At 43.5% G+C, this 70127-nt stretch overlaps 4 protein-coding genes and 1 pseudogene across 8 annotated transcripts; 2 read left to right on the forward strand and 3 right to left on the reverse strand.

Annotated features, from left to right (window-relative positions):
- Window positions 1–16154: 16154 nt before the first annotated feature.
- Window positions 16155–21639, forward strand: GIP (gastric inhibitory polypeptide). Its single transcript, XM_017650423.3, has 6 exons — window positions 16155–16230; window positions 17114–17199; window positions 18467–18613; window positions 19171–19260; window positions 20479–20580; window positions 21495–21639. The coding sequence occupies exons 2-6, from the start codon at window positions 17114–17116 to the stop codon at window positions 21502–21504; spliced, it is 435 nt and encodes a 144-aa protein (XP_017505912.2). The 5' UTR covers window positions 16155–16230; the 3' UTR covers window positions 21505–21639.
- Window positions 21640–24475: 2836 nt separating this feature from the next.
- On the reverse strand, window positions 24476–24921 carry LOC108391047 (large ribosomal subunit protein uL24-like; annotated as a pseudogene).
- A 1111-nt stretch (window positions 24922–26032) lies between these two features.
- SNF8 (SNF8 subunit of ESCRT-II) lies at window positions 26033–33083 on the forward strand. 4 transcript variants are annotated; one of them, XM_017650459.3, is made up of 8 exons: window positions 26033–26204; window positions 26528–26578; window positions 27970–28108; window positions 28996–29100; window positions 29739–29811; window positions 30738–30879; window positions 31746–31882; window positions 32848–33083. In XM_017650459.3, exons 1-8 carry the CDS (start codon window positions 26151–26153, stop codon window positions 32858–32860), a joined length of 714 nt encoding a protein of 237 aa, XP_017505948.1. In that variant the 5' UTR covers window positions 26033–26150; the 3' UTR covers window positions 32861–33083. The 4 variants fall into 4 exon arrangements, with proteins under 4 accessions (XP_017505948.1, XP_036854912.1, XP_017505949.1 ...); XM_017650458.3 differs by having other exon boundaries at window positions 26034–26204; window positions 31746–31820; XM_036999017.2 differs by lacking the exon at window positions 31746–31882.
- A 1293-nt stretch (window positions 33084–34376) lies between these two features.
- UBE2Z (ubiquitin conjugating enzyme E2 Z) lies at window positions 34377–47864 on the reverse strand. Its single transcript, XM_036999016.2, has 7 exons — window positions 47437–47864; window positions 45401–45473; window positions 43290–43477; window positions 40505–40616; window positions 39146–39258; window positions 38381–38471; window positions 34377–36397 (listed from the first exon to the last, which is right to left on the reverse strand). Exons 1-7 carry the CDS (start codon window positions 47751–47753, stop codon window positions 36227–36229), a joined length of 1065 nt encoding a protein of 354 aa, XP_036854911.1. The 5' UTR covers window positions 47754–47864; the 3' UTR covers window positions 34377–36226.
- Window positions 47865–54042: 6178 nt separating this feature from the next.
- Window positions 54043–56818, reverse strand: ATP5MC1 (ATP synthase membrane subunit c locus 1). Of its 2 annotated transcripts, none has more exons than XM_017650463.3 (5): window positions 56712–56818; window positions 56086–56133; window positions 55149–55226; window positions 54606–54784; window positions 54043–54260 (listed from the first exon to the last, which is right to left on the reverse strand). In XM_017650463.3, exons 2-5 carry the CDS (start codon window positions 56122–56124, stop codon window positions 54146–54148), a joined length of 411 nt encoding a protein of 136 aa, XP_017505952.1. In that variant the 5' UTR covers window positions 56125–56133; window positions 56712–56818; the 3' UTR covers window positions 54043–54145. The 2 variants fall into 2 exon arrangements, with proteins under 2 accessions (XP_017505952.1, XP_017505951.1); XM_017650462.3 differs by having other exon boundaries at window positions 56643–56787.
- Window positions 56819–70127: the final 13309 nt, after the last annotated feature.

The following is a 70127-nucleotide window of genomic DNA, read 5'->3' on the forward strand; positions in this document are numbered from 1 at the left end:
GCCCTACGAGCGCGGAAGCGGGAAGCTGGGAACACGGGGGATCACGGCTGGGAACGAGGGATCCTCAGGAAATCGTGCTTCAGGATTCCCACGGGAGAAGGGTGGCTCACACACGGGACTTGGCTATTAAATGAGAACGTCTCGGGGTCCGGGGAGAACACACGTCTCCGGCCCAAAATGACCCCAGGGGAGAGGGAGGGGTGGAGAGAAGGAAGAGGAGTGGTAGCGCGAGCCGACCCGGGCGAAGCAAAGGGGGAGGTCTCAGGGAGGGAGTGACCGGGTGGAGATCTGAACGATCCCCTCCTTCCCTGACTCGCTGGCAGACAGGTGGAGTCCCCTCCGCCCGCCCGCCCCACCCAGGACGGCGACAGCAGCTTTCCTCGCGCCGGGTTCGGGTCTCGGAACTTTGTCTAGGGCGCAGGATTTGGATCCAGGCGGGAGAGGGGTCGAGGGCTGGGGGCCGAGCGCGAAGCCCCGCCCACGTCCCCAGGTCAGACCCGCGGGGGGAGGGGGTAATTTCCGCTCGGCGCTCAGGGTAGCGAGGGGCGGGAGCTCAGAGGAGGGGGCGGCGGGGCCCCTCCCCTCCCCCGTCCGTTCCTGCGGAGGGGAAGCGGATCCGCCCGGGTCCCTTTCCCAGCCTTTGACCAACTCGTTCCGGATCCTTCGGCCCTGAGCCCGGGGGACGCACCCGACTGGGCCAGGGGCGACACGTGGGCGGTCGCACCCCCCCCCGTCTTGGCGGTGGGGGAGGGGGCAGTTCGCCGCGCGCTTCGGAGTCCCGGATACGCGGCGGAGAGCGGGACGCGCGGTTCGCGCGCAACCGGGATCCCGGGCCGAGTGGCCAGCGAGGCCAACGAGTTTCAAGCGACGGGGGCTGGGACAGCGCCAGGGAGTAGTTCCCCGGGGACCCTGGAGCGCCCTTGGCCAGGGAACCTGGGGAATAGGGGGTGGACCCCCAGTAATGCCAGTGTCTCTGAACTGGGGGGAAGCTCGGGGTTTGCGCCGGATTCTGCGGGAGGGAGAAATAATTCGGGGGCAAGCGAGCTACGAGGGCAGGTGAGGAAGGGGGTCACTCTCCCTTTCCCTGTCCCCGACCCCATTGTCTCAGTCGCCTGCGGCCCGGGCCGACTCCGCAACACGTGTTGGCTACACCGATATAAATGCCTTGGATTTTTTCTTATTATTTTTTGTTTGCAGAGTCAGTGAGCTGACTCCTACTTCGGCGCACCGCTCTGCTGCCAGACGATCTTAGACCATTCAAAAAGTTGGGAGTTAAAAGAGGACATGCCGCACCTTTGTCCCCCTCCCGGTTCCCCCCGCGCGCTGAAAAGAAATGGGGCTCGGGTGTGGGGGCGCAGGCGGGCTTCCAATTCAGTTTCCCTCTCTCCACTACCTTCAAAACCCACCCTCCAAATCCGTGTTTTGTTCTAGCCAGCCACGTGTTTGTCGAATTGTTTTCGTGATTTTTTTCCTTCCCACGGGACAACAAATTAAAATACTATAGGCTATTGCTGAGTAGGAAGGGAAAAAGTGTTTCCTATCCAAGAAGGTGGGAGACATGTCTTACCCCTTACACCTCCTTCGACCCCTCCCCCCATTTGTGACTGTTAAATCTTAAGCTCTTGACCATAAACATAATTTTAACACAAATCGAAGAGCTGGAAACGGTGCCTGCCACATAGTAGGCATTCAGTAAAAAAAAATTTTTGATGAAGAAACAAGCTAATGCAAACTGCAGAGCAAGAGCAAAGAGAATTCAAAGGAAAATTAAGAGTACAGAAGAAAAAAAATTTATCTTGATCTTGGCCAGAATATATCTGTCTGTTGCCCGGGGACTTTTCCTAATGATGTGTGGGACTTTTGAAAGGGCTAAAAGATGGTCTCAGAAAGGCTGTTCTGTGCCTTGGTCTTTTCCTAAGTAGGAGCCCCAATCTCCTTAAGTCTTTTCTGTTATATTGGGGAAAAGAGGGGGTACTAGGCAGGGCATACCAGTTCACAGAAACTTTCAAATACTGTTTCTTTCATCTAATTTAAATTTCCAGGAATTAATAGTAGTACCTCTCAGTGTTTCTCCCTGGGGAACATACCTAACTACCCTATCCTTTCATTCCTGAAACAAAAGCAAGTTACACCCCACAAAAATCTCTATCCAAAACTCTAAATGCCTGTGAAATGCAGTTCCCCTTTTACCATCCTAGATTCAAAGGGAACCAAAAACTTTAAAAGTAATCACTGAATTTAGTTCACTTTTGTGTTGATGTTTTCCATTTTAAAATGTAATAGAAGTCTAAATGTTAGCTAAGATTAGTTTTTTTAATGTTTTAAGATGACAGAGGAGAAAATATAAATATTAAATTAAAAATGTACCAATTGCTAAATTGAAAGTGATGAGTTCTTTTTAAAAGTCAAATGTTTCACAGAATTCTAAGCCGTGCCCCTCCCCTCTCCCCCCCGGGCTTCTGTGTGTAGTCAGAGGCCGCAAGAACACAAGATAGAAGAGGCAGCTAGGGCAAGGTGCAAACCTTTTTAGCCCCCAAATCAGTTTTGCCTCAGTGACCTGGCTATTTTAGGCTGGGGTTGGGGGTACTGAATGATGCTGATTGGTGCTTCATCTCTCTCTGAGTGAGCCCAGCACTAAAATTAACCTGAGAGAAGGGTTATTCCTTGTCAAGACTCAACATTGCTAGGTTAGGGAGAGGAAGGGGCCAACTTGAAATGCCATAATCTATCATCCTCCTTTTCTTTGTTTTGTCTTGTTTTATTATTACTATAAAAATGACTGATAAACATTGTATTTGTTACCAGTTTTTTTCTACACAGCTTCTTTGAGAAAAATTAATCTTCAATGCAGAATTTAGTTTGTAAGAGTTTAAAAATAAAGCTGCAGGATAAATTTTCTTTAATAATTATTAACAATATTTTATTACACTTATTGTTGTGACACTTCTTTTTGTTCCCTTCTTCCTCCTTCATTTTTCCTGGAGAAGTGTTTGCTCCAGTTACTGAATTCAGTTCTCTGAAATCAGAAACACTGAAACTTGACTCCATTTTAAGGATGGGATTCTGATCCATTTTCCTTCAATGTGAACATGGCAAATATTTGTAGAGAGAAAATTTTGAGTAAAGCAATTTTCTAAGAAATTTATAAGTGAAAAAAATTCCATCGTCATACAAAATTAATTTTATTTTTAAATATTTTTCAGTGTCCATTTGTAATAGTTTTTTTATATTTTGTCATCTTAGTTTTGTCTTAATTTTTCACTTGCTCTTATACCGTAATCGTTTGCCCATGCTGCCTCAAAGTTTTCATAACTATAATTTTTAGTCAACTGTAACATTTAGTCTAGTAGATGTAAGTTAATCATTAATCATTATTTGTAGATATGTTACATCAAATTTTTTACTTTTGAAAGTAGTGCTGAATAGGTATTTTAGGGCAATAACTTTATTTCTCTTTTAGAATAACTCCTTTGGATAAATCTCCAGAAAACATATTGCATTTTAAATCTAATATTTGTCAGTGACTTTCTATTTTTAAAGTTTAGCATTTTTACAAATCACCATATTGTATATTTGAAACCAATATAATATTGTATATCAACTATACTAAAAAAATAAGCATTTTTACAAAAGGACACAAAAATGGAAAGCAGGGAAATATGTTAAAATACAGTTTTTCAATATTTTCTAATGAATCGATCAATTTTGAAATAAAATAATGGTCTCTATAAAATAAAGAAAAAAAAATTCACATCTGACATGGCTACTTTAACTTCGAAGTTTTTGGAGGAATTTTTTTTTTTGCTTGTTTTTTATCTATTTTGTTGTTACTGTTTTTTCATTGTTTTTGCCTTGAGATATTTTGTTTCTTCTTGCAACTTAAAGTCTTAGTGTGATTATTTAAAATGTCTATAAACTTTGAAAAAGTGTAAATTAGTCCCAATTTAAAAGCACAAGCAACATTTTCTCCTGTCAAATAAGGATAATTATGTGTTTAACATAACTCATAAAGTGAAAAGGAATTATAAACAGAAAAAGATATTTCCTCCTTCCAATTAGTATTTAGAAGTGTTCTTTCTAATTAAAACTTAGAAAGAAATATGTTTATCCCAGAGATAGAAGAGACTCAAGAGAAAAAAGAACTTTAAGAACAATTGTTTGTTTTTCTATGGGTCACAAAGAGTGTGTAGCAAAACTCAGTTTTTGTTTTGGCTCAGGTTTGCAATGTAGAAACTTTTTAGATAAGGAAGGGAATCGTTTATTTCATTAACTTTTTAAAAATAGGTGTTTTCAAATTCAATTTGTTAATAAATTAAACTTATACCACACTATCCCCTATTGACACATGTAAAAGAAATGGCCAGTAACATTCCTCACACAGCCTTTGGCATTTTTTTTTACTCCATAATCATTTGGTTAAAAGATAATGAGCAACTTTGTTTAGTCCCTATTTTTCACAAAATGCAAAATAGATCACTGGTTCACTGGTGGGGTGGAGAACTGTACACTTCAAGAAAACATAAGGAAATAAATGTTTTTCAAAATAGAACAAATTACAAAAAGCAACAAAAGAGAAGGAATCCATACCTAGGTATTGTTTAAGGTGAGAATAGTAGTAAGTCAATTTTGTACTTGAAATCTATGTATCTTCTAAAGATTTAAATTATTTTAATTCAGAATTAATCAGAACATCACACTGCATGGAGTTAATTAAATTGTAGCTTTCTATGCTTTTTGAAACTAAGAATTCTTTTATCTGGAAAGCAAATTGTTTTTGTTTGCTTGTTTAAAATATTACTCCTGATGATAAAATCAACTTCTTTTACTCCTGTTTCTAGTTAGGATTTTTTTTTTTTCAGGAGCTGTCTCAGATATTTCAGAGCACTTAAGAGAGAGTGCTGTTAGTTTTTTTTCTACTTAAGTTTTAAAAATTAATTCATATACTATTTCCCTCATATTTCATCACCAAATTCTCCTTAAAAACACTCAATCTGTCTTTGTCAAATAAACCAGTTTTACAGAAAAAAGGACCCAGCCTAATACTATGTTATTTTTTTAAAAGCTGGTTGTTTGACTATATTGAGATACAATTCTAAAAGTGATTTCTTTTTTTCATGAGTTAGCAATCTGGAAAGCTTTTTGATCCACCCACTTCTCCCATAAACATTCTCAAAATTTCAAGAATTATTATTCACACAATTTCACTTGCATTCTTAAATATAACCTGAAAGTATTTGGTCAGCATTTATATAATAAAGTATTGAATAAATTTTTATGATTTTCTTTTCATTTCAAAATGTGCTTATGAAGTGTGTAGGAATCAGATATTAGAGTTGTTTCTAAATTGCTCTGAAATGAGGTTCAGGATCTCGCCCCCTATCTTCCTCTTCCTCCCTGCCCCTCCCCCACCCCTCCCCTTTCTCTCCCCCCCTCCTTTTGTTCCTCCATTTTTCTTCCTCCTCCCGACACTGTCAATTCCTTTCCCCCTCCCCCTTTACCTTTACCCTCTTTTCAATTTTTCTTTTTTCTTTGTTACTTCTCTTTCCCCTTTTATTATTCTCTGACTCCTCTGCCTCTCAACCCCTTTCTTCCCTCTTTTGAATCAAATTTTCTATCCTTTTCCTTACTGCTTTCCTTTCCCTTCTTCCTCTCCCACCATCAGGAATTTGTGATCATTCAAACTTATTTTTGGGTAAGTGGCAGACACAGAGATGCTTGAATTATTTTATACACTAAAGGGAGAAACAAGTTATATTTTTTAGGAAAATGGCAGAGTGATTCAGACCCCACACCTCCTCATATTTATTGTCTGAACCCTCACTAGACACTTTTAGTTCTTTGTATCATTTTTCTGTTTCTTATGTTGCTTATGACTGATTTTGTTATTAGCATTTTAGGTATCAAATCCTTGAGGGCAGACATTACATATCACCAGGGAGTCCAAAACAGTGCTAACAGGTGTCCAAAAATATATATTAAACAAGTAAATTTTAATACTAAGGAGATGGTAAGTGTGATCAGAGAAAATGCCATGTCCAGCCTGTAAACTCATTCTCTTTTCTTTCCTTCCCTTTCCTTTGCCTTCTCTCTTTTCTTTCTTTCTTTCTTTCTTTCTTTTTTCTTTTACTTGTAAATACTCTGCAATCATGAGGTGAAATACAGGTCATTCAAATGCAGTCATTCAAAAGGCTTATTGGTCTACATGAAGAATAGCAACCAAGGGGCATCTCTAGGCTTGTCACTCCCATGACAGTCCTGTACTCAGTATCTGCCGATGAGCAGGCACCGTCTGCCTTGTGTCTGGTCAAAGAGCTTCAGAATTCTTCCCCACTCTGGGCTTCAGGCAGACAACAGCAATCATGGGAGTTAGTTGCACATCCTCTGCCATCCTGCGCTCCCTTGATGCCATACAGCCCAGATGATCTCAATGGACAGTCCACACCCACCTCCTGCTAAGAGCTCTCTTTGGGTCTTCCCTCTGGGAATGTAGCTAGACACAGTTAACCATGTAATGATTTGTTATTTTGTATGTCATCCAAACAAAAATGCCACCTCAGGACAGCCTTCAATCTTGGTGATTCTCAGGATGTCTGGCAGAGCTACCTGCCCATAACAGGTATTTATTGAATATCCTAGCTATCAATGCAACTATGAACTCTCAAGGAAAAGGCAAGCCCATTTGAAGCAGGTCATGAAAATAGCAAAGTCCTTTGTTGTGTTTTTAATTTATAATACTAATTACTAGTAAGAATATAGTGAAATAGAACATTCCACATGGCTGTGTGAGAGAACAATTTTAAGGCAACAAAAACCTTTAAATATACAGTTTGACTTACCAACTGCACTTCTGAGTAACTTTTCTACCAAAATCCTATATATAAAACATTTTATTGAGCCTTAAAAAGGAATGAAATCCTGATACCTGCTGCAACATAGATGAACCTTAGAAACATTATGCTAAGTAAAATAACCAAGACACAAAAATACAAATATATGAGTCCACTTTTAGAGAGACTTAGAATAGTCAAATTCAGAGAGACAGCAGAATAGTGGTTACAGGGATTGAGATTAGAGCGTGGCATGGAGAGTTAGTATTTAATAGGCACAGAGTTTCAACTTCAGAGGATGAGAACATTCTTGAGATGAAGCATGTGATGGCTGCACAATGGTGGAAATGTATTTAATGCCACTTAAAATGGTTAACACTAAATTTTGTTATGTGTATTTTATCATGATTCTAAAAGGCAAAAAATTTTTAGCTTTTTCAGAATCTCAAGAAAAACCTTAATGAACAAAGATGTGTTATTTATCATTGTCAAGAAAAAACATTAGCGATGTAAATGCTTAAAAATAGGAAAATCTTCAAATAACTTCTAACAGCCACTAGGTAAAATATTTTGTAGCCATTAAAAATTATGTTCAGAGAGAGTTTAAAAAAACTGGGGGAAGTTTACCAAAAGTGTACATCACAAAATTGAGTATTTGTGCTTATATAGTCCATATGACTGGGACCATCTTAAAATAAAATAAAACCACATATGCATCAAAGACTCGAAATTACCTTACGGAAACTCTTGCACATGGATACCCAGAGGCATATACAAGAATATGCCAAGTATCATTGTTTATAAAAACCTAAAAACCCTACAAATGTTCATCGACAGGAGAATGCATAAGTAAAGCTGGGTATACTTGCATGGGAAAACTTGATCAATAACAAATGAATACACTTAGCAACATGTACCAACGTGGGTGAATTTCACAATGCTAATTTTTTAAAAAATGTTTTAAGCACCAGAGGATGAAGAAATATACACATTATGGTTCCATTTATATAAGTTCAAAAATATGCAAAACTAAACAATATATAGTTTAGGGATGCATCCAGAAAAGAAAGAGAATGATAAAATTCCAGAATGTGTCTAATTCTGGCAAGTGGCACAGGAATGATTGTAGACATAAAAGGCACTACAAAGATATAGGGATGGATGTTCTAGTTCTTCATCTGAGTAGTGACTACACAAGTGTTTGTTTTATTATTCTTGAAACTTTACATGTACAATTTATACTATCTATGTTAAGTATAATTATTTTGTAATAGAAATTGAGTGAAATAAAATGTCTGAAAAAAACTGAACAGTAACTAGTTTTGAGAAGATTCGTGGATTTCTCTGTTCCTATTTCTCTCTCTCTTGACTCTATATATTTTTCAAGATTTCTAGACTATTGTATTTTTGTTACATACTTTAAAAAAAAGAGGTTAAATAGATATTCAAATGAATCATCCCAGAATACTTTCACAAGCCAAACGGGGGATAGTTTAGGATCATCCACTATTTCAAGAGTTCAGGCAACCAGAAATTCTCCTTCCATTAGCAACTAGGGTTCAGGGTTAACTGCAACTCACCCTGATCAATCACGGATGTGGCTTGACTTTAGCTAAAGTTCTGATTAATTATACATGTATTCATAATAAACTGAGATGGTATGTGCTGAAATTTAGGACCAGCATGGTAAACAACAGGAAGAAAGTACTCAGATTCACACCTGCCCAGTCTGCCCTGGACCTTGCAGACACATTGCCCCTTGTCAAATCCCATGCTTGAGCTGTTTTCGTTTTCATTTGCATTCACTGGAAACCTCTAAGGGTGAAGCCCATTTCTTTCTCATCAGTCTGGGAGTTTCTTGCTGTGGGCTTTCAACACACTGAAAACCTCAGAGCAGGATCCACGGTGCTTCCCTTCTCTGAGTGAGTGGTTTCCATTATTTTCACCACCTAAGATCTCTTTTATTATTTCTCCATAAGCCCAATGTTTTGAAAAATGTTCCCCATCAAAAAACTCCATTGATCAAATAGTAACAAATTGTTCTCATATTTAGTGACTAATCAGAGCTTCTGCTCTACATAAGTAGCAAGAGGTTATACTATTTCCACCAAAAGCAAGGGAACTTGGCATTGGAATTTGACCACACAGCCTTGCCTGGAGCAAATGTCCAGTTTGTGTTAGATCTCCAAACTGGCTGAAAATAGCTTGTGAATACTACCACACCCATCATACCTTCCTTCTTTCCTTCTGAGAGCCCTGGATCTGGGAACTCTACACTTTGAGAAGCATTACTCAGAACCAGCTTTCCCAGTTCCTGTACTTTGCTTGGGAAGAGTGCAGAAGAGAAAAAAAGAGACAGAGAGCAGAACGTTGTAAACACCCTGAGGTGGATAGTATCACTGTTTCTACTTCATAGTCAACTATGCCAGATAGGTAGCAAGACCAGGATTCTAACCCAAGTGTTCCTGGACCCCAAGTCCTTGCTCTTACCTTAATTGCAGCGGAGCACTTAAAAATCCCAATGCAACTCACAATATATCACAATTTATTTTATACAAAGGTATGATGATAACTCAATGGAGAAAGGATAATCTTTTCAGCAAATGGTGCTGGAACAATTGAATATGCATATGCAAAAATTAATTACCTTCTGTACCCTATCCTATATATGAAAACTAAATCATATACTTAAACATAATCATTGAGGCCATGTAACTAACTGTAAAACCAAAAACTGTAGAACTTCTAGGGGGAAAACCTTTGTGACTTTGGGTTGTTAGGCAGAGATATCTTAGATATGACACCAAAAGCAAAATTTATTAAAGGCTGCTTGATAAATTGTACTTCATCAAAATTTTAAAAACTTCTGCTCCATAAAAGATATTGTTAAGAGAATAAAAAGACAAACCATAAACTGGGAGAAAACATTAATAAATCATATATCTGATAAAGGACCTGCATCCAAAATATACAAAGAATTCTGAAAACTTAGTAACAAGAAAACAACCCCCCCTCAAAAAAAATGGACAAAAGATTTAAAGACATTTCACCAAATAAGATGTACAGATGGCAAATAAGCCCATGAAAAGATACTCAATATCATTAGTCATTAGAGAAATGCAAATTAAAATCACAGTAAGATATCACTACATACCAATTAGAATGGCTAAAACTAAAAAGTCTCACTATATCCAGCTTTGGCTAGGCTGTGAAGGAACTCTAACTTTCCTACAACTGGTGGGAATATACAATGTAACAACCACTTCAGAAGATAGTTTGGCAATATCTTAAAAAGTCAAACAAATCCCAGTTTTACATATTTACCCAAGAAAAATAAAAGCATACATCCATACAAAAACTTGTCCACAAATGTTCTTATCAGCTTTATTGGTAACAGCCCAAAACTGGAAAAAAACTTTATGTCCACTAACAAGCGAATGGAAGATATATCTGCAACATATAAAGCTGTACATATCCATAGGATAGAAGAATACTACTCAGCAATAAAAAAGAATGGACTATGATTGTGCTACAATGTAATTGGATCTCAAAGTAAATATGCTGAATGAAAGGAGCCAGACAAAAAAATAATACATATTATACAATTCCATTTACATAAAATTCTAGAAACTGCAAACCAATCTACAGTGACAGGAAACAGATCAGTGGTTGGGAGGGGAGTGAATGCAGGACAGAGGGGCTCAAGAAAATTTTGGGGGATCGTAGGTATGCTTGTTACCTTAACTGTAGAGATGGTTTCATGGGAGAAGACATGTCAAAACATCAAATTTTACACTTTAAATTACATCTGTGCAGTTACTTAAGTGTCAGTTATACCATAATAATGCTATTTTTAAATATCCCAACGCAGTGGAGGAGTGGTGAATTGGAAAATGACTATTTTCCACCATCACTGTAAAGATTAATACAAGCAAGAGTCACAAGGGTTGTTAAATAAATCTGAGGGTGGAGCAAATCTGATAAGAGAGAGGGTAATTGCATTGTCTTAAAGTGCTTCCCTGTAGATTGCTTATTAGTTATAAGGAGAAAAATAGTAACTATACAGTGGGAAAATCCAACAAAACTTGGGCAATCAAAATCATCATCAGATAGACGTCTTGTTCCTCCAGATGTAGTACCTTGAAAAGGACACCTTTTAATTCTTCTAGTGTTCTGGCCAGGATGCATAACCTGAATCTAATCTGGAAAAAAAAATCAGGCAAATTCAAACTGAGAAACATTCTGTAACATAACTGGTCCATACTCTCAAAAATGTCAGCATCATGAAAGACAAGAAAAGGCTGAGAAACATTAAAGGAGAATAAAGAGACATGATAATTAAATACACAAAATAATGGACAAAAGGACATCATTGGGACAATTGAAAAAATTGTAATAGAGACTATATGCTTCATATCAATGTTAAAGTTCTTGTATTTCATAATTGTGGTTATGTGAGTATCCTTTTTCTTAGGAAATTTACATGGACTTATCAGTGGTAAAGGAGCAGGGCATATGTTAATCTGCTCTCCAAAGTTTAAAAGGTAAACAATGGAAGAACAAAACAAAGTGGCAAAATGTTAAAAGTCCGCAGGTATATTCCAGCTCTCTGTATTATTTTGCATCCTCTCTGTAAGTTGAAATTTTTCAAAATGAAAGGTTTTAAAAATCTCCAGATGACTGACATCAATCACTGAGGATGGCACTGAGGTATTGGGATTTTTAAAAACTTTCCAGTTAGGGTTGCCAGATTTGGCAAATTAGCAGTACAGGAACGCTCAGTTAAATTTGAACTTCAGATAAACAACAGTTTAAAAACATTTTTTAATGTATATGCTACACAATATTTGCTGCCTAACCAGCAAGTAAGTATCCTCTTGGGATGCACCTCATTCCATTAGATGTGCTCTGCTGGCCTTTGTAGAACAGAGAAATTACTTGCTTTATCTGTCCTCAGTACATAAAATTATCTCAGTTCCCACTCTTGCAGAAAAAAGGGGGTGAGAAAACTGAGTCAATATTAAATGGCAGGAGTTTATGCAGATGAAGTGTTTAAGTAATCTAACATCTTCTGTAATAATGACAGTGATGGTCAACATTTTTTAGGGCTGATTGTATAAATGGTAGGCAGCCTCTAAGGTGGCCCCCAGTGATTTCACGTCCTTGTGTTCACAGCTTTGTATACTCCCCCCAACATTGTACCAGGGCTGGTCTGTGTGACCAGTAGCATCTGGCTGAGGCAGTGGAATGTCACTTCTGGATTTAGGCTTTACAAGATATTTCGGCTTTCATCTTAGGTGCACGCGTTGGCTCTGGAGGAAGAAACCACCTAATGAGCAGCCCTGTGGGGATGTACACATGATGAAGAACTGCAACCTTCAGCTTACAGTCACAGGAGTGAGCTTGCACGGTGATCCACAGCCCAACTAGTCTTCTGACATTGCGGCTACCCAGTGCGTGAGAGAGAGTCTGAGCCAGAAGCACCCAGCTAAGTCACTCCCAGATCCATGATCCTTAGAAACTGTGAGACAGTAAATATGTATTGCTTTAAGCTGCTGAAATTTGGAGTTATTTATTAATGAAGCAAAAGAACTAATATATCAAGATACAATGAAACATATATCTTCTCAGTACACATGTTGCCCAAATCAGTTCTTTGAGGTAGGAACTATTCCCCCCTTCACAGAAAGGCACAGAAAGAATGAGTTGCTCTACATCACCTACTAGTAAGCACAGGTGAGTCTGTCACCAAAGCCTCACCCTAGTAGGGAATTCCACAGCCTTCCATGGGCCAGGTGCTGGGCTGAGTTAGCCTGGCTTTATTATTTCATCTTATTTAGTTCCCACCATAGAATGGGATCATTCCAGAGAATATTACCAGCCAATACTCTCAAGATGCCTTCAAGTTAACAAGACACTAATTTTACACTTACCTATGAGGTAGGCAGGGCAGATTTGTGTTCTTATCTCCAATTTAGAAATGGGCAAGCTAAGTCTCAGAGTGGATAGGGGCTTTGCCCAAAGCTAAACAAAACCTTGGCAGTGGCTGGCAGTGGCCTGGCTCTTGAATCCTCCTAGTCCTCTCTCCCCCAGGCTACTCCTTAATTGAATTAACGGAGTTTGTTTTCTGAAGTTGCAGGACCTCCCCATACCCACAGCAGGAATGTGGGGAGTGGGGGTCTCACTGGGGACCCCAGAAAATGCTCCATCCTTCATGTCCCCTTGCAATAAAAAAAACAAAAAGAAAGGGAAAGCCCTCCCTTCCCAGTCCCTTTCCCTTTCCCTGAGATGTGCTCCCACCTAGAAAGAGAGGAGCTCAGCAATGCTGCTGTTTGGGAGCCCCAGCCCTTTGGCCTTTTATCCTAAAGGCACCACCAATTCTTTCCCTCCCTGGAAGTGAGAACCTTATGCCCACCCTCTTCCAGTTCTAATTCTTCCTTGCAGTTCTCCCGTGGATTAGGCTGCAGCTTCTAAGGGCTGAGTTCTTTTCTTGACCAATAAAAGCAGACAGAAAAGCCTTTGAAAACAGCAACAGGGATTGGGGCTAGAACTGAGAGGGAACTTCCAAACTAGTCACTTGTAGCAGATAGCCAAGAGCAGTTGTAGGTAGTAAATTCTTTCTTGAAGATCCTTCTAGAAAGTATCTTGACCTGAGTGGTGCTGGGGGCTGGTGTGAGCAAAAATGTTTGGGACCATGACTGTGTGATGTGACAGGAGGAAAGCTGCAGATAGTCTTTCTAGGAATCAGCATAGCCCGGAAGACTCAGCAAAGCTTGTCAAGGTTCATATCTTGTCTCCTCTGCAGAAGGAGAATACATCTGTCACCTGGTGTAAGAGAGGCCAGAGGGATGTCTGCTTTCTGAATCAGCCCATGAGCTTGAAGGCCAAGTGAACTTCTAAAGTGGAGTCCGTGGTGAGAAGGTTGCAGCCAGCCTCTGAGTCACCCTGGCCAGGCTGCGGAGCTGGGCCTGGAATGTCTGCAATGGCCCTGCAGGCTGTGGTGGGGGGTTAGTGTGTCACAGCCATAAGCTGGAAGAGCAGCCAGCCCCAGAAGTTCTGCTGTTCCAGTCCTGGCTCCTCAATTTAGAAGCCAAGAGGGTCTGGGAAATGGAACCCTACGTTCTCTAGCAGTAGTACTGTGGTCACCCTCCCCACACTGATTCCTTGACTTCCAGACGCCCCCCAACCTCCACACTCTCTCCATCTATCTGGGCCATCAGCCTTTGTATCTAGGCTTCTGGCCAGCTGGGGGCGTCCACTTGCCCGTCCATCTCCTGTATCCTCACTGACCCCGCACTTTCAGGAAATTCTCTGCAGGAGACTGAGGCTCTGCCATCTAGAAACTCCCAGCCCCATCCACACTGCACTGTCCTGGATTCTGCACACCAGGGCACTTCTCATGGTGGCATGGACAGGCTGGCTGAGTTTCTAGTTGCATTTATCGAATGATTTTTGTCAAGTCCAGCAGGCCCTTCTGATTCCCAGAAACTTCCCAAGGCCATCTTTTCCATTCCCTCCCTTCCAATATGCCCTGTGGAGGACCTGTGGGCTCCCCTAGGAGTCTGGCAATTTCTCTGCTATCCTCCACAAGGGGGGGTTGTCCTCCCCACATCCTTTCTTCCCCCAAGGTCAGGACACATTCTCCCTAGTCTGCCCGCTGCACGTCATGAGAGCCAAAGATCAAAGTGAAACAGGGGCTTCCAAGAGTCAGTGCAACGGGGACTTAGAGCACAACTGGCCTTCAGAGATGCCCAGCCCCAAAACAAATCCCCAGAGTGCCAGGCAGAGGCTCAGGGCTGCTGGACCCAGCACAGAACCTTTCTTGACTCTGGTTTGGCATCAGACTTTGGGGTTCCAGGGAACGATAACCACCCATCTTGGATACCCTGTGCTGGCAAACAGGAGTGCCCAGTTTTGACACAACCCTTCTAAGCCCATTAACTGTGTTGCTCAGCAGGATCACAACAGCCCCCACATTCCCTTCAGAGGCCAAATGGGAACTGATGTCTAACATCTGCCCATTGGTAGCTGGGAGACAGAATGGAGAGCTTGCCCAGAGAGAATTCTTCCTAGATGGTGAAAAGCGGATAGTGGGCAGGCAAGGTTTCCAGGGAGCAGAGGTGGGTTGTCCTCCTAGTCCAGTTACCTCTCAGCCCACACAGCACTTAATTTCATGCTGGAGCAGCTCCCAGGCTGGGGAGTTCACCTGGAGAGGAGAGTGGCCTTTATTAGGCCCTGGAGTTAATAGGCAGAGCATGAGTTGTTTATGGTTCAAAGTACCCATGGCAAATGGGGAAGGGTAAGCCCGGAAAGGAGGCCTAGGGGACTTGTCAAAAAGGCAGTCTGTGCCCCTCTCCTTCCAGACTGGGAGCCCCTGTGGACAGAGCCATGTGCTAAGTGTTTAGAGAAAGGCAAGGGGCACCTTCAGGAGTCTCCAGTCTGAGGGGCAGACCCCGCCCATGTTTCAGGAAGCCTCCGCATGATGGGGAAGGTAAAGCCCTGGGCCCACACTCCTGACCTCGGGAAACTCCAGTGTGATATCAGAGACAGGACCACACACTTGTCTCCCACAGGAGAGGCCCTTTGAGGAGAGAAGCTTAGGTCTCATATAGATCTTTACAGAAAGAGTTGTAGCCATCCCCCCTTCCTCTGAATTCCCAAGAAATAAATGTGCTTCTTTTCCCCTCTCTGTCCTGCCACTAAGCAGGAAGACAGCTTGAATGGAAAACAGCTCACCCAGCTCCCACCAGGAAACCCCCATCCTTCACATTCCCGCAACCCTCTCACTCCAGCCCTTTCTCCAGCCACCTGGGACACTTCCCTAGACATCACGATGGGGACGTTGTCACATTGCCAAAGCCATGGGCCATTATCCAGATCTGGGGGTCCAAACAACTGTGGCCCTGCTCTCTCTGACACAGGAGTAGGCCAGTGCCTATGACAGTAGTACCCCCACCGCCTGCCCTGGCTACTGCCACCCTGTCTGCCCTCATCAAGGGGATCCTTTCTAATTGAAGGTGTTTATAAAGGAAGTGGGGGGTAGAAGAATACTGGGCCCCTTGCCCATAGAGGAGGAGGGGGAAGAAGAGAGGGGCACATCAGGTACCCTATCCATGGGCAGCCCCAGACAGCGCTCAGATACCCAAATGTTAATCATCAATTAGCACAAATCAGGTGGAAAGGGCAACTTCATTATGGACTTAATGTATAATAGACTTAATGTGGCGGGAGCTGTGGGCTTAATTTCTTGAGATAAGATGCTTTTAGGGTAATCAGCGGGTCTGTGATGCCTGTATAAAAAGAGGTTACAGCAGACTTTCTTGAGACAGTCTCCGGAGGCCAGTGGGTGAGAAGAAGAGACCCCTGTCCTTTCCTTCCTCTGGAAGAGCCAGAAAGGCAGCAGGTAAGAAAGCAGCTGGGACAGGGGATAGAAGGATGCATGAGAGAGGCAGATCTTGGCATCTCTGAGACACTCAGCCCTTTGAAGCCCACTTGCTTTCCCTCTATATGAGAGATAAGAAGGTGGCTCTGATGGGGCCTTTAACACCCAGGTGACGAAGGCAGGAAGACGAGGAATTGCTCACTTTCATCTAGAGGGTCTGCAGTAATGATGAGGAGCTGTTAGGAACCCTCCTCCCAAGCCCTGGGAACCACAGCTAGACCTAAAGGTGTGTGGGCTGCAAGATGGCATCAGACTGCAGGGTCTGACTTCATGAAGGCCCTCCCTGAGTTGACGCAGTGAATCCTGAGCAGTGGGGGAGAGGGCATGGTTCTCTTCGTGGTTTGCACTGAGAGCCAGAAGGCTGCAGTGATTTAGGGGACAGCTGGTTTGAGGACTGGAAGGCCTGCTGCTATGAACTTCAGAGGGCTCCAAGGGGAGAATCTTGCCAGAGCACAGGCCTGTCTGTCTAGCCACTGGACCCAAGAAGGGACTGGTCAGGCACACAGGTCCTTTGCCTGGATCTCTCCCCACTGCCTCCTCCCACCCCACACAGATTCCACTTCAAAGCAAAACAAAAAGCGGGCTCACCTTTTGTCCAGGCTCTGTGTCCCTTGCTCTAGTGCTTTAAAGTCACTAACTCTAATGCCCAGCACCCCGACTCTCCCCAAGGTGTTGCTCTAGCCTCTTAATAAAGCTCCAACCCCCAGGGCTTGGTGCCCCTAGCTTCTGGAAGCATGCACCATGAAGGTACCAGCAGTGCATTGCCTGCTGGCTGCTTCCTCAGGCAGTGCTCAACCTAATCCGGGTTCCTTTCTCTCCTGGTTCGGGAAATAACCCTTGGAAGATGGTGGCCATGAAGATCTTCTCTTTGCTTCTGGTGTCCTTACTCCTGACAGTGGTTCTAGGAGAGAAAGAAGAGGGTCACTCCAGGTAGGGCTGAGGAGGGAGGGGTCAGAGGCCGGGGAGCAGACTGGGGGATGACTGGGTTCTGGTTTTCAAGGTTGGGCTTTGGGATCCAGGGATGAGAAAGGGAGTAATACCAGGTCAAGAGGAAAGAAGCTCAAGGGGAAAACCTGTCAGCAGTCTTAGTGTAGAGTGATGACCAGTCCAGAGAATGTTTATTATGAGCTACTCTTGCAGCAGGAGAGACTGTGGTTAGATCTGTGAAAGGACTTCTCAGTGGTTGTGTCTGAGGTAAATGACAGCATTTCCCTTAGTGAAATCTCCCTTAACCATTCATTTATGTGTGCATTTGATCAAATTTTGCAGAGGATGTCCTGTGCACGAGGGATACATGTGAAGAGCCATGCACTAGGGCCTCCTGCCCTCATGGAACATAGAGGTGCCAGGGGAAAACAGGCAAAGAACCATGTAGGCAAGTTGCAAATGGTCATGAGTACTGCAGGGAAAAGCAGAGAGTATTATGAATGAATATAGCAGAGGCTCCGTTTGTGTTTTGAGGGACTAAGAGAGACTCATCTGAGTTAAAAGTTGGGTCTTTATACAGTCCTTCTGTAAGGACAAACCATATGCCCGTGTAGATGGGGCTACGCAAATCTGCCACACGGCTGTCAGAGACATTACAAGGAGAGACAACATCATGGAGTAGTTCAGACACAGACCTAGGCCTAGACTGCCTGGGGGTAAATCCTGGATCTGCCTCCTGCACTGTGTGCTGAATTGATCTCTCTGCACCTTCGTTTCCTCATTCACAAAAAGGGGCTATAAATAGTGTTCACCCCTTACTGGTCGTGGGGGCTGACATGAGTTTGCGTACTCATTTAAAAGGGCTGATAGAGGCTCTGACTTAGAGTGACTGCCATTATGTATGAGCTCACTGTGTGAGTATTGACTGGGAACCAAAGAACTTAATTGGGTACGCCAGGGCAAGAGTAGAGGGGACTGTGATTCGGTCCTTTGGGTTAAGGGGTACCCCTGATCCTTCTTTGTCCAGAAGACAGAGCCACACACACTGAGGATGAAGAGGAAGTGGCCCTTGAGCTGAGAATCAAGTCTCAAGGGCTAAAACATGGACAAGAGAGTGTCATCATAAAAACTGACTCCCAAGAAAAGGGGTGGTTTTTGTTCAGATGTTGGCCTCCTGTCATTGACAATCATTGGTCCCAGCATTGTGTTGGCTGCATCCCCTTCTCCTTCAATGATGTGGTTTCTATCTCTCTCCCCTCCCCGCCCTCAGATTCCACACTAGGGTCAGAGGCTCCCGACCCCGAGGCCCCAGGTACTCTGAGGGGACTTTCATCAGTGACTACAGTATTGCCATGGACAAGATCCGCCAACAAGACTTTGTGAACTGGCTGCTGGCACAGAAGGGGAAGAAGAACAAGTGAGCTGTTGCACGTGCCCCTCCTGTTCCCCAGCTCTGCCTTCCTAGTTTAGACTAGGTGCCCTGTGTGCCACTTGGGCCATGTGATCCACAACTCCAGCAGCCTTTTCACTTGGGTGACGGTGGGGACCTGGACAACATGGTGGCCCCGGCCAGGACCCTGACTGGGGCAGCAGTCCAGGCTGTTGGCAGGACTAGAGCAATTTTCCAATGCTTTTCTTGTCAGGGGAAGGGTCAGGGAAGATGTGTGGGGCACACAGAGGATTCCCGGGAGGCAGGCGGGGAAGGCAGCGGGGCTGAGCTTCTGTGGTGACTATTTGGTGGGGCTTCAGACTCCAGAAATAGGATAACTTGTCCTTCTTCCCCTCTGCCAAGTCTCCTTCCCAACCTTCTCTGTTTGGTCAGCATGCTTGCTTCAGAAAGTTGCTCATTGGCAGCTGGAGACAAACAGTGGGGAGGTGGAGCAGAGAAAGGAGACCACGGGCTGAGAACCTCTGGACTGGAGAACATCTGGAGTCTCCCCAGCCCCACCCACACCCTCATCTTTATCTTACCAGCTGGAAACATAACATCACCCAGAGGGAGGCCCAGACCCTGGAGCTGGCCCATCAATCTAACAGGAAGGAGGCGGCAAGGGAACAGCAGGGGTGAGTCAGCCCACGGAGGAGGGGTGGGGGTAGGGCCTCGAGACCCACCCCCATCTCATTGCTCCCTCTCCCAGACCCCAGAGCAGGGCAAGGCCTCATATAAGCAGCCCCTTCCACTCCCAGTTCAAAGGGGGGTCTCCATTGAACTCTGGAGGTCAGCCCCATGCTTCCAGGAGAAGCCTGGAAGGAATGGGGGGTTGGGGTCCTGGGAGGGGTTTGGACACCAGAGTTTCTAAGACTGATGATTCCAAGTGCAGTCACTAAATCAGGGAGACTGGCAGCAAAAGAGACCTCAGGAACTGGCCTCCTCACTTCTCCCTGACGGACTTCAGGAAGGCCATCTGTGGAACAGGGACCCTCCCAAGGCCAGTCCCCTGAAATCAGTTACTGCCTCTCTAGGAAATTGAGGAATCTGTGGTGCAAATCATTCTAAAGAGTGAATGTTCCCAAAGAAACTTCTCAGGTTTTTGGAATGCGTTCTAGGATACTGTCTTGCCTGAGGGTTTCAACCCTGGGCAAGTTCACTATGGATTCAGTGAGACCGAAAAATGACAATGGAACGTTGGGGCTAAAAAAGGGACTCATACCAAACTTTAGTCTCATGGTGGCAGGTCAAGTGCTAGAATTATGTCCACCTCTGCCCCAGTAAGCTGGTCCTAGTTTCTTCTCTCTGCTCCAGGCTCTGCCTTAGGCGCTGCCTCTGCTCCAGCTCCATCCCTGCTCTCTGCTCCCCAGGCTCTGCTCTCTTCTCTAGGTTCCCCTGCTTCCCTCTGCTCTACTCTTCAGGCTCTCTGCTTCTGCTTCGGGCTCAGCTCTAGCACTGGGCAGAGCTCTCTGTACAGCAACACAGGCAACAACAGATTATCCTCAACGGGTACACAAGTATGCGCCTGCGCAGTAGGCTAAGTATTAACATAATTGCTGCACATATACACTGGGTATCAGGTAAGGATCCTGGCCATGGAACTTCCATTTTCCCTAGAGACACTCACAGAAGCAGATGGGTGGGATGACTCCCACCTGAAGCCGGTATTTAGGGACCCATATTCCCCCACCCCAGATCTAGCTGGGGCCTTGAAAGCTGAGATAACTGAGAGGCAGCTGTGTTGACTCCTTCCTCCAACCCCCACTGCCTCTGCAGTCCCAGGCCCTGTATTTACTCTATCTGGGGTGTGGCCCAGGCTAAGAATGGCCTGCTTCAGGCTTTCTCCTTTACAGGCCCCTGTCCAAGGATCCTGGCGATGAAGATCTGCTAAAGGATTTACTGATTCAAGAGCTGCTAGCCTGGCTGGTGGACCAGATGGAACTCTGCAGGCTCAGGTCGGGGTGTCTGGTGGCTTTGGGCATCTTGCATAGAGGTTACAAGCTTGCTTGCATTTTGGTGTCAGGCACAAGTTCAGGTGTTCATCCCAACACACTGGCAAGTTACTAAGCCTGTCTGAACCTAAGAGTTCTCATGAAAATTGCAGCTGTTTAAACCACATGGTGGGCTTATTGTGGGGTTTAAATAAGATAATACAAGGAAAGGGCTGAAAGCAGGTACAGAAGAGTTCCATACTGCTGGCAGCTATTATTGCTCACCATTCTTTCTCAACTTCCTCCAAGTAAGATGCTCTTCTCATCACCCTGCCCAGCCCAGCTAAGCTGCCCATCCTATTCTCAGCTTTTGCTCTGCACCTTTGTGCCATGGCACCTTCCCAGAGATGGAACCCCTATCAGTGAAGGCACGTTGCCCGTCTCTGTAGCTGCTGCTCCTCTCAGTGGTCCTTGAATTCATCTCACCAGCTAGCAGGTTCTCCAGTCTATTATGTTCCAGAAGTAAGGGATGGCTAAATACCATGAAGAGACCCATCCACCTAGAGGGTGAGACAGGACACTCATTCAAGATGCAGACACTCAGGCACAGAAACCAAAACATGTTCAGACTTGGAAGCTGGGAATCCAGGAAGGGATTGAGGGAACGAAGCTGGACAGCTACTATACGAGAGTGGGAAGGGAGAGAGGAATGTGACTGGAACAATGAAGAAGACAGTATCAGAAAATTTCCATAGGAAGGTGGGTAACAGTCTCTCTGCTTTTTTTGAATTGAGTACTTATAATTAAAAAGGTAATTTGGAGGTAGGAGCAATTGAACTATGGCTCAGTGCCAGGATAAATTTACTTTGCTGACTCCAAGCCGATAATGACCCTCCTCTCCTCTCCACCACTTCCCCTCTTCTCTCCACTCTCCCCAGGTTTCAGTGACTCAGACCAAACCCAGCTCAGGACTGGACTCTGCCCTCCAGTTACTCATGCGTCAGCCCCACTCCAGAATACCCAAGAGAAATCAAACCAATAAAGTTTTAAGCTGAAATATTTATGCCAATTGTCAAAACTTAAATGTCTACTGATCACTAACAGTATGTGTTTGTCTGTCTGTGTGCCAACCAATGAAAAGGAGATATGGCTCTTACCTGCATTTGATAATTCATCTATGTTTTTCTACAGACACTTATTGGAGACTTAATATAAGCAAGGAAGGTGCTAAATGCTGAGCATACAGCAATGAAGAAAGCAAACCCAGTCTTTGTGCCTGAGGAATTGAGAGTCTAGTGATGGAGACAAACCTTAATCTTTAAACATACCAGCTCATTAATAATCACGTAACATGCTCAGTTACCCGAAGAAAGATTAGGGTGCGATGAAGGGGAAACAGAGAAGCCTAGGGAGTAAGGAGTCAGAGCCTTAAGCAATATTAGCCAGTGTTATTATTATGCAGCCGAACAGGCAATGGGGAGAATAGCACAGGTGGACAAGTGGGTAGAGGCAGGACCTAAGGGCCCTGTTAAAGCTTTTGGATTTTAACCTCAGTACAAGGGCTAGTCATTGGTTGAAGGACTTTAATCATGGGTTTGTCAGGGAAGGTCTATTTGCATTCCAAAACAATCTTGCTGGTGATAGTAAGGATTACATTGCGATGAATAGGGATGAAAGTGGAAGAGGAAGAGACTCCTACAGGATTCCTAGGTTTACTAGGATGCTGGTAGTGGAGGTGAAGGGAAGTGGGCAGACTTGGTTTGTCCAAAGGTCAATACCTTTGTCTTCCCTGTGCAAAGCCTTCCCACCTTAGTCAGCAGCCTTCTTGCAATGCCCTGCAGCCACAGAAGGCAAGGCTGTCTCTTCTTCTCCCCCTACACTTGGGTTATCTTTCCCTGGAATGTCCCCTCACCTCTTGATCTGGTCATATTTTAGTAGAACAGAGTCCAACACACGTCGATTCAAATCACTCACTCCATGACCTGGTAAATCAGTTCCTCCCTCTAAGCCTCAATTTCTTGTCTGTAAAAAGATTAAAAAGTACCCACCTCATAGGGTTGAAGTATTAATTAAGGTAATGCCAAGCACAAAGTAAGTGGTCAATAAAAGTTTACTGTAGTTACTATTTATTCACCCTAAACCTCAGTTTAAAAACAAAAGTGTGTTAGTTTAAAATCAGGGAGTGGCAAGCTGAAGGGCTGAGCCAGTAGCACAGATGAGCAAAGTGGGGAGCTTATAAGATAATAGGATGGATGGGGACTGTGAGAATGGAAGAGGCATGCTTGCCTGAAGGCATTCTGCTAACCAAACAAAACTCTTAAGAACTGAATTTGCCTGAGGGTTGTCAGTTTGCAATGTCTTCTAGCTCTGAACTTCCAGTTTCTATAACCTCCTTGAGTCTGAAAGTGTGTAGCACACAATTTAGAGCATGCCTTTGCTCAAAAGGATACATTTTAGTGATTCTGCATGATAGAACTGACTGTCTTGGGAGAAGTTTGGATCTGTATTTCTGGAATCTTTAATGTGTCAGAGATCAGTGAATCAGAAAGGGTTATATTTAAAATTTTTGTATAGTGTTCTTATTGTGGGCAGGGCATAGCACTTAGCACTTTATAAAGTACTTTATAAACTTTGTGTCATTTAGAGCCTCTTCACACTTTATGATCTCTGTTCACCATGCACTTACTGCCTCCATGAGGTAGAGAAGTAAAAGCCCATGCTCTTACCCACAAGGCCAGTGAGTCACTTAAAAGCAACTACAGGTATTTGATAATCAGCATTCAGGGGTACACTGGAGCTGAGTGCTTATGAGAGCCATTGTTAAAATGGCAGGAATTTTATGAGCAGGTTGTAAAACCATTAATAGCTTGAAGTTGGCCATGGTAGAGTATTTACACCATGGGAATTGGCAAATGCTATAAATCAGAGTTTCTCCCTCCCAAACTGGAGAGGTGGTTGTTAAATATTTACCAGCACATTTCTGGTCAGCCTACTTCCTCTAAAATTATAAAAGAGAACAAATGTCTGAATAAGGGAATGAGCATGGCTGTGTGAATGTGGTAACAAGTGTCCAGGGCCAATGCGTGTACTTACAACAGTGAGTACCTATGGATTTGAGAGTATGAGTAGTTAAACCTTAAGTCATGAGTGTGAATAAAGGATCAGTGTGAGTACTTTAAGGGGTAGTAAAGTGTGCGTTAGAGTGAGAAATGAAGCAGGTGTGTCTAGATGGTATCAGCGAGTATTGAAGGGATCAAGCTTTTGTGTTAGGTCTAGTAAGAATATGAGGATATGAGGTCAACGTGTGTACATAGGTGATAGTAGATTTTTTGCAGAAAGGGGTGGGTAGGTATATTGAAGGAGCTCAGTATGTAACAGAGGGTGTCTGAAAAGGCTAATGTATGCTGGAGGGGCAAATCTGTGCCTGAGAAAGTAATTAGTGTCTACGGGGGATTATGCTATCTGAGCTTTGGGTTGGGGTGTGTCTGAGAGTGAATCTGAAGGTCTGACTGAAAGGCTGAATGATTGTTTTCACCTTAGTTCTTTCATCCGTTAACATTAGATTCTGCCTCAAAGAACAGAAAACACAAAGTAATAGTGCCTTTAGCAAGAAAGAATATTATTTTTCTTTCTGCTTCAATAAATCCTCAGGGCCCCAGGCTCATTGGGCTCATGGTTCCATCATCCCTCAAAGTCCAAAATGGCATCTAAATATTCTGCCACCATCTTTTTATCCTTTTACACAAAACCTCTCTGATAACAGTATTCACGCTCATGTTTCACCTTGCTGATGATTCCAGATGTGTGGCCCAGCCCAACTCTTTCTGTGTAACTTTATACCAGTATATCCAGTGATAACTGGTCATCTCTCCTGTGATGTCCAAGACCTCCATTTCTGTTTTTTTTCCTCATTTAAGTTTTAATTGAAAGTTGCATGTATTTTTACTTCATCCCTGCATCTTCTCAATTTTCTTTATTTGTCCTTTTCCTTTTCTATTTGGTGAGATTTGGCTTTATTTTCAAGGATCTTTGTCCAGTTTTAGTCTAGTGATAACCACCTTGCTGGGGTGAATGCCCCCATGGACAGTTGTGCTATTTGCCTGTTTCCCACTATACCCATTCAGTGTGGATAACATATTTCTTCCTGGAAGCCTGGACTACTTTGTCAATCTGCTGACTTTTGTGTTGTCCTCGAACAACCTGCACTTCATCATCCTTTCAGGCATGGACTGAACATTGTATTTCTGTCTCAGCTCTTTGGTAAGAGAGGGAAGACATAATCCTCCTGCAAATGTGGGTAGGTGTGTTGAGATGCCTTTTATGGTCCTTGCTCTGGTCAGAAGTCACAAAGGGACTGGACTTCATTTTAGCCGCTGGTGCTTCAGCGATGGCTGCAAAAGAGAAGAACCTAAGGACCTCCAGTTCAACATGTTCAAACACCCTCACTTCACCAGCTTCATCCTATGGTCTATCCATCCCTGGATGGCGTACTCTATAGCCCAAACCAGAAAACTGAGCATTTTGCTCATTCTCCCCACCCACTCTGCCCCCATCTTATCAGTTTTACCATTCTACCCTCCAAATATCTCCTGAATCTGTCCCATTCTCATCATTTCTAGTTTGGATTGCTATAGCTGACTTAAATCTAGGTTGCCACTAATTTTTCTAAAACAAAAATTGGGTTTTAGTATTCCCAGTTAGACTCAGAAATATTCAAGAAATCATCTGTGGAGCTTTCCAAACACACAGATGACTCATTTCACTCTAAACCTGACAAACAACAATTACAGCTGATATTATTTATCAGGTATTAAATGCTGTTCTTTATTTTGTATTTCTGTGTTTCTATACCAGTAATGTCCTGGTGTGTGTGTGAAACATTATGTTTAATCCTCTACATACATAATATTCTATTAATAGATTTTAGTATATTCAATATATTCCATTAATATGTATATTTAATCCTAATAACAACTTCACGAGTAGGTATTACTCTTTCACAACGGTGGAAAGTGAAACACAACATATTACGGAATTTGTCTTAAGTTACTGGACTGTTACGTTAGTGGAAAGGAGTTACGGAGCCAGGCAATCTAACTCCAGAGTCCAAGTTTTTAACTGCAAAGCCTTTCCACGGCAGAAGCTCTGCGTGATTCCAACAGGTAAGCTCCATTAGAGTTGAGGGATTCTGTTGTATGCTCAATTTGGAATCCTCGGTGCCCAACGCAGCGTCTGGTACGTAGTAGTAGGTACCCGCCGGGCTCCAGCGCCAGGCTGGGGTGGCGGTGCAAGGGCAGTCGCGGGGAGATGGGAGCGAGCGAGGCGCACATCGGAGACTGAGACTGGGCCCGGGAACCAGGTGCACCCGGCCTCCCCTGCCGCGGGGCTTCACGGGCTCGGCCACCAGGGAAAGGCGGGGCTGTCGGGCTCCCGGCGGCGTGTAATCCCCTCACCCGGCAGGAAGTCGGCGCTTAGCTTCCGACGCACGGAGATGACGCGCAGCCGCGCTTCCACGTTGGGGAGCCGGAGGCTAATCCCGGGACGCGGAGACCCCGGGTCCCGGCAGCACGGCGGCCTGCGGGCCCGGGGCGGGAATGCATCGCCGCGGGGTGGGAGCTGGCGCCATCGCCAAGAAGAAGCTTGCCGAGGTGAGGGGAAGGAGGCCGGTGCACAGCCGCCCCAACCCGAGAGACATTCAAGTCTCTCCGAGCAGAGCTCTATACCCTCAAATCGCCTCCCATCGGAACCTGGCACAGGCTTCTGGGGTCCCGGGGAACTGCAGGATGTCGGCATCCCCAAATCCACCGTCCTTTCCCCAAATCTTGACTACAGACGAGTCGTTTATTCTTCCTCCTGACTCTTCCTAAGAAAGTCCGTTTAAGAGAGACCCTCTGCTTTTCGTACTTCAGGCAATACAAGTGGGAGTCACCAGCGCCCACTCTCAACTCATGCTGGTCTCTTTGTCTGACAGGCCAAGTATAAGGAGCGAGGGACTGTCTTGGCTGAGGACCAACTGGCCCAGGTGAGTCGGTTGGAGGGCCCCAGGCAGGACGGAGACACCTTTGATGGACAGATGGACAAGGTTGGACAGGGCACCTTTGATGTAAACTGGATTGTTTGGATTGGACTAAAAGTAGGGTATTTGGCAAATCCTGGTTTCTGGGCTACTCCAGTCTTTTAGGTGACTCGCTAATAATAATGATAGCTGACATCTTTAAGTGATCATATGCTCATAGCATCCCAGGCACATGTCCATTTTCTTTACACATACACTATCATTTTCATTCCTGCTGACAGTCTCATCAGGAAGGAGCTATATTCTTCCGCATTTGGAATTGAGGACACTAAGGTGTTAAGTAATGTATCCAGGATTAGGTGGTTAGTAAGTGGTAGAGTTTACTTCAGCTGTTTGATTTAGGTCTTTTGGAGTTTTTGCTTAATCACTTAAGGATAACAAAATATTACCTGAGCTGTGGCACCCACCACCACTGCCCTCACTAGGTGCGTACCAGAAGTGTGTGTGTGAGTGGTGAGGAGGAGCCTGCAGTTTCCTAACTTCTCTTATCTGTACATGCCCCAAGTTTACTCAGTTACTGTGCCTGGTGAAGAGACAGAGGCAGTTAAGCAGGGAAATAGGCCCATGAACTGAAGAAAGATAAGTAGACACTGGTTGTGCTCTTCAAATATTCCCATTCATAGGGGACATGCAGGCATCAACTGAAAAAGGTGATTATTACGTGTGTAAATTTCTACTGTGTAGCAAATGGAGAGATGTTGGGCCAAGAGTGGTTACTCTTGTAGGGTAAATGGGGTAAGAGAAGGAGTAATATAAATAGGAGGTCAGAAAATCACTGAACATGTGTTTAGCTTTGGAATGGAATCTGGTAGATCCATACCCCTCCCTCAGGGATTCTTTATCTGGAGTTGATAGAGGTCCAGGATTCACAAAGATGAAACAACCATTGCATACTTAATTCATGCCAGGCTTCCCCTTTCTCCTATCTAGCCTGTCTGTGGCTGAAGATTTTCTATGTGAATGCTGCATCCCCTCGTTTTGACACAAACTGGATTATTTATTAAGTGCATCTTCAATTTAATGACAGTTTTTCTGGGTAAAAGAAATGAAGCACCACAGTAGATGTGTGTGTTGATTGTTAGATGTATCCTGACAGGAACAAGTGAAAAAATGTGTATTTTAGAATTGAGGAAACATTACACTATCTCATTTCTGCTGGCAACAGAACTGTGAAGGAAATGCAGGGATGAAAAAGGGAACAGTAAACAGCATAATGGTTGGCCTGGAGGACATGTTATTTCAGCCTTTGCCTTGCCATTGGGCCAAAGACCTGTTTTTTGGCATCTGATTATCACCTTGCTGGGCTGCCCCTAACCTCCCCCTTTTCCATCTTACAGATGTCCAAGCAGCTGGACATGTTTAAGACCAACTTGGAGGAATTTGCCAGCAAGCACAAGCAGGAGATCCGGAAGAATCCGGAGTTCCGGGTGCAGTTTCAGGACATGTGTGCCACCATTGGGGTGGATCCTCTGGCCTGTAAGGAGTTGTCTGTGGGGCTCTAGTGCTCTCCTAGGGTTCCAAAAGGACAGAAGCTTACCTAGTTGTCATCACTATTGTTAGGGCATCTTCTAGAAGGTCCTGCAGGAAGATCCAGGGGATGTTGTCTTTTGGAAGTACCTGACAGGATGGCTGAGTGCCCATTTTAATGGGGAAGATGGAGAGGCGGGGGTGCAGGCTAAGTAGCCAGTGTACATGATCTTTTCTTGAATGATCTACAGTGGAATTTTTTATGGCCATTTTTTATTTAAAAAATGTTTTAATAAAAATACAATATAATCGTGCAGTCAACAAAGCAGAAAAAAGAAAAGGAGAAAGTAGAAGTCTCCTGACTCTGTCCCATAATTGCAGAGATAAAGTTCTGTTAACAGTGTAAGACTTACCTTTCTAGGTACCTTCACTGTATTTATAAACTGTAAAATACATATATATATACATATATACATATTGGATTTATGCTATAATTATTACTCTATAACCTGCATTTTCCACTCAAAATATTATTCTCAGTGGATTTTTGAATGCCAGGTCCGCATATTCTCTCTCTTAGCCTTGTCAGACCATATGTCCCACCATATTTCGTTGTATGCTTTGGGAAAGGAAAACTCATTTTTACAGTATCCGGACTCAGAATTAGCCAAGTAGAATTAGCCTTTAGATTGTCTACCCTTGAGAACTGTCTGAGCCTGTTCATTAGCAGGAATTTCCAAGTTAAATTACTTCAAAAATCCTGAGTAGTAAAAGGAGCAGAAGGACTTAAGGCTAGGCAGGAAAGACTGCATATGATAGATGTTTTAATCTAGCTTTGAGAGAAAAGCAAGATGTAAACTAATGTATAACCTAGCTTTTGATTTTCTTCCTTTTAGCTGGAAAAGGATTTTGGTCTGAGATGCTAGGTGTGGGAGACTTCTATTACGAGCTGGGTGTGCAGATTATTGAAGTGTGTCTAGCCCTGAAGCATCGGAATGGAGGTGAGGGTGGCTAGGTCCTGTAGATGGAGCTTTGGATTTCTCTGAGGGGGAGAAACCTTGAAAGATGATCTTTCTATGCTTCAGTCTGCAGGCCAGTAGGATCTTGAGATGCTGTTGTGTCTTGAGAAGCATCTTAGCTGCTTCGTGCAGTTGAATCCATTTCAGGTCTTCATGGCCAAGGGCAAGTGGAATTACCTGAATAATTGTCTCTACTCTCCAAAGATCTTTGGCCAGAAGATCTAGCTCATGGTCATTACAGAAAATAGTAGGGAGGTAGGAAATAGGTCTTTTCCCCTGGCAGATGATGTGTTTGGGTAATGATTTTCTCATTAATAACTATGGGCCTGCCCTGCCTCTCTAAGGTATGGTGATACCAGCTGAGTCTGTTCTACCTAAAATATGACCTTAAAAATGTTCATCTAGTCATGTCATCTTAATAAGCGCATTGAATGGTCTGTGTTGAAGTTAAGAAAGAAAACTTCAAACCACTTATAAAATCACTGGCTACCAATAGACCCAGCTTTGATACTGAGAGCATTTGTACTTTTCAGAGATGCTGCTGCCTTTGGGGTGTGAGTGTGTGTGTGTGTTTTAGCCGTAAATGTAATCATCTGCTTTCTGTCCCCATTCTCCAATAGGTCTGATAACTCTGGAGGAACTGCATCAACAGGTGTTGAAAGGAAGGGGCAAATTCGCACAGGATGTCAGCCAGTAGGTCCTGCCTTCCAACATCTTGGATAGAAAGGTCTTTAAAAATAGGATGGAAATCTTTTCTTCCTCCCAGTCATCTGTGTAGGCTAGTTTAAGAATCATTTTTATTTTTGTGATCAGAAAAAAAGGCTTTACTTTAGAAAACTGAAAATACAGGGAGAGATTAGAAAACAAAAACCACCCATTATTTTCAACTAAGAGATTACGGTTGTTAAATGTTTTAGTGTATTTCCTTCTAAGCATTTTTTTCATGAATGTGTGTGTGTTTTAACATACATGGGACTTGCCTTTCTTGAGATTATCTGAGGTCCAGGAGACCAGAGCAGGCACTGAGAAAGGCTGGGGAAAGGGAGTGGTGGTTAGAAGATGGGATATAAATTGACCTTGGTCACTAGCCTCTTATGTGCCATTCCAATTTGAGAAAAGGTAAAAAGCTCTCAGTGTGTGGGCTGGATATATGGTCTACATGCTATTTTATGGGTTTGCTTTCTCCGTTATTTGAGTTAGTTTGTGAAATAAGAAATCAGAAAATCTGACAGTACTGGGTGTGAATTTCCAAATGACAATCATCAGCTGGGCTGCCCCATTTGAAAGGGATACATATTCTCTATTGTGCCATAGTTCATACTACTCCCTATTGCCTCTTACATGCATTCACATTTTCTGATGGGCTCCTGTAGGCATATTTTTTACCTCTGTCCAGTGTTGGAATAGTTTGCTGAGTGGAGAGCCTGACTCCTGTACCATCTCCCTTGAATGTCGAAGGTACACTTGGTGACTGTTAAACCTGGCTTTTTACTGATGTCCTTAAATTTTGCACAGCCTTTTGACTCTCCTCTCAGGGTATTCTGCCAGGGACAGAGCTGAAACTGCACTGTTGCTAGGTTGTCTACGAAGAGTCTTTAAGCAGCTTTTCCTCACCTCAGAGACGACTTGATCAGGGCCATCAAGAAACTAAAGGCACTTGGCACTGGCTTCGGCATCATCCCTGTGGGTGGCACTTACCTCATTCAGTCTGTTCCAGCTGAGCTCAATATGGATCACACCGTGGTGCTGCAACTGGCAGAGGTACTGGGGTGCCTTCTGAGAGAGAGTGAGTGTTTGTGTGTGTGTGTGTAAGGGACAGTCTGGGGGTGTGTTCTGGAGCAGCTTCTCCCTTCACTGGGTTTTTCACTAAGCCTGTCTAATGGATGCACTACTCACGCCTGTGCTTATTCAGCAGACATTTATTGAGCAGCTACAGTGCCAATCACTGGGCTAGGCTGTGGGCATAAAAAGATGGGTACCATATAGTTCCTGCTCTCGAGCTTACAGTCTAGTAGACAGACATGCAGACAACTATTTCCTCGGGTAGATTCTTTTAATGTCTTAAAACTACTTTATGGATTCTTCAAGACAAATATGTGTTCTTGTTTGCCTTCCCTCCATTCCTCAGCATGCCTTAAGCATATATACCATCTTCCCCCAAATCCTTTTAGGGAAGACATGTGCAGTTTTCTTAAGTCTGTAATGTAGAGTAGAAACCACTCTAAGGGAGGGGCTTTTCTGGATTGGGAAATAGTTGGGCTGAGGCAGGGCAAGAGATTAATATTTAAATATTTAGATTATGACCAGTTAATGATTATCACCCTTCCTATCAATTAATCATTCTGAATCTTCCTGTGTCATACTGTAGAGTTTCTGAGAAAAGTCTAAATCACTATTTTAGTACTAGGGACCCCACTTCTTAAGACTGAAATCCCCAACCTATCTCTATCACCCTGAAAGTTACTTCTCGACTCTCTTGGGACCCCTATGCATTCTTTTTGCTATGCTGTCGTAGATGTGTCCCAAGGGTAGTTCCTCCTCCTGTCCGGTTCCATTGGTTGTCCCTGGGCAGATGCTGGGTTCTGAAAGAAAGTACACTCTTAACTCCCCATTCCTCCTTGCTTCAGAAAAATGGCTTCGTGACTGTCAGTGATATCAAAGCCAGTCTTAAATGGGAGACCGAGCGAGCGCGGCAGGTGCTGGTATGTGACTTTTGGAACAGCCCAGTAAAGATGGGCCCCGGACGGGCAGAGGTGGGTGGATGGTAGGTACCATAAAGGCAGAAACTTCAGCCTCACTCTGTTGGCCTCTTACCTTGAAGGCAGCTGCTACCAAATGAGAAATAACCCTGGCATTTCTCTGAAGATGCCTCTGAGAGGTAGAACTCACAAAGCAGGCTTCTAATGCTGGCATGTGTGCAAAGCCAGTCTGCCACTGCCACTGCTCCAGGGGAGTCGTCAGCGCCTCCTCTCCCTCAACCCATGAGTCTGGTCAGTGAGTTAACATAGTTTTTATAGAAGTAGTACCTAAGACAGGCTGAAGGGAATTAACTACTTAGGATCATCATCTCTCTAATTATATACTATTATATTTCATATATATAGTTTTATGTATACAAATTTCATGGTACTAAGGAAAGTTTGATGTTGTGTAGGGAGAGTTAACATGAGTGTGGGAGCCCTGGCTTTCAATACCTTTTTCCTTATCCAGGCAATTAAACGATAGACATAATTTCATCTGTAAAGTGGGGATAATACGAACATCTGTTTCATGATATTGGGCAGAACCCATTTCAAGCATGTTTCTGGCTGTAGGAACTGTAGGTCCTTCCCTCAAAAGGTTTGCCCACATCTGCCTGTTTCCCAGTACGGAAACAGAGAGCTCAACAGTGATCTCCATTTTACTTTAGTGAAATGGAGGCAACGATTTGCTCTAGGCCATACAACAAGTATTTCTGTAGTCCTACATTCTTTCCACAACATCCCACTCTACTTATCATTACTCTTTCCCCCAACAGCATAGGTTAAGTGACTTGGTGGCATTTTTCACACCTCGGGCAAAGGTCAAGGCCAGATCATTCTCGTTTGGTTGTGTAAATGCGTGAAGGCACTCAAAAAAGATTTGTCTGAAGACCCCACTGGAGCCAAAATAAGTTCGGAGATTGTTTACTATACTTTGTCTATGGGAACCCCCCTTTCTGAAATGACTTGTCATTCATTTTCTCTCCAGGAACACCTGCTGAAGGAAGGGCTGGCCTGGCTGGACCTGCAGGCCCCAGGGGAGGCCCACTACTGGTTGCCAGCTCTCTTCACTGACCTCTACTCCCAGGAAATTACAGCTGAGGAGGCCAGAGAAGCCCTTCCCTGACTCTGGGAATGCGGAAGGGGACACAACAGCAGGCAGGGAGAAGAGGGAGGAACTGTTGGAGAATAAAACCTGGATAGCTTTATTTAAAAAAAATAGAACAATTCCAAGTTTTTTTCTTCCCCCAGTATTCTTTACCCATTATTTTATTATTTTTTAAAGTGCCTTCACATTGCATCTTTTTTGGAGACAATCTCATTTATCCGGAAAGGATAACCTGAGTTAACACAGAGAACAGTACGTATGCCATGACTTGCACAGGTCATCTGCTAGTTCACGGAAGGACTGGGCCTACAGCGAAGGCCATCCGTCTTATGGCTAGACAGTCTAGTCTCTTTGTAGTCTTGAGACATAAATCACAGCCTGTTAATTCAAACCTCTTCCTTATGAAAATCCCTTATCTCAAACAAGCAGACTCTGATGGACCAGTAAGATTCTTTGTCTCTTCCAGCTTCCTCTGTAGAGGATCCAAGTTACGAGAGCCTCAGCTAAGAGTGTGAAGGAAATACAGGTTAACGTTGAATGGTGGTTAAAGGGAAGATGACAGTGGAATTTGAGGGGGAATCAACCAATAATAAATGTAGTACTGTTTCCCAGCTTCCCTCCAATACTGATCACCAGGTTCTGGGCTTAGTGGTGGGGGAGGAATTACTTACTGAACACCTACCATGTGCCGTTTATATGCACCCTTCAAAATAGGTAGCCTTAACTTCATAGGTGAGGAATCTATTTTACCAGGGGCCACCAGGTTAGGCAGAACCAAAGCTAGAGCCTGGGTCTACCACCACCAGTCCTTGCTTTCCTATACCATGGCTTTGCACAGTTAAGGCTAGCAGGACATTTTGTGCATAATTTCTTCCTATGCACATGGTCAGTCGAGAGGAAAAGCCTCTGTACCAGAGAACAGGAGCCTTCTACAGCAAGTAGGGAAGGTAGTGATGAGTTAGGAGGCCAGTGTTAAGCCCAGAGTATTCACGATCTGAATGCCGAATTCTTAAGGGCTAATTTAACACTCTAAACATGGAAAACCCAGTGGTTTGGAGTATCCATATGAAGACGCTATTCCCACACGGTAGTTACAGTCTAAGGCCACCTCTACCTCTGCTGGTCCTCACAGGACACACTCATTTTCCAATTTCTGAATAAGGATTTCTCTGGATGGCATTCCTCTCCTTGACTGCCAGAACCAGCCTCAAATAGAACCCTTCTATTTCTAGTTGGTGGCAAATACGTCACCAGTAGTCCTGTCTCCACCCATATCATGTTAACTCATTGTCAGCTTCCAATGTACTGGGCACTGTCTCCATTAGTTTTAGGCCTAGGTGAGAGGTGTGGTTGTTGAGGTGATCCCATTCTTCCTTCACACAAACCCTCCCATACCCATAGGCGCTTCCTTCTTCTGCCAAAACAAACTTTATTGCACCAAAAAGAAAAAAAAAAACTTCATTTATGTACAGTCAGATATAAAGACATCTCTTTGACTCCTGTGCATATATTTCCTCAACTCAAGATTAGGGCGTAAAAGTCAGGCTGGTATGCCAGACATGCTCTGCCCACGGCAGGGCCAAGGAGAGGATTGTCACTTGAAAGTGGGAACACTTAAATGGATGACAGACAGCACTGGACCAACAGACCAAGGGCATTCTTTGAAGCCCCGTGCTAGCTCTGGGAATGGAAGGGGGAATTGGAAGCAGGGTCCTTTTTGAGTCTCCTTGTAAAGAGACCCAGCCTTCAGGTATCCAAGGTAAACTTCCATTTCCCCAAGTCCACTTCCTGTCCAGTTTGTTTCCTGCCCTCCCAAGTAGGACATTCTCCTTTGTGCCCAACCCCCTTCCCAACTCCCCCAGGGAAGTCCCATGACCCACAGGGCAGAGGCCTCAATAGCAGCTGGCAGGGCAGGTAGGAGGTATCCTCTCCCTTACTCGTGGCTGGATACTGACCGAGGCCCTGCCTCACATGGGTCACCACTACCCCACTGGGAGCCATACCAAGAATCTGGAAAGTATGGGGTGAATACATTAAAAAGGGGAAGGATGGATTCCCTCAATGCCCAGTATCACAGGGCACCTGAAGCACGTTTTTCTGAGCCAACCAGCTAAAGGATACTGCAGCTAAATACAGACAGAGAAGCGACACAGCCAGGCAAACACCCATCAGAGTCAGTGACAAAGAGCAGCTGGGAGAGGGTGGGGAGGGGAGAGGAGGGGAGGAGTCTCCAGAGCCCCAGCCCCAACCCCTCTGCCTTTGGCTATCCTTGCCCCCCACCAATCCCTGGGCACTGAAGTAGGAGGGGGACCTACAGCTGAGGTGACTACACAGGGACAGCCACACAGTACAGCGAACTGGCATCGGGCTCCCCCTGCAGCTCATCCCAGAAGCAATGCCCTCATTGGGAAATCTGTGAGAGACTATGTATGCTATGTAGTGGCTTAAGTCCCATACACATGACAGCTGCCTGGGTTGGGAACTTTTCGAATCAGTGATAGTGGGGACAATTTTCAGTTTCTTACAGTGCCTGTGCAGGCTTTACCCAGACACTGATTCCACCCCAGTCATTTACCTTCTGTCTGAAATCTAGAAATGGGTAAGGGAACGGAGGGCAGAGGAGAAAGGTGCTCAGGTGCTAGGTAAAGCTTACTGTTCAGCAGCCTAGACTCCACCACTGTTCCTTCTCTTTGGTCTGTCTAGAACAGTGACCATAAATTAGAAAAAACAAAGTTATGCTGGCCCATGAGAAGTAATAGGAGAGAGGCAGGGAGGAAAAGGGCATTGGGAAGCCCTGCTTCAAGACTGCAGACAGACAGACAACCACTGAGACTGCTTAAGTGTCACAGACAGTCCCCCACCCCAAGCCCCCTTCCAGATCTCCCCCATAAATCACTTGGGCATACCCCTTCTTAGAACCGCAATTTCTGTCTCCCACCTACCCCTAAGGAGCTGGCCCTGTGGAGAGGTGTGTTGGTTGCTTTGTTTTTGCCAGAGGCCCTCGCCCTGGGTGCTCCTGGATAGGTACCTTGGCCCCTGATATAGGATGAACAAGCCCCGGATGCTCGAGAGCCCAGGAGGTCAGAACAGCAAGAGCCTCCCCACTCCCGCACCCCAGGACCGAGCTTGCTTGCATCTTGCCATCTTGCAGGATGACGTCACGTTTGGAGGGAGATACACAGTGCCTCTCCATCCCTGGGGTGGGGGAAGGGACTTTGCTGGGACTCTCGAGTTGCGGGAGGGGAGAGGGGAGCAGGGTCTAAACCCTCAGGCTCCCGTGCAGGTCTGTCTCTGTCCCAGAAGAGCTGCTATCAGAGTCCATTTCGGTGTTCTCATTATGGAGCCTCTCCAGCACTTTCTGACGAATCAGTCCCAGGCGCATCAAGAGGGACTGGTAGTCAAAGTGGCCCCGTTTCTCTCCAAAAGGGTCCTGTGGGGGAAAGGAGACAAGCGGGATGGAAGATGCAAGTCTGAGTGGCTCGCCCTGGCGAAGGCAGCTTTGGGCCCATGTGAAATGTGTGCTCAGCTTCTAAGTCATAGGGACAGAGGAGGGAGGACATAGGATAGACAGTTCCAAACAGCACACAACATAGTCTTGGTTTAGGAATATTATGGCACGTTTACTGCCCCAAACAGTTTTGGCTTGTGCCAACATTAAAATACGTTTGCATTCCTTAAAAGCAAGCCAATATGCAAAACGGGGATACAGTAAAGATGAGATAGCTAGGGAAGAGAAATTCAAGGCCAGGCCAGGACTGTAATCATTAATATGCCTGTGTTTTCTTTTTAATTAGCCTCACAAAAACCATAAAGGAAAAAATCATCCTTCATTCCCTAAAAAAGGTAATTTGCTTTTCTAAGATCATAGGCAGGTCTAGAACTCATGAGGTCTGTCTCCAGATAAGCACTGATACTCTTCCCCAGGGACCTGTCACTATAATCCTGGCCAGGTTTCTAAAGCATCACTCCAGGGCCACCAAGCCTTAATCACAGTCCTTGTCATTCTAGATTAAAGATCTCCAAACATTACACAGAAAGGGGTTAACTGTACTGAAAGTCTCAAAAATAATGCTGTTATGGTTGGTGTGGAGGATATAAAAAATGCAATCTAAAATGCTATGTAGGGAATACAGGAGCAAAGTAGAGTGGTCAGAGTTCAAACAAGTTGGAGAACTCCTTCCTTGGCAGTCACAAAAGGAACATGATTCCCCCACAACCTCATACTCCATCTGCTTCTCCCACCTCAACTCCTTCTGCACTCCTGCCCACACATTAGCCTCATGATCAGGGGCCAGTGGACATATGTCAGTCATTTGACTACAGCCTGCACTTTTCACTTACAAGGGTTTACGTTCCCCAAAGGCTCAACCCCACACATCTCTGGAGCTGTCAATTTCCCAAATCTTCTTTCTTTTATCGTTGGCTCCACTTCCACCCACTCCTCTCCTCATCAGACAATGCTGTTCCTTTTCCCTCCTTCATTACAAGTTTTTTCCTTCACAGAATGAATATTAGAAATGTTGCTGAATACCAGTAATGAGAATTCCTGACAGATAATTACAGCATGCCCCTTCTTTGATATACTCTCAGAACGCAGTCAGGAAACAAGTTAACCCTGAGCCAGCCTTGCCCTCTGAGTTTAAGTGTGGCGAGTGGGTGCAAGTCCTTGAAGGAAGGATAGGGAAACTACTCTTTCTAGGCAGCATCTGACAAGACAGGTACTCCTACTGCTGGTGGGGTTGGGGGTTGGAGGAAAGAGCACAAGAAGAGCTGGAGGGAACCTTAAGATGTCTTAGTCACTTACCCAAGTCACCACATTTCTAAGCAAAATCCCAAAGACACAGAATTGGTCTTTCAGGTCTTACCCTCCTACCAACATGGTTATTTATATTTGAGCCTACTTACAATTTGGTTTAATAAGAATCTTTTAAGTCAAGCCAAAAATCTGTATTCTTATTGGGAGCAGAAGCACATTTCCCCAATAGAGGCAGAGAAGGAACACCTGGTCACCATCTCTGTGACAGGAATCTTTTAGCACGTAACACTGCCTACCCAATGTTCTCCCAGGCCTTCTTTCTCTGTGAGCACCCCTCTGAGCAAGGGCTAGAATTCCAACAGGTGACTCTCATGATCCCTACAACTTGAGAGGGCTGGAATGTTCTTGGTTTGAAAAGACTACTGATCAAGAAGGCAAGAAAAGGCTAAAAGGCAGGACAATTCAGATCCTACACATGGGTACCTACTTTATGCCAGGCACTGAGAACTGGCACCATATAACTTTGGGCAAGTCCTCTCCTCGTTGGGTCTCAGCTATTCGAATGAAGCAGGTCCTTTTGCCTCTGAACTGTATGAGTGGTATGAGGTCACCTTGGGGATTTTACATGGTCTGCGTCTAGGCTTCTGACTGCATTACCTGCATAGTCTGGCCTTGAAGGTGAAGGCGATCTTTGCAGGCCACCTCATAGAAGTCATAATACTCCAGGAAGGACTTCTCCATCACCCCTCTGGAAAGCAAGCAGAGAAGCTTAGGTGCAGTGGGGGGAGGTGGGTCACACCTCTACCATCCAAACTTAATGTCAAATTAAATAGCTCAAATTCCCAAGCCCAGATTTGGTTTCCCACAAAGTTCTTTCAATGGAAAAAGGAAAAAGCAGCAGCTGACTTTCCATGGTTGATTTCTCTTATACCTTAAGGTTTATAAAATGAGTAACTGTTAATACCGATTATTTGATTTCTAACTTCAAATCAGGATTTGCTCAATCTCATTTGTGTTCCACAGGTCATCCCTAATCCCAAACCTTACTCGAATTCTCCTAGCAAGTTTGTTTCATTAACTTTGCTCAGTTTTTAACACTTAGAAATAAACCTGGCTTTCCTATTACATGCTCTACACCTTGTTTGGCTATACAACAGTTAAGTGTCTTTAATATGCCCAGGTCCTCAACAGACTGGGGGCTCCCTGAGACCAGGGTCTCTTTAAGAACACAGAAGCTCTCTGAACTTCCTCTTGGGTAATCCTCAGTCATCTGCTCAAAGCATGAACCACATCTCTCCTTTTCTTCTATCTTCCTCTGGTGCCCAACACCAAACTTTGCCCCAAAGCTACTCGAGGGTATGAGCCAGCAGCTCAATCTCCAACAGGAATACCAAGTACCCAGAGGGCTCTCCTGACACATACCGTAGGGGTTCAGGGCAGGGGCATTTTCCTTCCATCATGTCACAGACTGCCACTCTGATGGTTTCATGCCGAATACATTCATTGTAATTTTTGCTGTCTCCTGGATGTCTCTCCTGTAATGTGACAGGTAGCATAGTATCCAAGCACAAAGTTTAGGCAAAAAGAAGAGCCAATAGGAGGAGACTTTAGGATTAGTTTGTGGTGTGTGACCCAAGCAAAAGTACTACCTTTCCATTGTAAGGCAAATCCATGAAAAGCAACTATGCTTTTTAACTTTGGAGACCATTCACCTGCCTCCATGGATACCACACTTACTTTCTGTTACAGGTTGTTTGACCTGTAAACAGCAAATTAGATGTGTCAAAGTTTCCTAAGCCTGAAATGATAGGCCTCTCGAATATAGATTGAGTGAGAATTAACCAAGTATAAAAACAATGGTGGTACAAAAAGGTAGATATATGTTGGGAGTCCCCGTGGGAAACCTACAGGTCCCAGGATGCTTCCTGGTTAACTCCTCTATGTCTGTAGGGTTCCATCATCATTTTGAGTCAACTACTATGAGTCTATCAAAACTTGAAATTTTCTAAAGAAAAACTCCAACTTTCACCTAGAAAGCACATATGAACACAGGTATGACTGGAAAGGAGTGCAGGCTCCCATCCTTTCACTCTTCCTTTGCTCTTCACTGTTCTTCCCACCACCAACCCCAGTCAATCAGAGCCCTGGCCTCTGATAAAAACAAACAATTAACAGGAAGGAGATATATACTGTCACACTACTAACCATGGTTCCTGAAATGCACCACAGTGAAATCACAGGGGCGCTGTAGGGTATTTTAAACTTTTCGAGGAAAGCTGTAGTTCAACAACTACCAAACACTGAACTATTAGCCTGAATTACATAGCTCAGTTTTAATGTTAAACTGCATTATATTCCTTTTGATGACATAGCACCTTGGTAAAGCTGGCTTTTCAGTTACTACTTTGATAAACAGCAGGTAGCATATGAAAATAGCAGGTAAGGGAAGTAAGGATACTGGGTCCAATCTGATTCCAAGATTTTCACAGCTGTATGATGCCTACAGGGTATGCATTCTATTATGTCATTTACAGACCCCAAAGCAGACTCAGAATTAATTTCAAGATGATTCCACTGACTTCCACATTGTAGATTAATCCAAGTCAAAGGAAGTAACTCGACAGTGTTACTGTAACTTAAGAAGGAAAAAAACTCATTATGAAGGAGGATAAACACCTGCAAAGAAATTTAATACATGGGGTCAAGCCAGGTAGGTAAAAAAAAACGACCCTCTCAAAACCAAGTACATCATGCCCCAGAGCTGGGCCCACCTGGCCTCACCTGCTCAAAGCCAGGCTCATTGTGATAGGGATTCTCAGTCATCAGGGACTGGATGGAGATGAGCACAGAAGAGATGCTCTGGGCTGGGCTCCAGGCAGGGCCAGTCCACGTACTGCAAAACACATCAGAGGGAAGGGAAGAGAGTGAGGCAGAGAGAGACAAAAAGGGCATCACAGAAAGACCAGCGCACAAGTACCCTGGGCCTCGCAGCACTATAATTAGTGACTCAACATTTCTTTTTCACTATTAATACTCTGCAATTTCCCAGCCTCTGTTTCACCCTCTTTCACCAGAAATCAGTCAACTGTCTAATCCTCTTATCAAGTGGACAGAAATAAAGAAGGTAAAGCAAAGAAGATAACTTTGAAGGGATTTTCTTTGGCTATGAAAGAAACAGTAGCCAGGGAAGGTTTCTTTCAATAAAGTAAGAAAACAGCTCCAAAAGCAGTCTAAATGCTAACCTCTGCAGATCCCAAAGAGCTTACTTATTTACTTGTGGGTGGTGATGGGAGTTAGTGGAGAGGAGTTGAGCACAGAGGCATAGAAGGGATTGAAGCCATCTGGTTAGAGGCCATGTGGTGGGACTGATGATCAGGGATCCAGTTCTGTATCAAGTGCCCAAGGAGTATCAAATTCTCTGAAGACTACAGAACTCTGCCAAAGGACATGATGGGAAAAAAGTACACTTCTAAATTGTGGAGAGTCTGACAATAACACACTTGACCCTTGAACAACACTGGGGTTAGGGGCACTAACCCCTCACACAGTTGAAAATCTGCCTGAAACTTCTGACTCCCCCAAAACCTAACTATAAATACCCTATGTTGACTGGAAGCCTTACCGATGAACACTCAATTAACACTTATCTTACATGTTATATGTATTTTACATATTATATCTTACATATTATATGCTGTATTCTTACAGTAAAGTAAGCTACAGATGTTTTTTCAAATTGCTGCAGATTTCAAAAAACATTTTCTGATATATCTACTGAAAGAATCTGTGTCTAAGTGGACCGATGCAGTTTAAACCCGTGTTTTTCAAGGGTTAGCTGTATAAGGAAAACGTCTTCAACAAGAGACAAACACCAAAATCACTCCTCTCTTTCAAAAACCTGATCGACTATTGGAAGGAGGGCAGTTAGGACATTAATGACATTAGTGTTAGCTCACTTATTGAAGACCAGACACTTAGCTGGAAGCTGAACACAACCTGGGCCCTGACTGGCCTGTTGAAGCTGACTGGCTAATACCCTCTTCCTGCTAGACCCGAGGAAAGCCCGAGTGATGAGCACAGTACCTCCGGCAGAGCTCGAGCTTCAGTGCCTCCTAACCTGCTCTTCTCAGCTCTGCTTCCCCAGAAACTCTAGACCTTCAGCTCTGTAAGGCTTCACATATTCAGGGGCTCAAGTCAACAGGGCAAATGTTCACTCAATTTCTTTTGTCACTAAGTCAACTCAGTATTTTCTTCCAGGAAGGGAGGAAAGGAATGAGGCTGATAAATTGCACAGTCAAGTAAAAATGCATGAGAATTTTCTACTCTGATTCTTTGTGATAAATTTCCAATTTCAGGGTAGCTTCTCCTTTTCCACCCAACGCACTCTTGCCACTTTGACCTCACCATCTTACCTCCTGTTTCTACGATGAGCTGTTTGTTCCAAATAGCTTTATGTTGGCCTAATGGAGGAACACCTAATACAAGAACACTTTCATAAACAAAATTCATACTGCAACAGCAACTACAGTTCCTTACCACTGGGGGTTATGTGTATCACTATCTTACCAGCACAATTATATACCCTGATAAGATAAAGAACTTCTTTAAGGACAACCTTCTTTAAAAAGGACTTCCACACTGCCACAATCACACAACATATATTCCTGTATCTCAGGTTTTTAAAAAATAAAAATAAAGTAAAAATCATGTCTCCAGTTTTTGTCAGCTGCCTTTTCCCCACACAAACTCTGCAATGAGTTGGACAGAAAGAAAATAAACAGTTTCACCAGTTTGGGCAACTTTTTCAACTTCAACCTGCACTTGTTCTCTGCCCTAGGGAAATACAGACCACACTAAAAAGACCAATCCAGAACATGTAAGAAAACATTTCCATTCTGAATTTTTAACCCACAAAGGCCATTACAAAGGAATGGGTGAGAACTACATGAAGCTAAATCTCCATAGCACACAGAAACAAAATGTACTTGAAACTTCTGTTTTGTACCTGATAGGATTTCCAACCTCAGACATTTTTTACTCAGTTGTTAAAATATCATAATCATCCTCATCACCACCACCGCCTCCAAAGCCACTCACTGAGACTCAAATAAGACACCCACAATCTTGAATGGCACAGATCTGCAGCCTTTCTCAACCTGTTTGAGAGAAGATTTAAGCCCTGACACCCTAAGGGAGTGGTTCTCAAAGTGCAGTATGCACTAGCAATCACCCGGAGGGCTTATCACACACAGGTTGCTGGGCCCCACCCCAGAGCTTCTGATGTATTTTCTAGGGTGGGGTTCCAGATTTGCAGGGCTTTAAGTTCCCTTCCCAGGTGCCACTACTACTCAGGGAACCCCTTCACTAAGACATCCATTGTATGTAATGAATTAACTTCTCTTTTTGCATCTAGAGTGATACTAGTCATGGACCATTTTGGGGAACTGAGGAAACAGTCACTCCAATCACGTTCTGTGGTTCAGATGGTGAACCCTTGCTGATAAAGGCTGGTCTTGAGTAATTATTTGCTAACAACAAACTTGGCCACTTAGAAGTCTCCTCTTACCCTAGAATACTCAAGCAGACTTTCCCATTGCGGTAGAAGTTGGGATTAAACCTCACTGTGTTATTGCCCGTTGTCATCAGTTTGACCCGAGGTGGGTGGATGGGATAGTCGGGCGGACACCGAAACACGAACAGGAAGAAACCCCCTTCATAAGGAGTGTCAAATGGGCCTGTGATCAATGCATGAATCTGCAAAATAAAACCCCATCTCAAAATTGTGAGGTGATGTCCCATCCCAAACCCTCCTGTCTTTCACTTACTACCCACACCAGAAACAGGACCTTCACTGGGTATCCATATTCCATATCCTCACCATGCAGAATGAATAGCCTGTACTTCTGCGTACTAAAAACGTTTGGAATTTTAAGAAATCCCATTAGAGTGGAGTGGCATCTCACTCAGGGGTTACATTCCTAAATTAGGAGTCCAAGATGAAAATTCAATCTAATCTAAATCACCTGTGAGTGCCCCTTAAAATTCCCTTAAAGCATGGTTTTGTTCAGACTTCTCTGATCAGTGTGATGTGTAATAAATAGATGGAATGCCAATGTGCAAAATATACTATGCATCTGTAAAATATTACCCTAGAATGTTTACTTTAAAGAAATTAATACATATTTTTATTGAGGACCTGTGTTTGGATACGCCTAGGTTAAACATGCATATAGACACAACTCCACTCTCCATTTATATGGCACAAAAGAGAGGTAAGATAAAATGGAAAAGAGGAGAGGGACTGGAGGCCAGGGCACCAGTGCCAGCCAGTAACAGTGTAGAGCTGAAGGCTGTGATGGAGGCCTGGAAGGTCTGCTTCCTCCAGAGGATCAAAGCTACTGTGGAGGATGTGGCTGGGGCGGCACCCAGCTGTGTCGAAGATACAAAGAAAAATGGGGAAAACTCAAGGTTCATTTAGAGCCATTAGACCAGCCCCAAAACTTTCCCTAACACTGTAGATTATTAGAAAAAACCCCAGCAGCACTTAAAACAGAATGCTAAATTCTCTTCCTCCAGCCATGATTATTGAACAGGATTGCCTTTCCAGAAGGGAGGAAAACCTGAACTGACTCAAGTTATATTTCTTATTTACAAAGGCTCCTAGGCACTTAACTCGCAATTTAAACAGCAAGAGGAAAAAGGACCTGCAATCCAATGCCTCAGTCTATAGTCCTCACCTTGCCTTGGTGACGTCCTAGACTGGCTTTCAGCCCTCAGTAATTTGGAATAACAAGCTCGAATGGTGTATATATGACATCAATTCTGGGACCCCAGGGATAAGCATATTAACACTGATACTTGACTGAGGACAACATGTTCCCGGAAAAACATTTCCAACCACATAAAAAGAAAAAATCAATTTAAAGGGAAATCCATTCAAAACGAAATAGAGCAACAATACAAAATCTGAACTTTTTGCTGCAAGGTATTGGACCTTTAAGGAGTTTTCATTCAAACGACACTAGATTTAGGATATCTGCTTCTTCCCAACATCAGTTAAGTGATGTCACTTCTGAGGGTAGACCATCAATGAGAGAGTGGTCTAGATATCTGTGCCAGGGGAATATAAGTTTTCTCTGTGTCTGTACATGGCAAACAAGATAGCAATAGTCTTTGAGGTGGATGGGGTATTCAAAAGCAACCAGTAAGAACAGGAGCCTAAGCAAGACCTTTAACTACAAATCTGTTCACTCAAGCCTGCCCCCTCCCCAGCTTCTCTGCATGTGATGTATAGCATCATACTTAATGATCAAGAGTGAGTGGCAGGATGGTGGAAGAGTTGGGTAGTACAATGAATAGTGTGAACATAATTATTTATTATCCAAACTGGACCATTTTTGAAAGTGAGAGAGTTCCCTATTAATAGTTAAGCTGGGGAAATAGGTACAAACTGGGATTTCCCAAGCCAACCAGGACCTATTGGTACCACAATAACAGATCTATTCAAGGCTTTGCTCCACCTTACTGTGTGACCTTGTGCAAGCCACTTACTGTCTTGAGGCCTTGGTTTATTCATCTATGAAATCAGAGATGTGAAACTCGATAATCTCTTTTGGGCTCTTCCAACTTTATGGGCCCAATTTACCAGTTTCCCCCAACCCCCACCAAGTTACATACCTTAGTCATGTCAACAGTATCAGGTACAACGAACATTCCTGGAGGTGGCTCCTTATAAATGGACATGATATCCCTGTATAACATCAAGAGGAGGTGGGGAGGGAGTGAGGAAGAGGAGAAAAAAGGGGAATCCCTTGAGCAGGACAGTTGTTATCACCTCAATGAGGCCAGGGTTTGCGAAAATGGTGCTTGGTACCACAAATATTTGCAGCTAAAAAAATCTCAGCTGAGTACTTGTCAGGCAAGCAGAGAGGAATTATCAAAGGGGCATTGTTCCTTACGGGGAGAGTAGAGAGGGGAAGAAAAACTGGAATTCCCAATGGCATCAGATGGCACCGTGGAAAAGCCACATCCCATTTACTCTCACTTCCTCCCACATGGCAATTCATTCACTCCCACCTCTGAGATTCCCAGGTATTATGGCTGAATGCTAAGTGAAGATTTTTCAGTAACTGGGAAGGCATAATCAACACCACTAAAAACTAATTCCATAAACCACACAGTGGACCACTGCTGGCAAGGCGATGAAGCCAAGTGAGCTAGCAGGGAGCAGTAATGGTCATGCCCAGGGACTAACTGGGTAGAGAGCTCTTCAGGTTGGGGTCGGGGAACTCTGAAATCGCTGATAATCTCGCATCTGAAAGATGACCTGTAGCAACTACCATAGAAGATGAGAGGATTTCTAGGTCATATCCCATGAACTAGAAGGCATCAGTTGTGACTAAGGGTCTAAAGAAGGCATTCTAGGTGGGAAAAGCCTAGGGACTTACTGGGGCACAGAGTGATATTTAAAAAGTGCAAAAAAGTGACGGAGCAGAGAAAGAAGTATTGGCAGAATTCAAAAGTATGTTAGGATTGGAATACTGAAATGGCTGAAGGAGAACCGGAGTTGAGTGGAGTCTGAGTTTAAGTTAGCGGTGGTAATCCTGACGGACTTGGCATGCTATGTCAGTCAATGGGTCATGTACTTTTCACACAATGGGCTGTTTAATTTTTATCACAGCCTTGAAAGGTAGGTAGAGACAACTGAAAGGACCTGGAACATTGGGGATGAGATTGCCTAGATGAGGATGATTGCGATGGGGGCATTGGGAAAATGGTCATCAGCAAACGGGTTTCAAGATTATTAAGTAACTAAAGCATTACCCTCTTCCTATGAGACAGATACTAAGACAAGCATTTTTGCAAAAATATTATTAAATGGTATGATTTAAGATCAGTCACCCAAAAAATAAGCACAGCAAGGACTGGGCCTTTGTTTCTGTATTTGAATTGGGCATCTTTGCTTCAGAAAAGTAAACCAGATGACCCAGAGAAGAAAATACAGGGAGTAAATCTTGAGTGGGATAGTACAAGCCAGAGTAAGACTGCAGGGAGGAAGCCTGGTTACTGGAACAGGTGTCAGAGTGGACAGTTTTGGGGTTCGGGAAAAGTGGTTCAAAGGAAGACTGCTGGAGAATGTGAGGGAAGCGATCTAGGCTTGGGAAGGGGGCTTGAGGAGAAGGGAGGAATAAAAAGGCTGGCTTCGAATCTGAGACCAGATTCGCAAAGGGCAAAGCAAGCTGTGTGTGTGTGTGTGTTACAAACGGGGCTGGAGAGGAGACGACGGGGGTGGGGGTGGGGGCCGATGGGTGGGGCCTCCGGGCAGCATCTAGCAAGGCTGGGGTGGGGAAAGGGGGAGAGGGGCGGTGCGGAGGGTGGCAGGGGGTGTTACTGAAGAGCGAAAGGGTCAGATTTCGGGCGGGAGGAATGGGGGAGGGCGTCCGGAATGGAAACGGAAGGCTCACGGGAGGTTGGTGAGGGGCGGGGTTGGACCTGGGCTAGCAAGAGGGGTTTGGTGTGTGCGAGGCTGGGGGCGGGTGGAGAGAGGACTTGCATCCCAACGCTCCGGGCTGGAGACGTGGGTCTCGGGACTGGGCAGCCGCGAGGGAAACGCGGAGCAGCGCGGGTGGGGGGGGGGGGTTGTGGAGGGAAAGGGGGTTGGGGAAGGTCGAGCCCCGTAGCTCGGGGCTGGGGCAGGAAAAACCCCGGCTCACCGCTTGATCCGGAGTAGACACTGCGGCGCGGTTCGCTCGCCGTCCCAGTCGGAGCTGAGTGTGGGGTCCCAGTGGCTAAGCAGCGCGGCCCCGTGGGCAGCGGCCGAGGGCGGGAGCCCGGGCAGCGGAGCCAGGCCGCTCCCCGGTCCCCCGGCCCCGCCCGCCGCCGCCGCCGCCGCCCACACATCCGGCAGGAAAGGCGGCCCGAACCCGCTGCCGCTAACGCCAACAACACCGGCGACGCCGCTCGCCCCAGGGCCCGTCGCCCCAGCGCCCGCTGTCGCTGTCGCCGCCTCTTCAGTCGGACTCTCCGCCATCGCTGCTTCGCTTCCGGGACTGCTCGGCAGCACGTCCGCCGACCAGAGCGGCCGCTGCTCCCTCCCGCTCCCGCACCACCGAGAGCCGGGCCAGAGTGTCCCCACCCTCCGCTTCCACCGTCCAGCAGCGCTGGCTCCGCCTACTCCGCTCCGACCAGCGAGAGGCGCTCTGCAAGAGCGTCCCCCACGGTCCTCCAGAGCAGGAGGGGGTTGGAACCAGCCAGCCGAGCAAGGGTTCTGGGCCTGCGTTGGTCCACAGCTCTGCTGGGGGAGGTTCTGACGTGTCAGGACGCCGAGGTGCAATTGAGAGCCCAATATCACGGAATATTTTATTTTCAAATGTTGAAAGGGGGTGGGGTAGGGAGGACCATATGCCCCCCTTTAACGAGAGCGACCCTCATATGTGCCTATGCGATATGATTGGGGTTCTAGCTTCCTTGTAGGGAGGCTCTGAATAGATGAGTTGACTCGCCTAGGACCCTTCCTGTCGGAAAGGCTCTTTGATTTAGCCTTCCTCCCCGCACCCTCACCCACGGAGGGCAGGCTGCCATTGCCCCCTGCCTGCAGCAAGAAGGAAGGCATCAGAAACTGCGAGTGAAAAACTACCTCGTTTTAGAGGTTATTCAATATATATTTATGAAGGACCTACTAAATGACAGGCATTGTTGCTAGACGTTGCTATAGGGATAATGAAACAGACCTTAAGAAGCTTGGTAAAAGGAAGAAAATCAGGCGTCCTGAATCCAAGCTCAGTCTATTTTCGTCCCACAGACCTTGAATATACAGGAATCAAGGGGATGTGAGTTTAAATCCTGGGAGTATTGCTCAGGACTTTCCTGAGATATATAAGGTGAACTATACTATGGACTAAAAAAAAAAAAAAAAAAGCCTTCTTTAAAAAAAGCTTTCCCTTTTCTCCCAGCAAGAATACAGGCTCATTATCTTAATTCGGCAATGCTTGGGGCCAGAAGTTTCAGGATTTAGAGTAACACTCCCAGCTGGGCCTCGGGTAGCACCCTGTAACTAAGCATTGGTATTTCTGCGGCAAGTCACATGAATATTCATACTGATTTGGGTACGTTGTGAATATTCATACTGAATAGGACAAACGGCCTCACTTAGGACTGTATTTTGCCGCCAAATTTGCTTTTAAAAAAAATCCAGATTTCTCAGCTTTGTGAATTTACCAGGAAGGGACTGTAGACTTAAAGGGTAATAGCCAAATGTAGAGCTAAAAACTTTTTTTTTAATCTGACATTTATTGAGTGCTTAACATGTGCCAAGCACTTTGTAAACTTTGTCTTATTCTTTTCAACAACCCTATGAAGTACGTCCTATTATTAGTTCATCCTGACAGATGGAAAAACAGAGGCTTACAGAGGTTCAGTGACTTACATGGGTCACACCGAGAGCAACCCGCCAAATTAGAGCTCTAAGTCAAATCTGGCTCTAGAGAAAAAAGTTCTAACCACTATGTCATACCATCACAGCTTGGAATTTTCCCCCTTCTCACACCTTACCTTGTATTAATAATTATGGTCCTTTGATGGACGGCCTGGCACAGCTCAGGTACCTAACATGAAGTGAATCAATCCACTAGCTTACACAGATTTCATGCTTGATTGGAACAGTATTTTACCACTGTAATAAAGGTAACCTGACTATCTGAAGGGATACACTAGACAGTGTGACAGTGGTTGGTTGGTTTGGCTGTGTGGACAGGGTGGGCCGAAGGGATGGTGGTGGTAAAGACATACATGTATCTTTTGTACCTTTTAAGTGTGTGTGTGTGTATGTTGTGATGTGCACCCATTGCCTACATGAACTATGTTTTATTCATTCTCAAATTATTCCAGAATTTTGCTTGGGTATTATTTATTAAGATAGTCAAAAGTCAATTCTCTGGGTAACCTCACACAGAGAAAAGCACTACATAGCTCTTCCATGGCAACAGACTGTGGAGGCCCAGAGATGGCCCATGCAGTGAGAATTCTTCAGAGTGGTTCCCTCGTTACTACCAGACCATGGTTTTCACGTACGAGGTCCACTAGCAATGGGCAATGAATGGAAAACACTTACCTTAGATTCAAAAGAAAGAAATTCAAGCTTTTTATCTGTACCAACATGCAAATATCTTCTTTGAGCCTAATTCTGCATCCATAGAATGAATTAATTCCTCTCTCTCAGGGTTTTTGAGGATGTGACATTTCCAGAAGTGTTCTGTAAAGTGGCAAGCACTGGCCAAGTAACTGGTACTTTACTTGACCATGTACCTTCTCTCCTTCAGGTCTCTGTTCCTATTTTCTCTACCTGGAATACTTGTTCTCTCTACCAGGGAAAATCCTAGTTACTTAAACTCTGAGCCTTTGTTCCTCATCAGTAATACTGGCAAAATAATAGTAGCTATAAAGAAGAGATTGTTTATGTGAAGATAATGTGCCAGAGTACATGTTCAATCACTATTAACTTTTATTATTCTTACTCATCTTCAAGATTGGCTGGAATATTACTTTCTCTGCTAAGCCTTAACACCTCCAGGCATATTATTATTGTTAATTAGTCACTTTTAATTTCTCTATCCTCTGGAATAATTAATACTTTTATTATAGCACACACTACTTTTTATTTTAGTGGTTTGGTTACTCATCTGTCCAGCTAATGCATTAAGACATCCTCTAAGGAAGCATGGGATTCTCTGAGAATATCTGTAGGACCTGATGTTCAGTGAGTACTGCAGAAATGCTTAACAGAATGGAGATGAGCACATGGTAGTCAGGTGCCCTTCCCCTGGCCACAGATCTCTACGATTTCAGCTCCCTCTTCAGGTATGCCTGTATTCTTTCCAAAGGGCTGAGCCAAACATGCATAAAGAGCCTGCAAGTCAAGGCCTGAAGGGCTGCAGGGGCTGGCAGCTCCTTAAAGGAACAGTTCACCACCTCCCAAGGGAACTCTAGGAGGCCTCTAAGCTGGGGAAGAGGAACAACCAAGGAGAGGCTGGCAGAGCATTTTAAGCTGGCCAGTGCTGATTTTTTTCAAGGCAATACCTGGTTGTTTTTCACTGGCAGCTTGGCCAGAGGGCGAGACTGTGCCTTCTGGAGTCAGTTGCGTTCCCTCTAGGGAGGGATGACTCAACTGAGCAGTTTTTCTACAGGAGCTTGGATTCAAGCCTCTCCCCCATCCCCAGCACCAGACTGCCCTGCAGTGAGCCATCTCTTAGTGCAACAAAGTTTAGAAGCACCTTGCCCATGGCAACTCTAGGCAAGTGCCCTTCCCCCAAGGACAGAAGCAAGCAAATGTCCTGGAGTTCAGGCCACTGCTGTGCCACACTGAAGATCCTTCCCCTCCCTTACCCCAAAGTCCTCTGTCCCACTGCCTTCTGGAGTTGTCCTTACCCTTCAGGGCCCAACCTTTTGTCTTGGGCTTCAATGCCAGGGACAGATGAAGAGTTCCAATCCAGGTCATAAATCCTGGACTAAGGAAAAATCAGAACTTGGGCTGGGTGTTTTGAGGCTTCCGATTAAAAGTAGTAATAGCTATATTAAGATTTAATAATACATGTATTATGTGTTACTGCATATCCCTCATTAATACATCTTAATATCTCAATTCTGTGCATGTAGATGTTATTTATATTATTTGCACAGATTTGCCTGTATTATCTCATTTTGTTGTTACAACCATGAATTGTTCTCATCCTCACTTTAGAGATGAGGAAAGCAAGGCTCAGGGGAGCTAATTAACTTCGACTGAGGAAGTGGCAAGGCTTTGTACTCGCTTGGCTCCCAAGTCCATGTCCTTTGCTACCAGGCTGAACTCTTAAGGCAGAGGTTACTAATTGTTTTCCAGTCACTACCCCTCTGAGAATCTAATGAAAACAGTGGACCCTCTTCTAAAAACAATATGCCTCTGTATCTACTCACAAATACTTTATACTAAGCAAACGGGTTCTATCCATGAACCACAGACTCTAGATAAATAACATCAACGGTAACAGAGTAAACGGGCTTGTTGGGGATGGGAGAGCATTCTCCCCTGACTCTCCAAGGTTCTGTGGGCCCACCAACCATATTCCCAACCCTGCTGATCTAGATTTGTAAGCCCGGCAATTCTACGCTATTTGGAGCCCACGGTAAAGGGAAATTCTTACCAGCTCTTTGGCAAAATTAAGTTTCTTCACAAGAAAGAAAAGGTACCACTCTTGCTGGGGGGTGCTCCATGATCACCACCAGAGGTTAGTGACTTGGCAAGAATGCCTGCCTGACATCCCAAAAGGTTCCTGTGTCCACCAGCATTATCACTTAACCCACTGCTCCCATGGTGAAATCGCCGCCGCCAGTTCAACCAGTCCCATTTCTTTTCTTTGGCCCTGAGATTCCTGGGCTCCACTTCAGGTTCTGTCATTGGCTTGCCTGAGAGAATTACTTAAGGCGAACAGGCTAGGAGGACAAGCAGCAGATTATGGTAGACTGGTAGTTCTCAACTGGGAGTGACTTTGCCAGGAGACATCTGTCAGTATCTAATATTTGTCAACTAGTTATTACAACTGGGGAAGGGGAGGCTGCTACTGGCATCGAATGCATAGAGGCCAAAGATGCTAACCATCACACAACGTACAGGGCAGCTCCTAACAATGAATTGTCTGGCCCTCAACAAGCCAAGGTGGAGAAATTTTGCAGAAGAACATCACGACTGTTCAGTGTTGGACCGACTTGGTTTGGAATCACTGGCATCATTGGCCTGTTGTGTAATTACCTGAGCATGTCACTTAAGACAAACCTTAGATGAGTCAGCAGTGATAGGAACACAAATTTTGGGGTTTGAATCCCAGCTTACTAACCGGTGTACAGCCTTCACAGGAAGGCTTCCTTCCTGAGCCTTCCTTACTATAAAATGACTTATTTGATAAGAATGTTGGAAGTTATTCATGGAAATTGATTAGCACTGTGCCTGATCCACAAGAGCTCCAGTTTTAGCTGGTGTTATTACAACAAACACTAGCCTCCCTGCTTTCCCTCTTCTATAGCACGTAGCTTCCATACCCACATACCTGATAATGTACGATATTGTCACTTGTTTCGAGTCTGCTGATGCCCTGCACTCCTTGAGGGTAAAGACCTCAGATTTCTTTGCTTTCTCCAAAACTCCTAGGAGGAAGCTTAACCCCTAAACACTTGCATGACTGTCTTTAAATTGTATATAAATTGAATCCATTCTTATTGACTCATATTTATTGGTGTTTTAACCCTATTTTGCTAGCTACCCTTGAGCAGGAAGATGTTCTCACTAATTAAGAATGTTCTTGGTTTCACTCTTTCACATAAGTTTTTTGCAGTAATTTGAGGTATAACATTTTCACAAAATGAGTCCCTTTTAAGTTATGAATCCTCTGAAACCACCCAATTTGGGACGCCCCCTATCTACCAGCACCTTTGCACTCATTTTGTCCACGTTTTGCTCCTGCTGTGGATCTATCAGGTTAGCTTTCTCTTACTGGGTTATCAGTCCCACTTTAGCCAAGTTGGGGGGACATGCTGCACATAGACTGAGACCATAAGGAAGATGTTCAGTGAAGCTCTCCAAGCAATTAGTTGGTTCATCCTTTCAAAACTCCCTTTTTATCCCCAGAAAAGCTAAGCTTATAAATTCTTCAAGAACAGCGACTGCAGCTCATCTGTTTTGTTCAAGAACATTTAGGCACTCTAAGAAAGGCTAATTGAAAATGAAAATGAAAATCTTACACATGGGGCCAAATTCGGGCAGAGACTGAACATGCTATGCAACTTCTTTGTGATGTTTCCCCCTCTGTGCCACCACAATTATGTGGCCAAAATGAAAAGAGATGGGACAGCACAGCAGGTTTCAGCTGACCTGAGGGGGAACCCCCAATTCTGCCACTTACCAGCACTGTGATGCTGGACAAGTTATTTTGCTTCCTAAGCCTCAGTTCCCTCATTTGCAAAATGGGTATAATCACTGTACTTAAACTTCACAGGGTTGAGACAACAAATGTAAACTATTTGGTACAGAGCATGGTAGAAATTAAGCACCTAAAAAATGTTACACATTATCACCAAATTTGAAGGGGAAAAAAGCACCAATTATCATTACTTAGACAAGTCCATGCTCCCCCAGAGAGACAGAACCCTCCATGTGCTTACAGTCATGGCAGTGTGCTATTTCTCAGCCCTGAGAAATTCCTAATCACCCATGGCTGAAATCCCACTTTCCCTGTCCCACCTTTCCCCCAAGGCCCTCCCAAAGGGCAAAGGACAGAGGCACAGCATATGGGTTTAGAGAAACGTGGTGTTTAATGGTAAAGCTTAGCACACTCCAGCACTGGTCACGGCCTGGAGATGAAGCAGCAAGGACGGGTAGCTGATCCCCACGGAGCCTCACATGGCGAAGAGGATGAGGAAGGCAACCATCAAACAGAAGAGTCCCATGGCCTCAGATAGGGCAAAGCCCAGAATTGCATAGGAGAAGAGTTGCTGCTTGAGAGACGGGTTCCTGCCAGGGACAGAGATTGATGCCAGCCCGGGGAAAGGAAGGAGTGAGGGCATGGGTGGTGTGGACACAGGTAGGCTGGGAAAATGGAGTGTTGAAACTGGGAGAGGGTCTAGCCTCCTAGGTCCTGGGGATCTGCACAGGCAAGCAGAGTACCAACACAGTAAGTGTAAGTGAGGCAGGTTGGAGACATATTTAAATTCTGATCCAGAGGTCACTGGAAAAAGCAGGAGGTAGACGAAATCAACCCAAAGTTAGAGGGAGCTCCTCTTGCTGAGGCTTCCCTAAAATAGGGTGGAATTTATGGTAGGAGATGCCATTCGCCATCTAGGCGACCCCCAAACTCACCTGGCATAGCCAATGATCAAGCTCCCAAACACTGTCCCAATGCCGGCCCCTGAACCAGCCACACCAACTGTGGCGGCTCCAGCACCAATAAACTTGGCTGCTGTGTCAATGTCTCGGGAGACAATACTGGTCTGGAACTCCCGGCTGGCCACCTGGAGTGGGGAGCTGCTGCAGGAAGGCTAGAAAGAGGGGGAGAGGGGAAGAGAGAGCAAGGAGATAGTGGGGTGCAAGGACAGGTGGCTGACTCTAATCCTGTGCCCCACCCACCTGAGCTCTGAAGTTGTTGGCAAACTGCCTGGCAAATGCAGAATGCATGATTACAGAGAATGCTGGGAGTTAGCCTTAGGGTACGTTTTCAGACAGGGCTAGGGATATTCCGTGGGTTAAGGAAACCCCACTTTTGCAAGTTTCTTACCTACAAAGCTACGAGTATTAAAGCATCGTAGGGTCTCTAGCTGTCCTCCCATTTTGACCCAAATGCAACGCAACTAATTTGAAGGACCCCGCCTGAGGAAATTCTTAAGAGGGCCCAGACTCCTTTACCTGTTTAGATGGGGTCTCTGATCTACTCAGGAAGGAGGCAGACACAGGCCTGATTAGACTCCTGGTACAACAGCGCATCTATAAAATCAGAAAGACACATCCCCCCAAATCAAGCAAGGGAAAAAACTCTAATAGCTGAACTTCTGTCAAAAGTGACTACAATTATAATTAGAAAAAAGTCCGATGTATGTCAAGGTCAATTAATGTATTCCTGTTTCTGTCAGGTATGCCTGCACCAGCGACAGCTGTCTCCAGACAGTGGTACAGTCAGCAATGTCCACATTCCCATTTAAAACCAGGTACCACAGTTCACTTCTGTGAATACAGCCCTAAGAAGTATCCCAGAATGTAACAAGAACCCACACCAACATCAAACCATATACAGGAGGAGTTTGTACCCCGATCAGCAAAGGAATCAAAAGGGGGAAATCTTGTTTTTGCTAAAATGTACTCACTGTTACACACCCTGAGAAGTGGGCCAGTAAGCCTGAAAGTCATTAACAGCTTTCTTGAAATATTTCAAGAGCTATAATGTAGCAGTTTAAAACTTGGCTGAACATTGAAATCACCTGGGAAATTCTAAAAAAAAAAATACAGATGCATGGATCCATTCCCATAGCGTGCAGCCTGGGCATCAGGATTTTGAAAAGCTGGCCAGATGATTCCAATGTGCAAAGTTGAGAATAACTGCTTCGGTGAGCTGTCTGGCTATGGCCACACCAGACTGTGGGTAAAGGTCAGATCCAGATTCTGACCACATTCCGAAGCCAAGATAACATGTTTTACAGGTCCAGATAAAACGGGTTAACTGCATCACATCCTACAGCCTCCTCAAAGAGCCAGTCTCATTAGGATGCCATGCTCCTCTCGGCTCATTCATTAAACAGTGCCAGCTCGTACACCTGGCACTACGCGCCACCCCAGAGCCGCAGCTTACCAGAGCAGGAGGAATGAGGAGTGCCCCAGTGGTCTGCATTTTTTCAGTCTGCAAAGGGGGTTAAAAAAAAAAACAGCCACTGACTGCCTGTTTGCTTAAAGTGGTGACCTCTGGTTGTCCCCTTCACCTCGTTCGCCCTCCCTGGACCACGCTCTTCCTCGCACCGCGCCCCATCTGAGGAGGGCATTAGAGGTCAGAGGGAGAGCACAGACTTCCCGGCCCACTACTTTCATCACCGTGGGTCTGCAAAATAAGGTCACGGAGATTCGGAGAGGAGAAAAGATGGCCAGAGCCCCAGGAGGGAAAGACTGCCAAAGAAGATGGTCTCCCAGGAAGACCAGAGGCATATACTGGGTAGATGCAGGGCAGGTTCCTGCCCATTTTACACAGCTGTCCTCGGCCACCTTGGCTGGAACAGTTCATCGCTCATTACCGTTGGTAATTAACATTGTTAAGGCTACAGACGCGCTTCGCCTCTCCAGGCCCTGTGGGCAAATGCCCCTCCACACAGCCCTGCCCTCACCCCTGCCGATCGCCGGCTTTCAGCCCCAAGTCACCTGCACTCCACTGCCCTGCTGTCCCTGCTCGGACCACAGCTGTCGCCCGGCTCAAGGTGACTGACTCACCTCCCAGCTTTAGCTCGAGGTCTCGGCGCTTGGCTCCTCCACCCACGTGTCCCGAGGTCGCCCTACTCTCATTGGCCACAAACTCTCGCACTCCCATTGGCCAATGTCCTCGATTCCTCCTTTCTTATTGGTTTCCGGCAACTTCTTCCTCTCTCTCCACAGGAGCTTCGTGGCAATTCCCGCCTCCATCCGGGTAAAGGCGGGATTTTCCTGCGAGATCTGGCTTCGATTGGTCAATCCCTGAAATGCTCCCCCATAGAGTCGGCGGAACTCAGAGGTTCCATAACCTCCCACACAAAATGGCGGCCAAGGTGGAAGCTGTAGAAAAAGGCGTGGAAGAGACAACCGGACGCCTTACGCAGCAGACACATGACCTTGGACCCGAGCCTTCATTCGGGCGCTCGGAATTTAGGACGCGTTGCATGCTGGGATTTGTAGTCAGGTTGGAGTTCCCCTGGATGGCTGAAATCTCGCGAATTCTTTTTCCAGAGGCTGGAAGAGCCAACGCCTTTGCGGCAATTCCGGCTCTAGTGATTTGTCGAAGCCTTGCTTCCGCTATCAAGTGTGAAGGCCGCCCGCTGTCTCTGCAAGTTCGCAGGTGCGCAAGCTTGCTTCCATGAGCGTCTGCCGGTGTTCAGCAATCCCGGACTACCAACCACGTGTTTTTTTTTAAAGTAGTTTTTATATCGTAAAAACAACATTCTAAGGACAAAATTCTTAATGCCCCGATAGAAAAACGTGCAAAGCAAAGGATCAGAACAGGCAATCCACTAAAGAGGAAATCTGAAATCAAGGGAAAGAATGTTCAACTTCTCTAATCAAAGAAATTGAAGTTTAAATGCACCATTTGGCACTTACCAAAAACATCAGAGTTCTTTTTACTGACAGCCGGGCACTCTCCTGTCCTGCTGATCAGAGTATGCATTAGAAAACCTTTCTTGAATGAAGCTAGTGATGTTTGTTTATTGAAAGGCCTTAAATGGTCCGTTCTTTTTGACCCAGAAATTCTTGAGGCATTGAAAGCCTTTAAACTCACCATCCTCTTTGACCCATGTATAGCATTTCTATGAATCTATCCTGAAGAAAAAAATGTTTGAAATGCAGATTCTCTTCAAAGAATTTATATTGCAGTGTCCAGTGAAACTGGAAACAAGTAAATGGTTAACAGTTAAATGTAGTATCTTCATTTGATGAAATAAGCACATAAATCATGTAAAATTAAAATCTGGGAAGTAAACTGAAAATTTTCATGATGTTTGACATGAAATCAGCAAAACTAGCATTGTGGAAAAAAAAAAGACTGGAAGAAAATAAAACTAGTTAACTCTGGGCAGTGTTATAAGGTTTATTGGTATTTTTATGGGTATTTATTAAATTTATGATAGAAAATATTAAAAATTTATATTGATCTGGACAATCAGAATTCTGGGCTGTTAGAAAAATATTTGAAGATGGAGACTTAATGATAGCCTGCCAACATGGTATGATGAAAGAGTGAAGTTTTGAAATCACACAGATGAGTTTCTATCAAGGTTCTACCGTATTACTGGGTATGTGTATCTCTGAGCATATTACCAAATCTCTCTTGGCTTTAGTGCTATAAGATAGTGTTTATTGAGGCCTCACCATACAACAAGCATTGTTAGGTGCATTACCTGTTATATGATTTAATCCTTACAATAACACCTTAAGTAGATATTATCAAATTACAGTTATCCCATTTTACAAATTACCCCACCTTGCAGAACATCTTTCTCCAGTTCAGTGTATTTGGTAAGAGGTAAAGTCAGTATTTGAACCCAAGTGTGCCTGGGTCCAAAGCACAAGCTCTTAACCATCAGCTCTTGGATATCCCTCAAACTAAGGAACCTGTAAGACAGGGTTAATACTGCTTACCTATGGAAATATGAGATAAAATAAATGCCAAGCATAGGTTGGTGGATGGTGCAATTTTATTTTCTGTTACTACTCTAGAACAAGTTTATTTTCATGTGGATCATCCTGACTTTGTTTACATGTATTGATTTTTTTTTCACATACAGATTTGTCACATAGCTCTCTACTCATAGCATATATTCAAGATTGTCAAGTATACCCAGTGACCTAATGAAAATCAGGCAGTTCATTGTTATGTTTAGAACATGAATTTTGGGGTTAAACAAATGAGATTAAAATCTTGGCACTGCCCCTTGCAACTGTATGGGTTGGGGCAAAGCTCTTAACCTAAAACTCTGTCTTCATCTGTTAAATCAGGATTTTTCATCCTGGATTTCATCAGGATTGTTGTAAGGAATAAGTGAGATAGTATATGTGGAGGTGCTCTTGTAATTATTGAAGTAAAAAGTACTGGTAAACCAGGAGAGGTGGTGCAAAGTGGAAGGTAGTTGGGAAATCTTAAATCCAGACCTGACTTCTTGGGGGTTATACCAACTGGCTTAGAAGTGGCCAAAGAATCCACGGGAACTCTGAGAAGATTCCTGAGTAAGCAGAAATGCTTTTGATGAAGGCTGCAAAGGGTAAACTTGTGGATTAATAAGCCAGTAGGTCCCTCTTTTCAAAGGCATTTCTGGCTCTTTGCAAAACCCACCTTTTCCACCTAGAGTCTTATCTCAGTTCTTTCTCTTCCTTCAAGCCCAGTTCCTCACTCCTACTTTAGAAATTCAATTCAACAGGCATGTTTGAGCGTTTAACAGATCCAAGCACTGCACTTGGTGCTGAGAGTACACAGATGAATAAAAAAGTAAATATGTAAACAAATAATTAAAACTATGATTTTAATGAGCAACACAAGAAAACTACCTGCACGATACAAAGAAGGGAGAGACTAACTTCCTCTGGTGAGAACCAAGGTAGGCTTAAAAACAAAAGAAGATTTCTGGACTGAGTTTGGAGGATAAATATAAATTAGCTAGATATATCAAGGGTGAAAATGGATGAGGCTATTCCAGGCTGAGTGAATAACATGTACAAGAACACAGGAGAGTTGTATCCAATCCTAGACCAATGACCAGGGGACAGAACAAGTATGACTGTTGCACTTCCACATCTGGCAGTATGCCTAGACTAAATACTCTGAAAATCCTGCCATGACACCTAAAAAGCCTACATAAAATATAAAAAAAATATTTTTAAATGCATAGCTTTGTTTTTGACAGCTAATAGAAAATGTATTCTATATTATGTCTAAATTACCAATTTCCCATAGTCTGAAAAAAATACCTCCTATGCCAAATGACTCAGCTGGAGATGATATATTCTGTGACAACAATAGTAACAAATGTAAAAGGAGGGTTTTTTTGAGGTGGGGGAGGGGAGAGATGTTCCTGGTGATAAATGCTAGCTTTTAAATGTATAGCTGAGCTCACAAGAAAGTAAAGAAAGTCCTTAGGGACCCAAAACAAAGAGATAATGGGAAACCAGAGCAGTAAATATGTAATATTAACCCAAAGCCTCTGTGGCTGGGAATACGGTAGGACAGGGAAAGGGGTGTCAGTCGCAGAAATTAAGTGGCTTGATTTTTAATCCCCCATGTGGGCAGAAGGATTTGGGGCCTGTGTTAGGTGGAGAGTTGGAATTGGATTTGGCATTAAAAGTGGTTATGGACCAGGGATGTAAAATTCTGGACCTATGCAGGATTCCCATATTATCTGAAAAGTGATCTCCATAAAGGAACAATCCATAATTAGAAAGATTCAGCAAATAAACAGAATTGCAGATAACACACTTTTTTAGATGGCAACGCATGATATAAGAGGCAGTAAGTGCAGTGATTAAGGGTGTGAGCTTTAAAGCCAGACAGCTTGGATTCTAGTACAGGCATGCTACTTACTCTCAAGGTGATCTTGAGAAAGTTGGTTAACTTCTCTGTGCCTCCATTTTCTTATACAGGATTATTATGAGGATTAATCGAATGAATACAGAGGAGGTATAACAGTACTTGGCATATAGTGTCACAGACATGTTATTATTTAAAACTAAGTATTTTTACAATGATTAGGGACATAAGGAATAATAATAATAATAATAATAATAAAGACCCAGATGGAATAAAAAAGAACTTCATATTTGAAAAAGAAATAATTGGAACTCTTAAAAATGAAAAATACAGTAATTGAAATTAAGAAGAAAACTTAGCAGATAGAAACAAGAAATTAAATAAGAGATTAATGACAGCTGAAGAAAAAGTTGGCAACTAGGTCTGAGGAAATTATTCAGAATGAAGCACAGAGAAATAGATGAAAAATATGAAAGGAGGTTAAGAGACCTGGAAGGCAGAATGAAAGCTAACATGTATCTACTTAGAATATTACAAGGAAAGAATAGAAAGAATGAGAAAGAGGCAATATTGGAAAATATAGTGGCTGAGAAATTTCCAACTGATGAAAGACATGAATCTTCTTATTTAGGAACCTCAATAAATCCCACATAGGACAAATATAAAAAAAGAAAAGTCCACACCTATTCCTATTTCAGTGAAAATAGAGACCACTCTACAGAGAAGAAATATTAAAAGATACCATAGAGGAAAGAAAAACAATTTATCTACAGTGGAAAGTTTTACTGAGAAGGTAACATTTGAACAAAGACTTGAAGGAAGAGAGTAAGGTATGAGGATAACCAGGAGAAAGTGTCCCAGGTAGAAAAAACAGCAAGTGCAAAGGCCCTGTGGCAGAAACATGATTGACACATTACAGAAAGAGCAAGGAGCCAGTATGAATAGAGAGGAGAGAGCAAAAGAGAGAGTCACTGGAGATAAAGTCTGAAAGATAATGGTGGTGGTGGTGGTGGTGGTAGAAGAAGTCTTGTAAATGTTGATCTCATAAGAATTCTGGCTTTTACTCTCAGTGAAATGATGACCTGTGAGGGTTTTGAGTAGAGAAGTAACACAATCTGACTTACATTCAAAAGGATAAATCTGAGGATAGTTATTGAGATGGAGGTGAGGGGACAAGCTGGGGTGCCAGGTGGAGATTATTGTAATAATCTACATAAGATATGAGGTGGCTTGGACCAAGATGGTAGCAGTGGAAGTGGTAAGACATAATAGGATTCTAGTTTTATTTCAAAGGTAGAGGCAACATAATTACTGTTATGGATGATGAGAATGAGAGAATGAGAGGAGTTAAAGATGACTCCAAGGTTTCCAGCCTGAACATCTGGAATAGTGGAGTTGTCAATGGCAGAGATAAGGTCTGACTGTGATCAGAACAGGGTTTTTATTTTGGAAAGTGGGATCAGGATTTCAATTTTACCATATTAAGTTTGAGGTAACTGCTAGACATTCAAGTGAAGATGACAAGTAAGCATTTGAATATGAGTCAGAGGTCTAGGAGAAGTCTGGGCTTGAAATATATGTTGAGGAGTCATCAGTATATAGTTGACATTTAATATCCTGAGACTGGATGAGATCATCAGAGAAAGAGTGTATTACACCTAGACACATTACAGCCAACCTGTCAAAAGACAAAGAGAGAATCTTGAAAGTAGAAAGAGGGAAGTGACTCATCATGGACAAGCCATCCTCAATAAGACTGATGGCTAATTTATCACCATAAAGCATGGAGGCCAGAGATAGTGGGATGATATATTCACAGTGCTGAAAGAAAAGAATTGTCAGCCAAAAATCCTATATCTAGAAAAAACTATACTTTAAAAACCATAAGAGAAATTAAAACATTCCTGGTAAACAAAAACTGAGAAAATTTGTCAGTGGCAGAACTGTCTATCATACAAGAAATACTAGAGGGAATCCTTCAAACTGAAACAATAGGACATTAGTAACTCAAATCCACATGAAGAAATAAAGAGCATTAGCGAAGTAAATATATAGGTAAATATAAAAGACAATATAAATGTATTTTTGTTTTCCTTTTCCTCTTCTTTCTGATTTAAAAGACAATTAAATAAAGCAATAATTATAAAGTTATATTAATTGTATTTATAATATCTAAAGATGTAACAGATAATAATATCACAAGAAGACAGATTGATATCTTTTATAAATATGGATGCAAGGGCCCTCAACGAAATAGTAGCAAACCAAATCCAACAGCATATTGAAATGTATGTTGAGGAGTCATCAGTATATAGTCAGCATTTAACATCCTGAGACTGGATGAGATCATCAGAGAAAGACTGTATTACACCTAGACACATTACAGCCAACTTGTCAAAAACATAAAAATGACTGAATGGGATTTACCCCAGGAATGCAAGGTTGGCTTAACAGTACAAAAACAATGCAATACAGCATATTAATAGGATAAAAAAACAAAAAACACATGACATCTCAATAGGTGCAGAAAAACCACTTGACAAAATCCAATGTCCTTTCCTGATAAAAAATTTCATAAATTAGGAATAGCAGGGAACTTCCACAACTTGATAAAGGCTATGAAAAACCCACAGCTAACATCACATTTAATGGTGAAAGACTTGATGCTTTCTCCCTAAGATCATGAACAAAACAAAGGTTTCCACTCTCACCACTTCTATTCAACATTGTATTGGAAGGTCTAGCCAGGGAAATTAAGAATGAAAAATAAATGACATCCACGTTAGAAAGGAAGAAGAAAAATGATCTCTCTTTGAAGATGACATGATCTTGTATATAGACATTTCTAAGGACTCCCCCAAAATCTATTAAAACTAATAAACAAGTTCAGCAATGTGGCAGAACACAAGATCAATATATGAAAATAGCTGTATTTCCATACACATGCAGTGAATAATCCAAAAATGAAATTCAGAAAACAATTCCATTTATAGGACTAAATTCAACAAAATAAGTATGTATAAGATTTGTACAATGAAAAGGACAAAAATAATTGGAAGAAATTAAAGAGGACTTAAATAAGTGGAAAGATAACCCAGGTTTGACAATATTTCCCAAGTTGATCTATAGATTCAGTGAAATACTGTCAAAATCCCAGCTGGTTTCTTTGCAGAAATTGAAGAGCTGATGCTAAAATTCATTAGAAATTCAAGGTATCCAGAACATCAAAAACAATCTTGACAAAGAACAGAGTGGAGAGCTCACACCTCCCAATTTCAAAACTTACTACAAACGAAAGTAATCAAGCCGCCTGGTACTAGTATAGGATAGATAATAGCTCAGCGTAATAGAATTAAGAGTCCAGAAGTAAATCCTTACATTTACAGTCAATTCATTTTCAACAAGTGTTCTAAAACAATTCAATTGAGGTTAGAGGTGGTGCAGGGAAGAATACTAGCATCAAAAAATTATGCTGGCAAAACTGGATATCCACATGCAAAAGGATTAAGTTGAACCCCTACTTCATATGATATAGCAAAATTAATTCAAAATGGATTACAGACCTAAATATAAGAGCTGAAGCTATAATACTCTTAGAAGATAAATAGGTGTAAATCTTCATGACCTTGGATTAGGCTCTATTTTCTTAGATATGACACCAAAAGCAAAGTAACAAAAGAAAAAATAAATTGGGCAAATCAACATTAAAAAGTTTTATGTTCAAAGGATATGTCAAGGAAGTGAAAGGACAACCTACAGAATGTAAAAAAAAAATTTGCAAATCGTATATTTGATAAGGGACTTATATTTAGAATATATGAAAAACTCTTACAACTCAATAATAAAATGTTACTTATTTTTTAGAATAATCCATATTTAAAATGGGCAAAAGATCTGGAGACCGTTTTCCAAAGAAGATAATGGCCAATAAGCGCAGAAAAAGACAGTCATGATCCACAAGGGAAAGGCAAGAAGGAGAACTAGCAAAGGAGTTTAAGAAGGAATGGCTAGTGAAGTAAGAGGATAATTAAAGCAAGGTGGTGTCTTGAAAGTCAAATGAAGGAAGTGTTTCAAGGAAGTCGTGATCATCTCTCTCAAATGCTGCTGGTGGGTCAAATGGGCTACGAACTAGACTTTTGAATGTAGCAACCTGGAGGACATTGGTGAATTTAGCAAGAGAAGTTTTGTGGATTTGTTGGGAGTGAAAGCTGAGGTGGGTTTAAGAACACATTATCTGTCACGATTTTGTACGGCTGTTTAACTAAAACTTACTTGGAAAATTGGTAAAGGAAAATAAACAAACATTTATTTTGCTTTTCTAATAGGAACTGTATTTTAGGATAATCAAATGGATTCACTTGATAAGGAAAAACTTTACTGAATAATCTAGAATTTGAACATCGTCATTTGCAAACCTTATAAAATTATTGATTCAGGTAAGTATTATTAATTGGTTTAAAACCATCAGGAGAATGAGCAGATAGGGAACTGGACATTCACGTAGTGCCACAGTAACAACACACAGATTACTTTCTAGTCACAAAGGGGAAATGTAATTTACAATGGAGGGGTTAGGCTGTCCTCACCCCAAACTAGTGGCCAATATTGCTGTCACAATTGTTGTCACCAGATATTGTGTTTTATGATGAGGTGCCATATGAAGTGTACATCATCTATCATATATCTACTCAAAGTCATTGACCTTGAAACCATTAAGCCTTTAGATCTAACTTCCAGTTTATAAGAAATTCACATAATAGAGGAATAAGCTTAACAATACCATGGAAGGGCAACCAGCAAACCCAGAGGATAGGACATCTGGCCTAGTGCTTTCAACAAGTTAGTGTCCTGAAAAAGGAGATTATGCTAGAAGACAAGATGTAATGTATAGCCATAGGTTGAATATGATATGGACACACCAGTTATAAAGGACATTTTTAAGATAATTGGGAAAATTTGATTACGGCTTAGGTATTAGATGGGACAAAAAATGTCTGATTTGAAAAGACAGAGATGATTAACTGGTAAAAAGAGCTTATAAAATGGTATGTACAAAATGATCTCATGTTGATTTTTTTAAAACCCCATACATTAAAAATATATATATATCAAAAAGATCCAGCTACGACTGGTTAACATTGGTACTCTCAGCAAGGTTAGAATATAATGTTTTCATAATTTGCTTTTCTACATTGTCTATTTTCTATAATGCTCATGTACTTCTTGTGAAATATCACAGGGCTATTTTAAAATATAATATAAAATCATTAAAAAACTGAAAGTGAGAAAAATAAGAGAATGGGAAGAAAGAACTAAATATTATTCTTTGAGGAATTTTGCTGCACAGGGGAACAGAAATGAGGCTTAGCTAGAGGAGGAATTGGAGTCATGTGAACTTTTCTTTAGGATAGAAAAAAACAGCAGCATGATTTTATCTGCTGATCGGAATAGACCAATAAAGATGGAAATGTGATGATAAAGGAGAGAAAGGGGAGGACTTCCTGAAGCAAGGCTCTTAATTTGCCACGAGGAGCAAACTTTGCATAAGTATACTAACTATCAGGAATCTCACTTAAAGCAAAAAATACTACTCCAGAAATGAGGGTCATATCCACATTAATAAAGTGTTCAATTCCTGAAGAAAACATAATTCTAAAGTGTATACATCTAATAGCATGCACATGATGGGAACATTCACAGGCTTTTAAGGAGAAATTCAGTAATTCACCATCAGAGTGGGAGATTTAACATACTTCTGTCAGTAATTGACAGATCTAGCAGACCAGTAATTAACTAGGATACAGCTTTGAATGACACAATTAACTGCCTTCGTTTATTGAACTTATATGGAACTCTGCACCCAACAATTAGAGTATACATTCTTTTCACGTCACATACACATGGAACACATAAAAATTGACCACTAACTAAACAACAAAACAAGCTTCAATAAATACCTAAGAATCAATATTGCACAGACCACATGCTCTGACCACAATGTAATTAAATAAGAAATCAAAACATTAGAAACCATGCATTTAGACATACAAAAAAAAAAGTTTCAAATACGGCTGTTGGAATCCATACCGAGAAATGAGTGGCAGTATCTAGAAAAGGAGAAGTAAAGACTCAAAGTCAGGCAGGAGGCCCCAAAAGGTCTCCACTACATTCTAGACCATGTTGTCTAGCACATGTGCACACATGCCACACCATCCACACTTCTCCGAATGTAGCCTAAGAGGACCCCACCAAGCATAACCCAACCACCACTCATCTTCCCAAAGTTAAAATCATCCATGCCCAGCTATATCCAGAGATAACATCATGAGGCAGCTGTTCCCCAAGTACATAATCTCCCACTGATGTCCTGTCTTGTATTTCAGGTTCAACCTTACCTCTGTGTGGCTCTACATCATCCTGTCACCTATGGACCAAGCAATAAATATAATTTCCATCTGCCCCACCTTATGCTCACTTGGGCTTCCTTCCATGCAGCAAAGATCCCAGATTATGCAAGGATCAGGGCAGATTCATGGACACTCAGTTCATTTGTGCAGATATAGTGCCAAGACCTTTCTGAGCACCAAGGTTTATTATGCCTCATTTTATCCACAACTTAGAACTCCAGTCCACAGACCTCAGTCATTACCTTTGCACAAAGTTCTTTCAGGTTCCAGTTCACTTCCTCCCTCTCTTACAATTTAAAAATATCAAGTGGTACAGTCTATTTTTAAAATCAATTTTGCATTTCTTAGCATTTTGCTGATCAAGACATGTTTGTCTAATTTGGGGGGAGAATTTTTTATTTAAAATATTTAAAATACACATAACATAAAATTTATCATCTTAACCATTTTTAAGGGTACAGTCCAGTGGGATTAAGTACAATCACACTGTTGTGCAGCCATGACCAGTGTTCTTTTAATTTCATTAAATTCTTCCTAACACAAAAGAGCCCTAAACATCATAGTTCACATCAGCATCAATTATAAAGTACGTTTTCCTGTATATTACTGACCATAATAAAATCCCATTTTAGTTCTGATTAGCAGTACTTACCATTAATCACTACTGATATATAATAATAGGAAAGAGAAAGGACAATCATAATAGCTACCCTTAAGAAAAGGGTTTAGCGGGAAGTCTTTACAAAAGCACCAAACTTGGCCATTGGTCCAGAGGCTGTTCTGTATCTTGCTCAACAAGTCTATACAGGTAAATGATAGAATCAGCAAATCTCATGGGCATCATTGCATAACTCACTCCCTGCGCAGTGGAGTGAGATTTTTGGTCCCTATAATCTACTTGCTTGGAGGACTTCCCTGGTATAACCAGCATCCTTCAGGACTGCTCCAAAGAAGACCAGTGGGTAGGGTGTTCTGCAGGGAGCTGTTCAGGTTGAGCCATCTGCTTCCTGCTATTGCTGGTATTCTTCTTATGTGGTTTAGGACTGAGTCTTCCTGAAACATTGGTTTAAAAAACTCTCAGGTCTCTGTTTGCCAGCATTATATATTTTTTCTGGTGCTACAATTCCCATAACACCTTGGAAGCCTGAGCATTTCATCTGGAGGTCTCTGATATGAAAGCCCAACCCAGGAATCTTGTCATTCTTTGGTAATTCCCAGGCCTGGTAAAGATTCAGATCTGGACATACCTAAGGGGACTCTGCTCATCTCTACCAATTCCTTTCCACTTAAGGGCTTTAGTCTCAGGGTATGGGTGGTGAATATTGGGGATGGAAGTGTATGATGGGAGCTTTTCTCCTCTAATCTGCTTTGGAAGTTTAACCCTGCACCGTTACATTGCACAACTGTGGGGGAGGTCTTTTCAAATGGGAGGCAATTTCACATTTGTCCAGCAGAGGGGGCTCAATGGAAGATACTGACCTGAGGTTGGCTGGTTGGTTGGCTGGTTGGCTGGCTGGCTGGCTGGCTGGCTGGCTGGCTGGTTGGTTGGTTGGTTGGTTGGCTTTATTAACGAAGCTGCTTTCTCTTACACCCTACATTCAATCCCAGGAAGCCATGCTGGTTCTGTCTTCAAAATACAGATCTGTATTTTGAAGGGTCTGACCATTTCCCTACATCTCCAGTGCTACCGCTCTAGCCCGACCCCCCTTCATTCTCATCTGGATTACTGCAGACACCTAGTCCTGCTTTTACCTGCTTCCTTACCATCTATCCTCATCGAACCCAGCAGCCAGGGAGATCCTTTTAAGATATAAGTACATTATGACACTCCTTTACTCAAAATCCTGCAGTGGCTTCCCATTTCTCACAGTTAAACCAACGTCTGTAAACTCCATCCCACTGGGTCTCCCACTGTGTGGCTGACCTCTCTCCTACAACTCTCCTCCCAGTGATCCCCTCCTGCCCTACTTCCCTTTTGGCTGTTGCTTGAACACCCACGCATGATCTTGCTTTTGCCTTTAGGTCCATGTATCTCAGTCCCTACAGTTTTTCACGTCTTTGCTCAAATTGCCTTTTCTATGAGGCCTGCCTTGACTTCCCTATTTAAAATCACAACCGCCACTTCCTCACCCTCCCCAAACTCCTTACCTAGCTCTATTATTTACTGCATAGTACTTGCAGCTTCTAACACACTATTCTATTCTGACTATAACAAATTTAATTGTGTGTTACTTTATTATGTATCATCTTTCTCCCTCCTACAATTTGAATTCCTTGAGGGCTGGGGTCATTGCCTGTTTTTTTCACTGTGCTTAGAACAGTCCCTTGCCCAGAGGAGGTGCTCAACTGTTGAATGGATGAATCAATATCCTTATTCCAACAGCTAAGCTCTAATAGTTTTCTAATCTTTACTCTGACTTCAGTCTTGGATGGGGAGGTGGTGTAGAGAATCAGAGAATCTGACACCACAATTCAGCAGGATTCAAGGCTAATTCTCAATCTGGTCTATAGCCGTCTCAGGTTGCCCTGGACTTTACCTTCTTCTGTCAACAGGGCCATTGCTGGCTAACAGCCTCTGGCCATTCCTCACTTAAGTCCACAAGCAATGACCAATACACTCTGTTTTGCTATAAAGTCATCCGAAGCCTTGGTCTCAGCACTGCAGACATCAGGGAAGTGCCTGACCAACCACTTCACTGCCACTTAGCAAGGACTGCCGCTTCCCTTTTTGTGGTTACATATTCCTCCTCGCAGCCCACCCCACAACTCTGCCTCTTTGAGTTTCTCTCAGGGTTTATTCTATGAACCCTAATCCAGAAGTTCATTTCTATGTCATTTAGGACCTTCAGTTGCAAGTAACAGAATCTAAGTCAAGTTAGTTTATTAAAAAGTTGGGAGGATTTATTACAAAGATAAAAGGGTGTTTCACAGGGAGCAAAAGCTAGCGCTTAACTCCTGAAACCCCAAACTTTGCTCCTTATACAGTGAGTAGTTCAGGTGTGATGGAATTTTTTCCCACCATTTGGCACGTCCGATGGCTTAAAGAAAACTCTGTATCCTCTACTCACACCAGCAGCACTACTGACCCCAAATGTGTGCTGGGGCCGAAGGTGTCCTACACCAACCAATTTTGCAACTCTCCATATACCAACTGGGCATCCTACAGTTCAATTCAGTTCTGACACTAACCACCCAGAGTTAGTGTAGACATCACAGGTTAAGGGCTCAGCACCA

Source organism: Manis javanica, chromosome 4, assembly GCF_040802235.1.
Source record: "Manis javanica isolate MJ-LG chromosome 4, MJ_LKY, whole genome shotgun sequence".
Lineage (NCBI taxonomy): Eukaryota > Metazoa > Chordata > Mammalia > Pholidota > Manidae > Manis > Manis javanica.

What these genes read in the sequence shown, in the direction of transcription:
- SNF8 (XM_017650458.3), top strand. Translation starts at nt 26,151, where the DNA reads ATGCATCGCCGCGGGGTGGGAGCTGGCGCCATCGCCAAGAAGAAGCTT. An exon ending in CCAAGAAGAAGCTTGCCGAG is followed by an intron (nt 26,205 to 26,527) that starts GTGAGGGGAAGG and finishes TTTGTCTGACAG; the next exon opens with GCCAAGTATAAGGAGCGAGG. An exon ending in CCTGAAGCATCGGAATGGAG is followed by an intron (nt 29,101 to 29,738) that starts GTGAGGGTGGCT and finishes ATTCTCCAATAG; the next exon opens with GTCTGATAACTCTGGAGGAA.
- GIP (XM_017650423.3), top strand. Translation starts at nt 17,114, where the DNA reads ATGGTGGCCATGAAGATCTTCTCTTTGCTTCTGGTGTCCTTACTCCTG. An exon ending in CAGAAGGGGAAGAAGAACAA is followed by an intron (nt 18,614 to 19,170) that starts GTGAGCTGTTGC and finishes TTATCTTACCAG; the next exon opens with CTGGAAACATAACATCACCC. An exon ending in GCGGCAAGGGAACAGCAGGG is followed by an intron (nt 19,261 to 20,478) that starts GTGAGTCAGCCC and finishes TCTCCTTTACAG; the next exon opens with GCCCCTGTCCAAGGATCCTG.
- UBE2Z (XM_036999016.2), bottom strand. Translation starts at nt 47,753, where the DNA reads ATGGCGGAGAGTCCGACTGAAGAGGCGGCGACAGCGACAGCGGGCGCT. An exon ending in TGTCTACTCCGGATCAAGCG is followed by an intron (nt 45,474 to 47,436) that starts GTGAGCCGGGGT and finishes GATGTTATACAG; the next exon opens with GGATATCATGTCCATTTATA. An exon ending in CCCTGCCCTGAACCCCTACG is followed by an intron (nt 38,472 to 39,145) that starts GTATGTGTCAGG and finishes CTTGCTTTCCAG; the next exon opens with AGGGGTGATGGAGAAGTCCT.
- ATP5MC1 (XM_017650463.3), bottom strand. Translation starts at nt 56,124, where the DNA reads ATGCAGACCACTGGGGCACTCCTCATTCCTCCTGCTCTG. An exon ending in CAGAGACCCCATCTAAACAG is followed by an intron (nt 54,785 to 55,148) that starts GTAAAGGAGTCT and finishes CCCTCTTTCTAG; the next exon opens with CCTTCCTGCAGCAGCTCCCC. An exon ending in TTGATCATTGGCTATGCCAG is followed by an intron (nt 54,261 to 54,605) that starts GTGAGTTTGGGG and finishes TGTCCCTGGCAG; the next exon opens with GAACCCGTCTCTCAAGCAGC.